The sequence below is a fragment of the Zingiber officinale genome, chromosome 3B (assembly GCF_018446385.1).
Source record: "Zingiber officinale cultivar Zhangliang chromosome 3B, Zo_v1.1, whole genome shotgun sequence".
NCBI lineage: Eukaryota > Viridiplantae > Streptophyta > Magnoliopsida > Zingiberales > Zingiberaceae > Zingiber > Zingiber officinale.
Genome location: NC_055991.1, coordinates 123,835,945 through 123,907,796, shown reverse-complemented (window position 1 = coordinate 123,907,796; position 71,852 = coordinate 123,835,945). Strand labels below are relative to the sequence as shown.

At 40.9% G+C, this 71,852-nt stretch overlaps 4 protein-coding genes across 5 annotated transcripts; 2 read left to right on the top strand and 2 right to left on the bottom strand.

Annotated features, from left to right (window-relative positions):
• Positions 1-1,425: 1,425 nt before the first annotated feature.
• On the bottom strand, positions 1,426-4,335 carry LOC121967560 (pentatricopeptide repeat-containing protein At3g22150, chloroplastic-like). Its single transcript, XM_042517864.1, has one exon. The coding sequence runs from the start codon at positions 4,207-4,209 to the stop codon at positions 1,666-1,668; it is 2,544 nt and encodes an 847-aa protein (XP_042373798.1). The 5' UTR covers positions 4,210-4,335; the 3' UTR covers positions 1,426-1,665.
• An 18,985-nt stretch (positions 4,336-23,320) lies between these two features.
• On the top strand, positions 23,321-24,135 carry LOC122055183 (vesicle-associated membrane protein 727-like). Its single transcript, XM_042616563.1, has 3 exons — positions 23,321-23,522; positions 23,597-23,792; positions 23,988-24,135. Exons 1-3 carry the CDS (start codon positions 23,333-23,335, stop codon positions 24,133-24,135), a joined length of 534 nt encoding a protein of 177 aa, XP_042472497.1. The 5' UTR covers positions 23,321-23,332.
• Positions 24,136-39,362: 15,227 nt separating this feature from the next.
• On the bottom strand, positions 39,363-45,168 carry LOC122055182 (KH domain-containing protein At1g09660/At1g09670-like). The gene is made up of 9 exons (XM_042616562.1): positions 45,096-45,168; positions 44,874-44,951; positions 44,627-44,763; positions 44,491-44,538; positions 44,323-44,345; positions 43,978-44,029; positions 43,786-43,902; positions 39,602-39,745; positions 39,363-39,494 (listed from the first exon to the last, which is right to left on the bottom strand). The coding sequence occupies exons 1-9, from the start codon at positions 45,166-45,168 to the stop codon at positions 39,363-39,365; spliced, it is 804 nt and encodes a 267-aa protein (XP_042472496.1).
• A 12,539-nt stretch (positions 45,169-57,707) lies between these two features.
• Positions 57,708-60,413, top strand: LOC121968579. 2 transcript variants are annotated; one of them, XM_042518897.1, is made up of 3 exons: positions 57,708-58,774; positions 59,285-59,832; positions 59,914-60,413. In XM_042518897.1, exons 1-3 carry the CDS (start codon positions 57,866-57,868, stop codon positions 59,939-59,941), a joined length of 1,485 nt encoding a protein of 494 aa, XP_042374831.1. In that variant the 5' UTR covers positions 57,708-57,865; the 3' UTR covers positions 59,942-60,413. The 2 variants fall into 2 exon arrangements, with proteins under 2 accessions (XP_042374831.1, XP_042374830.1); XM_042518896.1 differs by having other exon boundaries at positions 57,709-58,774; positions 59,285-59,836.
• Positions 60,414-71,852: the final 11,439 nt, after the last annotated feature.

The window sequence follows — 71,852 nt, the reverse complement described above, 5'->3', positions numbered from 1 at the left end:
AGGTTAGTATAAATAATTAGAATGAAAATGAATCGAATATGTTGGTGTTTTGAGTGGTTTAAAAAATATTTAATTAATATTTAAAATTATTAAATTCCAGACAAACTTGATGCTCAATAATTTTTTTGGAATCAAATTTTAATTTATAATATTTTATTTGATTGTTCATGAACCACTAGTACATAATCGAACTCTAATTATTTTTAGATAATTTTAATTTAAATATACTCAAATTAAGGTATGAATAATTCAAACTAAATTCAAATTTAAGTCATTTCAAATTATAATTTGTTTCTACTAGAATCGAGGTTGGAACAAATCTTACCAAACTTGAATTTAATTCCAAAGGGAGTTCAAGCAAAAATTATTTGTATTTTCAAACTTCAAATAAAATTTAAATATCATGTATATTTTTCGAACTCGTACTCAACTATTAATATTTTTATATTATTTGACTCGATTAGGTTAGTTTGCATTCTTATTTTTTAATAAAGTAAACAAATATAAAATCTTATAATCACAAAATATCACAAAATAATTATTTTATAATTGCTTCAAGTTGATCATGAAATAGATTAAATTTTGAAAAATCTTATGGATAATAATTGCATCAATTTTTTTATTATCAAAAGTTAAAAATAAATTTTGTGCGCACAAACAAAAGTTACACAAAGGGTAACTTTGTAGTCTATCAATAATACCATAGAATAAATAGTGATGTAAATTTATCTCTTCTAATGAATTACCATATAAATCAATAGAAAATTAGTTTCAATGTGATTCTATAACTCCTAAAAATAGCTTTATAAACTGAGCATGTTATAATAGACTGTGTTTGACCGTAAAGATTCATTATATACTCTTTTCTCTAATGAGCTTATCATTTAATGATTATTTTTCAATTCTTAAAACATTTTTTAAAATTTAATGTACCATTTCTTTAGCCCTACATTAGCCAAGCCCATGATCTCATGCATGGTTGAACCCTGGAAAGAGTTGCATATACACTTATAAATATTTTGCTAGTCTTACGAAGGTGATGGAAAATTAACACAACTCGTGATAAGAGAAGTCCATTTGGCTAATCACCCAAGAAATCTATCCATAATTGAATTTGACTGAGAGATAATTCTCAATCTACTTTCTTATTATGGATTATCTAGATGATCAAAGAGTATACTAGTGGAATTGCTTTCGTTTCCGGTGGATGTGTTGTCTCATTCAAGTTCCCTACACAGTGCAGACAGACACTGGAGTCTCAAAACGAAAGCTCTACCTATTTGCTATCTTCTCTGAATTAAGAAGCTCATGGTCATGATAAGGATTACTTAAGCAGTTTACTAACAATTAGAATAAACATACTTTCCACAGTGAAACTATCATATTTCAAAGAATATGGATGAATAATCTATCATGGATTTGGAATGATGCGAAGAAGCTATACACATCACATTTTTTTATATATTCCATAATGATATCTTTCAATGAAATCTCTTTATCTGATACAATTACTGTCCATCTCATTACTCAAAAGGAATTGAATACTTGGAATCATCCCGTATCACAAACAGGAAGTCAGGAAATGGCTCATGCTTTGCAGCGAAAGCTTTCGAACCAAGTGACTGGCTAACTAGCTGATCGTCATCAGTCATTTTAGTTCTGCTACTAATCGACATCCCCAATCTCATCAAGGTGAAACTCAGGGATTTTGTAACCAGGAGATTTCATCTCAAGTGCCAAGCCTTGAAGCATTCCATAAATTTGATCATTTTCCGGGTGCATTTGATCCTTAGACATGAACCTGTGCATGGAATCTGCAACCTCAATCCAACTAGACCCTGGTTCCTTCCTCATTCCTCTTTCTCTCATCTCTTTCCTCACCCTATCAGCACTCTCCCAATTCCTATCAGAAGCATACACATTTGATAGAAGAACATGATACCCTGCAAGTTCTTCCTCCTTTCCCAGTTCAAATAGTTCCTCGGCTACTAACTCGCCCAACTCAAACTTGCCATGAACCCTACATGCAGCAAGCAGAGAGCCCCAGATTCCTGTGAATTTTCCAGTTTCGCCTAATCCTTTGGCAAAATCATATGCTTCCTCCACTCTTCCAGCTCTGCCCAGCAAATCAACCACACAGCCATGGTGTTCTGTAGTTGCTGCAATGCCACAATCCTTCATTGATTCAAACACCGCGAGACCTTCCTCAATCAATCCAGAGTAACTACAGGCTGAAATGAGTGCCACAAAGGTGACTGCGTCAGGCTTTACTCCTAATTCTCTCATCAACTGGAACAGAGCCAAAGATTTCTCTCCGAGCCCATGTTGGCCAAATGCCGACAACATGGTAGTGTAAGTGACAGTGTTTTTGTTGCCCATGCCATCAAATATTCTCTCGGCAGAACATATCTCACCACATCTGGAGTACATGTCTATTAGTGCTGTGGCAACAAATACATTGTCATCAAGACAATATCTAATGGCAAATCCATGGATCTCTTTTCCAGCTTGGATTCCTCCAACTCCAACCGGGCTATAAGATGGAAGGATTGAAGTAAGCGTCACAGCATTTGGAATTTGGGAATCTTGAAGCATATTTCTAAACACTGCTATGGCTTCTTCGCTCTGCCCATTCTGTGTGTACCCAGCAATCATGGCATTCCAGGTAACTTTATCTCGATTATAAGATCTCTCACTGTTGAACAGACGGCATGCAATCTCAACAGAACCAGACTTCGCGTACATGTCGATCAGGTAACTCTCCATGCCATCGAACTGAATATTGTGCCTGATGAGGAATCCATGCATCTCCTTTCCTATTGAAAAGCTTCCCAGATTGGATGCTGCTGAAAGCAGAGCCACAGCGGTCACCGAATCCACAACAAAACCCTGTTTCTGCATCTCGTACACCAGTAGCACACCCTCCAAGTTCAGATCATTCTGCACCAAAGCAGAGACAATAGTGTTCCATGTGACGACATCTCTCTCGGGCATTTGCTCAAACACTTCGAATGCTAATTGAACTTCGCCGCATCTCGAATACATGACTACGAGAGCATTGCTGAGCACCAAAGGTAGCACCTTTTCAGGATTCTCTTTGATCAGATAGGCGTGGATTTGTTGTCCCAACTGGAGATCTTGCATCTGAGAGACCGCAATTAGAGAGGAGAGAAAGGTCACCGTATCAGCAACCACCTCGCCTGATTCCAAAATCTCAACCAGGAGAGCGAGGGCTTTGCTGTAGTCACCGTTCTGAACGTACCCACTGATCATGGTGTTCCAAACTTGCGTATTTTTACCCTCTGTTTGATCAAAAATCCACCTTGCTGATTCGATACCCGACAGCTCCGAGTACATCAAGATAGCAGCGCTAGCCACAAATGGATCATTGAGATGGCCATGGCCGCACTTGACAAGCAGACCGTAAAGTACATCACAGATCTTGATTTCCCCAATTGCAGAAACAGCCGGGAAGACGTTGACAAAAGTGACAGGTGTCGGTCGGATTCGGACCTCAAGCATCAGCTTCAGGAGCGCTAACGCCTCGTCAGAGCACCGGCGACGGACGTACCATGCGATCAGTGTATTCCAAGCGACGACATTGCGATTCGGCATTCTGTCGAACACGAGGCGAACGGCGTCGACACGCGATGTTTCAGGGTCCATGGCGCAGGCGTACATGTTAAGGAGGGAGTTGTTGAGAACCCGGTTCCTCGGAGGCGCCGAGTGGAGACGGACGATGCGGCAGTGGATGGATTTGCCGAGACGGAGCTGTCTGGCGTCGGCGCAGGCCTTGAGGGCAGAGGAGTAGGTGTAGGCGTCAGAGGGAGAGTTCATGAGGGCGTAGAGGCGAAGGGCCTCAAGGGGTAGGGCGTTGCAGACGTAGCCGATGATGAGGGTGTTCCAAAGAAGGGTGGGCGAGGCGGCGGGGTGGGAGAGGGAATCGAAGAGAAGGCGGCGGGCAGCGTCAAGGCGGCCATCCTTACAGAGCTGGCTCAGCCGGGACCGGAGAGTGGCTTTCTTCGTTTGTTGCGGGTGTCCATGAGGAGGCCCAGGATCTTGTGGTTGCTGTTGATGATGAAGTTGTTGTGATTGTGTTCGTCGAAGGAAGGTGTGGTGGTAGTTGGGCGGCGACTGCTTCCTCGGAGGAGGCGTAGTAGCAGGGAGGCGGAGGGTGGCGCGGTGGAGAGGAGGGTGGGGCGCGGACATGAGGTAAGGTTTGGTCTTCTCCTTCCGTTCATATTTCTTTTTATGCGTTTGTGATCTGCGGGCGACAAAGGGAGAGGCTGAAAATTTTATCCATGCGAGGACGACGACGTTATAATGGAGATTTCTTGAGACAGACTGTGTGATTATTATTATTATTATTATTAAACCCAAATTTACTTTCCATAAATATTATATCCTAATTACTAAACTCTAAATTTTAAATTCTAAATCCTACAAAAATTAACACTAAGAGCATGTTTGGTTCAGGGTTATTCTCCATAACCTTGATTATCCAACCAAGGTTATGTTATTTAACCGTGTTTGGTTCAGGGTCATGAGGGATTCCAAAGTTATATTTGATTCCTGCCACGTCAGCAAAATGAGGTTATATCCCGGAATCAGAAAACCTCCAAATCGTAAGGTTTTGGACGATTCCGGGGTTAAGTAAATTTTTTTCTCAAATATAACCTTTCGTTTCGCTTCGTTCTTTACCTCTCTACGACACTTTTCTTCCCTCTTTCTTTTGCAAACCCTCAAGCAGTCGGCGACAGATTTCCTTGAACCTGCGGCGGCGGCGACATAGAGGCTTCTCCCTCTTCGTCTTCTTCGAACCAACGGCGACAGACTTCTCCTCTTCGTCTTCTTCGAACCGGCAGCAACCACAGATTTCTCCCGCTTCGCCTTCTTCATCGACGGCGACAAACTTCTCCTGCAAGTCTTCTTCAAATCGACGGCGACAGCAAGTTTCTTCACCTCGGTTGGAGTCCAACTTCAAGAGGATCTTGTTTTCGGGTAAAAAAAGGTATTTGTAAAGAGATAAAAAAATTTCAATTTCCCTTTTATGTTTGCTGCCGATCCTTTTAGGGTTTCTATGCATCTTTTTTCCTTTCCATACAATAAATCTTAGTGTTGGTAAAGGAAATAACTTGCATTTTACACTGCATAATATATTCTGAAAAACTGGAATTAAGATTCTCACAGATAACAAAATTTCATTTCTCCCTAGGATCTGGTTTCATTGTTCAAATACATCACGAGTCAGATTGTAAGTGAGGAAAAGTATAGCGATTATGTTTCTAGATTTGGAATTCATTACGAAAAATAAGATATTTTTCCATTTGCTTGTTTATTAACTGTTTGCTTACACTGGATGCATGATCATAGTGTTTCATTCAAATGTCTAGCAGAGCACTACATTCATCTTTGCATAGCTGCACAAACCATCTCCTAGGAGAGCACTACATTATCCCAATATTCTTCAACCTTTATATTCCCTTTGTTACTATTTTTTTTTTTGTTTTTTCAGCTTTCATACATCTAGGAATATCCTTCCCCATTCAAATCTCTATTAATTTACTTGCTCATCCCATTAAGTTTTGTGATCTATGTCTAATAGATCTTTGTCAATACAGTATGTTTGTGTTTGTTTTGGATTGAATCTTATATTTTTATACACTGTGTCTATCAATGCTTTAATTCTTTGTTCAATTTCAAGATGTGATTGAACTTTTCCATTTTCATTTCGTAACATTAGACAATTGTATTTTTCTATCCTAAAATGCTTTAATGCATCTTGGACTTCTACAAAAGGTAATTTTCAGAAAAAAAATTTATTAAAATTTCATAATATCTACTCATATTGACTACTATCTCTTTTATCGTTCTAAATATTCTTTTACATTGATAATTTGGTTTTTTAATACTGTCTGATTTCCACTTATTTTCATTTGGTTTGGTTTATTATAGAATGATTTACACTGGATTTGAGCATGTAACAAAATAGTGTCTGATATTAGCATTTTTGTTTTGACTTATCTTGATGTCTTAAACTTTTGCTTTTATTGCACAGAAGAATGGTAGTTTCTATCAGTTTTCCACGTTGAGCCTACATCTAAACTCTCTTGTATACTGCATGATCCTTTCAACTTCATATATATTTTCTTTGTACTAGTTGACCAGGCTGTGGAAACATTTGCTGAACAACTTGATGCTGGCCACAAAGATTCTTGTTCTTGGAGAGGAAATTGCTGCGCTGACAGTTTGGTGCAATTTCCTCCCATGCTTCCATCTGCAATAATTGGTGGTTATAAAGATCGTTGTGATGGCCTTTTGCAGTTTCCCTTCCTTCCAGTGGTAGCTTCATCTGCTATTGAGACTATAAGGCTCACCAAGAGCTCAAAGATTGATCACATGTTAGCTCAACCTAGTGGTTTTTTTTTTCTGGGGAGTTAGGTTGTAAAGATGATAACAATACAAGCAGAAAGTATTTTGTATTTAAAATTAATTCTTCCATTTGTTCCCCTTACGTTAACGTACATAATAATCTCTGTTGTGTAATTTATATCCATACATAGGTTTCGTTATGTTTGTGCTTTTCTTATATGCTAATCTCATTAGAATTCTCTCCAAATGCCATTATACGTACCTGTTATTTAATTTGTGTGGCATTCTGTACATTGATCAATTTCTCTCTACTTGGACTAAAGTAGAGCCAAGCACTTGAGCTCATCAATTTTCTTGTCTACTGTCTCTACTATGCCTTTTCAAATGAAAATAATGATTTTGCTTCTGATTTATTAGTGATGAACCACTAAGTGTAGCAGTTTGTGCTTGTTTCGTTTTTCAGAAATCAATAGTGAGGATTTTTTTAGCACAACTTCAGGTTTGCTGATCTCTATATTAAGAAGCAATTTAAAGAGTTTTGGATATGAAAAAAGCAAGATGACACTTGATTCTTAACTACTATCATTCATAATATTCATATAAGAAAAGGCTTAAATATAAATAAACATAAATTTTCTAGTAGTTTTTATTAAAAAGGACATTTTATTTTAAAATCAAATAAATTAAAATAATTTGATTTTATATTTTATATTATAATAATTTAACTAAATAGTACATTAATTTAGTTAGAAAAATATTTAAGATTGAACCAGGGGTAATACAGTAAATGTGCAAGTAGGTTATATATTAAAACCTCCAAACAAACAAGTTTTTATTACATTACTTATGACTGAACCAAACAACATTAGGTTATGTTTTATTCCCTATAACCTTGGTTATGTGATTACTTAGTAATCACATAACCAAGGTTATACTTGATAACATGAACCAAACGCACCCTAATGCCCATGTATATATCTGCAAGGTAGAGCTGTTAACTTAGATTAGACACTGATGCGATGGTGAGGAGTCTATCTAACACGAGTTAATTATCACGGTATAGGTCAAAGTAAAGACGGTCAACACTAGGGTGTAAGCAAGGCTCGTCCGTACGACCCGAGCGAGAAAAGGCTACATCGATCGATCAAAGGAACCACTGTATGACCGGTCGTTTGGGTGAACCAGCGTCTGATCAGTCCGGTCGACAGAAGAGAGGGCTGAGCGGGCCACCCGTCCAGCTCGGGGTTGACATTGGCATTGTACATATTAGTAATAAACTGATAAAATAATAAAAGAGGAAAGACTGAGATATTTAATAAGGGGAAGAGAAAACAAAAGAAAACACTCCATCTATCATTGAATGCGAAGAAGCCAAGACAAAGACGTCTTCTGTCGATAATTAATATAATTAAACAGGAGAAGATGGAAGTTCACTAAGAAAGGTATAAAAGAGTATGCTAGGTATGAAGAAAGACAAGATTCATTTCTATCCCTATTATTTTCGATTCCTCTTCTGTTTCTAACTTGAGCGTCGGAGGGTCAACGTCAGGGACCCCTTCCTGGTTTGGTTTATTTTGCATATAGGAGCGAGGTCTTCATCCACTCAGCGAAACTACCACATACCTGGTTTTCCAGCTTCACGATTTCGAACAAGATCGTCGTCTGTGGGAATGTAGTCTGCATCCGAATGAGAAGATGGAAGACGTTAGACGATTCACAATGGTGACGCTGACACAAGAGGAGCTCGACACGCTGATACAAGCCCAAGCGGCGAAGATAGTGGAACAACAATAACAATAGGCGTTGGCCGAGTGTCAAGCACAAGAGCCTGTAGCCTCCACGGCAGGTCGCCAGGCTGAGCGAGGGGACCAAGCGGAACAACTTTCCATTCGGGAACCGAACAAGAGGTCGATCGACACCTATAGGGAAGTCCCTCATGCGTCAGTCCCATTCCACCAAATGTCATTATGGACTCTAGCAGAAGAGAGGGCTCGAGCGAACAGAGACCGGGGATCTTCCTCCGATGAGGCACTCGCTCGAGACACAAGGAAAAGGAATGCACCCAGAGAGGATAATTCACCCGAGTAGGTTAATCAACAACTTTCGGAGGGGATTCTAAATGATCTTCTACCGAAGCATTACACCCCACTAACAATAGGGGAATATAATGGAGCGGTCGACCCCGACGACCACTTGGCCAAGTTTGATAATGCGGCCACACTTCATCAGTACACGGATGAGGTAAAATATCGGGTCTTCCTCACCACGTTATCTGGATCGATGCAATATTGGTTCAAGCGATTGTTGAGCAACTCAATTCGCAGTTTCAAAGATTTCCAAGCGGCCTTCCTACATCACTTCGCTAGCAGTTGCCGCCATCAGAAGATGAGTGTGAATCTATTATCACTGAAGCAGGGGCCCTGAGAGGCATTAAGGGTTTATATTCAATACTTCAATCAGGTGACGATGGGCATCCCAACAGTCTCCTCGGAAGTGTTGGTGAACACCCTCACCCAAGGGCTCACCGAAGGGAAGTTCTTTCGGTCGCTCATTCGGAAGCCGCTGAGGGACTTTGGCCACCTACAAAAGAAGGCCAATGAATATATCAACGTGGAAGAAGCTCAGGCGGCAAGGAAGAAGGAGACATCCATCGAGCCAGCAGGAGTGCTTGAACGGCGACAGCCGAGCAGTCATCAACCCCCAAGGGGCCTCGATCAGGAGGAGCCCCACCGAATGAGCCTAGGACACATACCGTGCAGCATGTGGTGACCGCTCGTCCAAAGGCTGCAACAGGCAAGATGTGGGCGTCGATGTTCTGCTCCTTCCACCAGTCGACAACACACAACACCCGAAATTGCTACGACCTGACAACTAGCAGGCCGACCTTACAAGGATATCATCGTCGATCCCCATCACCTGATTAGCGACAAAGGCCTCGATCGACAAAGGCGTCGATCAACTGGCAGATGGGAAGAAGACAAGACAACAGCCAAACCACACCACCATCGACCTCAGTGTGGGAGCAATCTAAGACTCGCCCGAGTCTCTGCCGAGCGGAACAAACCGTCGGCACGGGAGGAAGAGAACCGGAGTAACGCCACCCAAGAAGAGATAGAAATGATAACTGGAGGGCCGACAGGTGGAGATTCTGACCGAGCAAGGAAGTTGCACGCTCGGCAACTCGTGATCCACACTATTGGCAGCATCAAGGAGAGAGTTGAAGGGCCCGAAATCAACTTCGGCTCAAGAGATTTACAGGGAGTGGAAATTCCTCATGAGGATGCACTAATCATCCAAGCAGTAATTGTCAATTATACAATCCATCAAACTTTTATTGATACAGGGAGCTCGGTGAACCTTATATAGCAGTTACAAATCGACCGAAGTGAACTTCTACCAATGACGACACTACTCTATGATTTCACAGGTAACGAAGTGTTGTCGATCGACCAGACCAAGTTGGCCATCTCACTTGGCGAAGAGCCCTTGAAGAGGATAAGGACCACAAACTTCATTATGGTAGATGCACCGTCAACCTACAACTTTATCTTAGGCCGACCAGCCCTCAACGATTTCCAAGCGATAGTGTCCACCTACTACCAGAAGATTAAGTTTTCGGTGGACGACAAGGTGGGAGAAGTCAAAGGTGACCAATTGGCCGCTCGGTGATGCTACGTCAATATGGTCATATCAGAAGTGAGGACCGCTCGGAAAAACCCACGCCTGGAGGTAAATGCCATCATTAAGAAGCCCCTGTTGGATCTAGACACGCTAGAGGGGGGGGGGGTGAATAGCGCTCGTGGCTATTTTGATCGTATCGGAATCGTAAAACTATCAAAGTAAATATACGCAGCGGAAATAACGAATGCAATCACAGAGGGACACAAGAAGTTTTACTTCGTTCGGAGCCTAAGGCGACTCCTACTCGAAGGCCCGCGATCCTTGATCACTTTCCGTGGGCAACAACTATAAGCTCGTAAAATGTACAATAAGATATTACAATTGAAAGAACTAAAACAAATTATACCGACAATAATAAAGTAGCAGAATCTGAAGCTCCGGGTTGTCGGGGACTTGTAACAGCACTTCTGGGTGTTTCTAGAGCAGCTTGTAGCGTAAGGATTGCTTGGAGTTCGTTATCCTTCACTGCTGCTCGAAGACCCCTTATAAAGGGCATCCAAGGCGCCTTGAAAGCCTCCGAAGGCGCCTCCATAGCTCCGAGTCCACCGTGCAGATGAGCGCTGACCATTCTGCGCCTTATCACCTTGAAGGCGCCTTCATGGGTCTTCAAGGCGCCTTCCAAGGCGCCTTCCGAGGCGCCTTCCGCAGCCAGGTCAGCTTTTGCACCCAAGGCGCCTCCATGGAGCTTGGACTGTTCATCCGAGGTTAATCTTTGCACTTTGGTCCCTGCAAGATACATTAATCCCAAATATACCCTGCAGCACAAAGTTAGCACATAAAGCATAATAGAAGTGATAATGATAGTCTCCGGACTATCCGAGCCTGACTTCGGGTTTCCAACCGGAAACCCTAGGTCGACTCGACGCCTACTGTTCCCTCTACGGGGAACGCGTCCTCACCTACTCCACTCAGGAGATTTACCTGTTGCCAGTGCGATCCTCCAGATCGACTGGACTTTTGCTCAGCACTCGACGCTTTCAGACTTTCTGCTGGACATCCGCTTCCCGGCTAGTCCTGTCTTTCACCTGGTTCGCGACACCAGGACTTTCCACCTAGGGTTACCACCCCCTAGGACTTTTGCCTGAAGCCACCGACCTGCCAAGACTTTCCGCATAGGGTTACCACCCCCTATGACCTAGGGTTACCGCCCCCTAGGGTTTTCCCTTTGCCTAACCGCAGCTAGGACTTTTCTCCACCTAGGGTTACCACCCCCTAGGACCTAGGGTTACCACCCCCTAGGGTTTTCACCTGCCTAACCGCAGTTAGGACTTTCCTGAAATACTCATTCAACATGTTAGATAACAGAGAATCTTAATTTTGAATCCCTTTGCCATTATCAAAACTTAGGTTCGATCGTCGGATGCTTCCTGCACCAACAATCTCCCCCTTTTTGATTATGGCAACAAAAATTCAAAATTAAGAAAATAATGCCATTAAAAGATAAGCATGAAAATACAAGCATAATGATAGTTAAGTGCAGAGCTAAATTAAGTGCAGAGCTCCCCCTTAATATAAAGACTCCCCCTTAATAAAAGATCACTTTTTAAAATTTGAATTTCTTCCAATTTTCTTTGAATTTTATTCTACTCTCCCCCTTTGCCATATATCAAAAATCAGTTGAAAGCAAGTTTTAAGATTTTAAGAAAACAATATTTTTGAGAGAAGGAAGAAGAAGGCTTGTGAAACTTAGTTAAACGGAATATTTTTCACCTAAGTTTAAAAGGCTAATATATGGATGATTTCGAATGATGCCTTTAGCCACTTTTGAGATTTGGTTGTTTTTAGAAAGACATACCTAACTAAAGTTAGAAAAACTTAGCTAGATTTTTTTTTTTTTTTAACATTTTGGAGCCAAATTGTTTGTAAAGAAATTTGAAGTCTCAATTTACTTAGCAAAAGTCTTTTGAAAGTCATGAGTTAAATTTTGCAAGTAAAGAAATATGCTTTTTAATACTTTTAACTTAGAAAAGTATTTTAGCATTTAGAGTTAAAATTTATAAGGTGGCTAAGTTTGAGAAAGTTTGAAGGTTGCTATATGAGTCACTTTAGCTAAGCCTTTTGTAAACAATGAATTTTGAGAATGTAGGTTCAGTTTAAAAGGTACTTAGCTTAATTTTGAAAAGATAGGAGTAAGAATTTGATATTTTTATATTTATTTATTTATTTATTTATTTTTTTTTGGACTAAGAGGGAGTGACTAAATGTTTAATTTAAGTTATTTATTTTAGTTGGTCTTTAAGTCCAAGCATGAGGTTAAATAGATTTTAAGTTATCCAGATTGTTTTGTTCAGGTATCAGAGCCCTAAAGTATGAGCATGCTCAAGCTTCAAATCTCCATTTCCTTCAGGGCTAGTTCCATATTCTTGTAAGTCTCGTAAATTTAGGGGAGCAAGATTTTCAAGTTTTTTTTTTCAAAGGATTTTGAAATAAGTTTTCAAGTATTTTTCAAAGGATTTTGAAATAAGTTTTCAAGTATTTTTCAAAGGATTTTGAAATAAGTTTTTAAAGTATTTTTCAAAGGATTTTGAAATAAGTTTTTAAAGTATTTTTCAAAGGATATTTTCAAGTATTTTTCAAAGGATTTTGAAATAAGTTTTTCAAGTATTTTTTAAAGGATTTTGAAATAATTTTTTCAAGTATTTTTCAAAGGATTTTGAAATAAGTTTTCAAGTATTTTTCAAAGGATTTTGAAATAAGTTTTCAAGTAATTTTGAAAAATTTTTGAAATTAAGTTTAAAGTAATTTTGAAATTTTTTGAAATTAAGTTTAAAGTAATTTTGAAATATTTTTTAAATTAAGTTTAAAGTAATTTTGAAATATTTTTGAAATTGAGTTTAAAATAATTTTGAAATATTTTTGAAATTGAGTTTAAAATACTTTTGAAATATTTTGAAATTAAGTTTAAAGTAATTTTGAAATATTTTGAAATTAAGTTTAAAGTAATTTTGAAATATTTTGAAATTAAGTTTAAAATAATTTTGAAAGATTTTTGAAATTAAGTTTAAAATAATTTTGAAAGATTTTGAAAAGTTTTTTTTTTAAATAATTTTGAAATATTTTTGAAATTAAGTTTAAAATAATTTTGAAATATTTTTGAAATTAAGTTTAAAATAATTTTGAAAAGATTTTTAAATAATTTTGAAATTGATTTTGAAAAGTTTTTTAAAATAATTTTGAAATTGATTTTGAAAATATTTTAAAATAATTTTGAAATTGATTTTGAAAATATTTTTAAATAATTTTGAAATTGATTTTGAAAAGTTTTTTTTAAATAATTTTGAAATTGATTTTGAAAAGATTTTTAAATAATTTTGAAATTGATTTTGAAAAGATTTTTAAATAATTTTGAAATTGATTTTGAAAAGATTTTTAAATAATTTTGAAATTGATTTTGAAAAGTTTTTTTAAAATAATTTTGAAATTGATTTTGAAAAGATTTTTAAATAATTTTGAAAAGTTTTTTTAAATAATTTTGAAATTGATTTTGAAAATATTTTTAAATAATTTTGAAATTGATTTTGAAAAGATTTTTAAATAATTTTGAAATTGATTTTGAAAGTTTTTTTTTTAATTTTGAAATTAATTTTGAAAAGATTTTTAAATAATTTTGAAATTGATTTTGAAAAGATTTTTAAATAATTTTGAAATTTATTTTGAAAGAATTTTAAATAACTTTGAAATTGATTTTTAAATAATTTTGAAAGTGAATTTTGAAAGAATTTTAAATAATTTTGAAATTGATTTTTAAATAATTTTGAAAGAATTTTAAATAATTTTGAAATTGATTTTGAAAAGATTTTTAAATAATTTTGAAATTGATTTTGAAAAGATTTTTAAATAATTTTGAAATTGATTTTTAAATAATTTTGAAAGTGAATTTTGAAAGAATTTTAAATAATTTTGAAATTGATTTTTTAAATAATTTTGAAAGTGAATTTTGAATTGATTTAATTATCAGTTTGAGTTTAATTACTTAGTCATCTCACTCGATCTAAATTTTCAATCAGGGAATCCTATAATTTTAGTGAGATGAATTGAGGTTCAATTTAAGGGTTTGGTTTAACTTTGTGTTAGATTCAGGTTTAGCTTTGGGTTCAACAAGTAAGCATTCCTTGGATAAACTTCTGGGCTATGGTGAGTCACAAGGAACTCATTAAAGTAACCATGCCTTCGAGGTTTTCCAAATAGTCCTACCCATTGAACTTAATACTAAACCTTGGTCTAACTAGTTAGGATCCATTTAAGGGTAGCTTCGGTCAGTTCCACTTGGCCAAATGCACCAGGTCGAAGCCATATCTTCCTAGACATGCGATGCCCAAGCTTCCCTAACGTACTATCATCCAAAAATTTCACCAGTACAGTGGATCAAGTTAAACCTAGCCCATTTTAATCTAACCTTAATTACCCTGCCGGGTAATCTACTCTTGTTTTACCCACTTCGGGTAGATTAAGTTCAGTTACCCAGTCGGGTAGTTCAGTTTAGGGGTGCCAGCTATTCTGGATCCTCCATCTATATTTGAATTCGAATTATTTTAAATTTATAATTTAATTTCAAAATTTTAATTTGATTTTGAATTTTGAATTTATAATTTAATTTCAAATTTTTTATTTGATTTTGAATTTAATTTTATTTCAAATTTTTTAATTTAATTTTATTTAATTTTAATGGTTTTTCTGTTAACTCCCCCTGGATCATAGCCTCGATATGGTCTATTGAGGTAGTGTATTTGATCCTTCGGGACCCAATATTGACCAAGTCCAACTTGATTGACCAAGTTGGACTTAGGTACCCATGCTTGGACTACCTTTATATTATTTCTATTAACTAATGATAAATATGATTTGTATTTCGTTTTGGTCTTAAATCCAAGTCCGGCTTTGTTGTAAACGGCTCGTTGTTTTCCAAGAATCAGATCCAGATTCTTGGAACCCAAGGTGAACCGTTCCAATGTGTTCTTGAGTTCTTTAATTTGAGCTTTCATATTGGAATTTTCTTCCTCAAGTTGTTGGACTTGAGTTGAACTTCCAATTTGAACTGACTCAGTTAAAGAACTCGAGTCAGTCGCTTCCTTAAGGGTTGTTACCTCCTTTTGGAGCGACTTAACCCGGACGTTGGATTTAGCCAATTTTTTAAGCAAGTATGGAATTAAATTTTGCGAGTCATCTAAGTTAATACTAGACATTAAAGCACTTACTGTGGGTTTTGGTCCTTCGGAAACGGATGCGGATCAGTGGCTTCGCTCGGACTCGGTGTCTGATTCGCTCTCGGTCTCTGAATCGGACTCGAACTCGGACTCGGTGTCGATAATGTTCGCTAGTACTGGTAGAGCGAGAAGGCTCGGTTGCTCTTCAACGGATCCGGATTCATCTGATGACTCAGACCAGGTTGCTTTCAACATATGTTTCTGTGTCTTACTTGTACCTACAACCATCGTAATACCTTCCTCGGCCGGACTAGTATTAGTCTGCTCAAATAATTTATTTATTAAAACATGCTTACCGATTTTTGTATCAGGAATACCTTCGTGTAACTCAATCAGATTCTCCCACAGCTCCTTGGCACTTGAGAATGGGCCGGCGCGATTAAGCTCCTTATTCGTTAAGCCACACTGAAGTGCATACGTTGCTTTTGTGTTTGCTTCTACTTTTTTGATAAGGTTCGCGTCCCAGTTCTCGTACGGTAGTGGCTTGCCGGTGCCGTCAGTTGGCAGTTGAAACCCGGTTTTGACGATCATCCATACTTCAAAGTGAGTCTGGAGATACACCTCCATCCGACCCTTCCAATCTCCGAAATCATCTCCGGAGAAGAGCGGTGGACGAGCAGTGTTGTAGCCTTCTTGATGGGCCATTTTAGAAAGACAATCTCGCAAAATAAACACAATAAAACTTGTTCCAAGACTTAGTCTTGGATTAGTAGTGCGGGAGAGAAATAAAGATAGTGATTCAGGAATTTCGAGAAAAAATAATAAAATATTATTAAAATAATATTAAAAAATATTACCACAAATTTTTGAAAACGCAATATTTTGCTAATTCCAACCAATGGTGAAAAGATGAAAATGGATTTTTGAAAAAAGTTTTGGAGGGAAAAAAAACGAAAGGCGTAAGGTTATATTTTCAACCTATACAAACGATAAAGCCACGAAAAATGCTTGAATGGTGGTTGCACCAGTTCAAAGCTACCCCGCTCTGATACCAATTGTTGGATCGAGACGCGCTAGAGGGGGGGGGGGTGAATAGCGCTCGTGGCTATTTTGATCGTATCGGAATCGTAAAACTATCAAAGTAAATATACGCAGCGGAAATAACGAATGCAATCACAGAGGGACACAAGAAGTTTTACTTCGTTCGGAGCCTAAGGCGACTCCTACTCGAAGGCCCGCGATCCTTGATCGCTTTTCGTGGGCAACAACTATAAGCTCGTAAAATGTACAATAAGATATTACAATTGAAAGAACTAAAATAAATTATACCGACAACAATAAAGTAGCAGAATCTGAAGCTCCGGGTTGTCGGGGACTTGTAACAGCACTTCTGGGTGTTTCTAGAGCAGCTTGTAGCGTAAGGATTGCTTGGAGTTCGTTATCCTTCACTGCTGCTCGAAGACCCCTTATAAAGGGCATCCAAGGCGCCTTGAAAGCCTCCGAAGGCGCCTCCATAGCTCCGAGTCCACCGTGCAGATGAGCGCTGACCATTCTGCGCCTTATCACCTTGAAGGCGCCTTCATGGGTCTTCAAGGCGCCTTCCAAGGCGCCTCCGTAGCCAACCGAGGCGCCTTCAGCCCTGCTTCGCGGCCAGGTCTGCTTTTGCACCCGAGGCACCTCCAAGCTCCATGCAAGATACATTAATCCCAAATATACCCTGTAGCACAAAGTTAGCACATAAAGCATAATAGAAGTGATAATGATAGTCTCCGGACTATCCGAGCCTGACTTCGGGTTTCCAACCGGAAACCCTAGGTCGACTCGACGCCTACTGTTCCCTCTATGGGGAACGCGTCCTCACCTACTCCACTCAGGAGATTTACCTGTTGCCAGTGCGATCCTCCAGATCGACTGGACTTTTGCTCAGCACTCGACGCTTTCGGACTTTCTGCTGGACATCCGCTTCCCGGCTAGTCCAGTGTTTCACCTGGTTCGCGACACCAGGACTTTTCACCTAGGGTTACCACCCCCTAGGACTTTTGCCTGAAGTCACCGACCTGCCAAGACTTTCCACATAGGGTTAGCACCCCCTATGACCTAGGGTTACCGCCCCCTAGGGTTTTCCCTTTGCCTAACCGCAGCTAGGACTTTTCTCCACCTAGGGTTACCACCCCCTAGGACCTAGGGTTATCACCCCCTAGGGGTTTCACCTGCCTAACCGCAGTTAGGACTTTCCTGAAATACTCATTCAACATGTTAGATAACAGAGAATCTTAACTTTGAATCCCTTTGCCATTATCAAAACTTAGGTTCGATCGTCGGATGCTTCCTGCACCAACAGCCCCCTACGCTAGTTTAAGAAGAAAAGGAGGAGGTCCAGATCCACCCGAGCTGGCTAGAAGCAACCACCTTCATTGTCACCAATCTGGAGAATGAGAAAAAGTAGGGATGTAAACTAGCCGAATCGAGTCGAACAATATTAGGCTCGAGCTCAGGTCGTTTAAGTTATATTCAGACTCGAGCTCGGCTCGAGCTCGAATCGAGCTTTTATCACAAGGCTCGAGCTCGACTCATTTTAGAATTATCAAACTCACGAACAGTTTGAGCTCGGCTCGTTATTATCTCGATTATCAAAATTAACGAGCCTAACTCGTTAAGCGAGCTCGGGCTCATTTAGAGCTCGTTTTTGGCTCATTTTAAGGCTCGTTTTAGAGCTCATTTTTTGGTTCGTTTTAGAGCTCATTTTTTGGCTCGTTTTAGAGCTCATTTTTTAGCTCGCGAGCCTATAAACGAACATGTTCGCAAGCTCACGAGCCGAATATCCTTAAGCTCGAGCTCTGTCGAGCTCAAAATTGAGCTTGAGCTCAGCTTGATAAGATAAACGAACGAACTCGAACGAGATTTTTGCCGAATCGAGCTCTGAATAGCTCGCGAACCGTTTGGTTCATTTACATCCCTAAGAAAAAGGTAGAGCTGTCTACCTGTCTTAGGCGGAACCATGACGTGTTCTCCTGGTCGACCCACGAGCTCCCCAGAATCTCACCGAGCGTCACCTAGCACGAGCTTCATATCCGACCAGACGCCCGACCCATGAAACAGTGGAAAAGGGACTTTAACATGGAGCGGAACCTGATCATCCGAACGGATCACCGCACTATCTAGGTTTATGTTAAGTCATCCGACCAAAGTCATCCGTTCTTCAAGGTTTTGCGCCGAGCTATAAAGTTTCAATGGGACGTAGAGTGAGACCGGACGTTAGAAGAGCTCAAGAAGTACCTAAACTCATTGCCTATATTAGCTAAGTCGAGCGCTAGAGAGCTACTTTGGATCTATTTGTCGATCACCGAGTATGCGGTTGGTTCGACATTAGTAAAGCAGAACGACTCTAAATAGCAGCTCGTGCATTTTTTGAGCCATATATTGAAAGATGTAGAGTTCTGCTCCACCTGTCTTGAAAAGTTGGCTTATGTGCTGGTGTTAGCTGCTCGGAGACTTTGCCCATACTTCTTGGTTCACCCGATCATCGTGATGACCAACAACGCCCTGGGAAGAGTCCTCTTCAACCCGAAGGTGTCTAGGCCACTGATCAAATAGACAACTGAACTACGCGAGTTTGATATTCAATATCAACTCTGAACGATGATCAAAGCTCAGGCCTTGGTTGATTTCGTCACGGAAGTCTAGAACGTCGAGCTAGAAGCAACTTGGAGAATATATGTTGACAGTTTGTCCACTCGACAGGGCAGCAGGATCGACATTCTACTTATTTCACCATGGAAAGACTGGATGCAACTTTCCGTCCAGCTCGATTATAGGGCCACCAACAACGAAGCTGAGTATGAAGCCTTGATAGTTGACTTATAGGTAGCGCAATATGTCAGAGCCACAAAAGTCTTTATTCACTCAGACTCTTAGTTGGTCGCCCAACAACTATCAGGGGCATTCGAGATTAGCAACTCCTGACTCAAGTTATGTGCAGAAGCTTTTGAGAAGCTGAAGATAAATTTTCAAGAGATCACTGTATAGAAGATCCCCCGATCGGACAATCAAGCAGCGGACGAATTAGCTAAGTTAACTAGTTCATTATCATTGGTTGTGATCAACCAGCCAATCGAGCATGTTTCATTAGTGGCGTACATCGACTAGATGGAGGGAGTGGTCTTCTTGAGTGACTGGAGAACACTACTGATTGAATTCCTCTGATCGGGTAACACTCTGGCTGACCAGGAGGCAGCGCGACTATTAAAGAAAAGGGCAGAACGATTCACCCTGATCAAAGACCAACTTTATAAGAGATCTTTCTCAACGTCGTTGCTCAAATCTGTGGGCCCAGAGGATATGAAGTATATACTTCAAGAAGTGCATCTTGGTTCCTGTGGAAGTCATCCGGGCGGCCGTTCACTGGCTCGAAAGATCCTCCTGGCGGGGTATTTTTGGCAAACTCTCCAAGAGGATGCCGCTTAGACAGTAGCGACATGCCTGTCCTACGAAAGGTATCATAACATCCCCTACCGACCAACCGAGGAGATGAAGGCATCCACGATGTTTTGCCCGTTCGACCAATGGGGCATAGACATCAAGGGATCATTTCCCATGGCGACTGGTCAGCGTAGTTTCCTGCTCGTCGCGGTGGACTACTTCTCGAAGTGGGTGGAGACCGAGCCACTAGCAAGGATAAGTGAGCATATGGTCATCAAATTTATCTGACAGAACATCTTGTGTTGATTTGGTATCACACACTGGCTCATCTCGGATAACGGGAAGCAGTTTGCGGGTCGGAGGCTCTGGGAGTGGTGCAAAGGCTATGACATCCAACATACCTTCACCTCAGTGGCCTACCCACAGAGCAACGGCTAGGTGGAAGTCGCAAACCAGGAAATCCTTAGAGGCTTACGAGCTCGGCTTGACCACACCGGGGGCAGCTGGGTCGACGAGCTCACGAGTGTCTTGCGGGCACTTCGCACGACTCCAAAAGAGGTGACCGACGTAACACCATTCTAGTTGGTGTATGGAGAAAAAGTGATGATCCCTGTAGAGGTTGGAGTAGAATTCGACCGGGTGTAACTCTACGACGAAGGAAATATCGAGCGGAGGCTAATGGAGCTCGACTTGGTGGATGAATCACGGGATAAAGCTGTCATTTGGCTAATGGCATATCGACAGCGGATGAGGCAGAACTACAATCGAAGGGTGATCCTGAGGTCTTTCCAGGTTGGTGATCTGGTGTGGAAGAAAATCAAGCCAGTCGGTGACATCACCAAGCTCGAGGCATAATGGGTGGGACCTTACAAGGTCATATAGAAACTCCGCTCAGGGGCTTACTATTTGGAGGATGAAGATGGAAGACAACTCGAGCGGTCATGGAGCGTGAATCATCTCTAATCCTACAAGCTCAGGTGAGAGGTGCGTGAGCAAATATAGATGTGATTGTATATATGTCTTCTGGATACAGGACAAACATGAATAGAAACCAAAGTTTTTCAGACTCTTGAGCCAATCGGCCAAGTTAAAGTCAAGCTGCAACTATAAACCCTTGTCGTTATCAACAGTCGAGCGATGACCATAAATCCTTGTCATCATCAATGGTCAAGCAACAACCTTAAATCCTTATCGTCATCAACGGTCGAGCGACCACCTTAAACCCTTGTCATCATCAACAGTTAAGCGACGACCTTAAACCCTTGTCATCATCAATGGTCGAGCCGCGACCTTAAATCCTTGTCATCATTAATGGTCGAGTGGCAACCTTAAACCCTTGTCATCATCAACCACTACAACAAAAATATTAAAAGACAACGAATTTTATCTATTGTCGTAGGCCCTTTAAAACCGTTGTAATTGGCAGTGTTGTTAAAAGTGGGGGCTATGACAACGGTTTAAAATCGTTGTCGTAAAATGAAACAACAACAGTTTTGCAACGGTTTAAAACCGTTGTCTTTGAATGAAAAAACAACGGTTTAAAACCCTTGTTGTTTCACTACAACAAAAACCCTCATAGACATCGGTGGAACAACAACGGTTTTAAGCAAAAACCGATGTCTTTGAGTATTTTACACCGGTTTCTCCAAAAATCGATGTCTATGAGCGCAGATTTTCACTCATAGACATCGGGTTTTTAGGCGATGTCTATGAGCGCCTTTTTTTCGTTAATAGACATCAATTTTAACAGCGATTTTTAAAATCTGGTGTCTATGAACCAAAATTCTGGCAGACTTTCTTAGCGCGCTTTCTTTTGGGCTTCTCCTCGCCCACCATAAATCGAAACCCTAATCCTCAGGCGCCGATCCCGCTCCTCAGGTGCTTTCTTTTGCCTCCCGCTCCTCAGGCGCCGATCCCAACTCCCCTCGCCAACTGCACTCCTCCCCAGCCCCCGGTGCTGTCCCGCAAATCGAGTCCCTCCCGCTCTTCCGCGATGTGCCCATACTCGAGCGCCAGACCCTCTTTCTCCGCAAACTCCGGATCTGCTCTGTGCTCTTTGACTTCTCTGACACGCTCAAGTCAGCCTGCGAGAAGGAGGTGAAGCGGCAGACGCTGTCGGAGCTCATCGACTTCGTGCAATCTGGCTCCGGCCGGCTCAACGAGCAGGTACAGGAAGAGCTCGTCCGTACTGTGGACATCAATATCTTTCGCAGTCTCCCTCCGACTTCCCATGAAAACATCGGCGTCGAGCCCACCGACCTGGAGGAGGAGGACCCCTACAGGTGGGTGCGCCGAGAAGAGTGCTTAATTTTTTTTTTTCATTTTGTTTGTTGGGCGTACGATTTGAAGGCGAAAGAGAGCGTCCTCCCTCACACGTTGTCGTTGCCTTCTCTTCCCGTAGTGCGCTGCTGCTGCTGCTGCTATTTTTGAGCTTTTTGCCTGATTACCTGCATTGTTTTCACTCCCTGCATCGTCGGATTTTGAACTTCTTGAACTTGGCTTCGGATTCAACCTCAGATTCTGGGTTGCTTTGCTTCAAGATCATAGTTTTAGATCCCATACCTTGTGAAGAAGGGTCAAAAGTCCCTTTCTTTTTTTCTTTGTCCTTCTCTCTTTCCTTCTGATTTGGGTATCCGACTGTGTCTTCGATCTGTTGTATGTGCGAAGCTCGTGAGTAATGTAGCACATTAGGAATATTACATCACATCTGCTTATTCTAGCCCATGCATAGCTTTGTCTTCTTTCTTCTTTCTTCTTTCTCCTTGCGAGTTAGTATTTCTTGACCCTCTTTCTTCCCTAGACCTCTTCAATAGACCTCTTTCTTCCCATGAGGTTCAGATTGCCACAGGTCCTTGGGAGTGTTTGGCGAGCTAACTTACAATCACTGCATGAAGGAGTGCTGCAACGATGAGAGATGATGATCCAAAGAAAAGCAAGGTTTTTTTTTGCAAGATAAAAAAATAATATATTTCTCTTCTTTAGTTCTATTTTCTTCATCTCTAAGATGGTTGATTTGGGCATGCTTTGTTCCCTCAGTTTCTTGGGAGCAACTGTCTTAGTCCAAGGCCTTTGTTAAAAAATGATTCAGCATCAAGAGCAAAGGTCAGGATAACCATGTCGATGAGATTGCTAGCAAAGGTGTGTCTGATCTCTTCTTCTTATTCAATTCCAATTTATTTTAATTTTAATACAGTTAGAATATTTTTTCTAGATTGATTGTTTTTGTTGGTCGTCGAATTCTATTGTTGTTATGTGTTTGGTGCTTTATGATTTGTTTGTTTATGATTGTGAACTTGTTTTAATTGATTAAGGGTACAATTGTTATATATACGTATTGATATTAGTAATTCTTAATTTAATATTCTCCTCTATTGTAATATTATTTTAATGGTGATTGTCTGAGCCTTTGGCTAGGTGTTGGGTTGTACTTCCTTGGAATTTTTGCCCTGGAAGATTGTTTTGGGTGATTTTAGCAAAATTATTATTATTAATGTATTTTCTTTGTTCCTATTTCTGCTGTGATGTTGCCATCTTCAGTTGATTTCCATTGACAGTGCGCAGATCTGTATGTCGCGAGTTCTTGAGAATTCACAATTGTTGCTCCCTAATTGTTGGTTTTATTGCTTGTGAAAGTTGAGATCTTGTCTTTTGTTTCTCATCTATAGGTGCGAAGATAGATTTTTTTTGCCCATTAATTGGATAATTTTTCAAGAAACATGAGCCAGCCACCGTTAATTTATAGTTTTGTGGCTAAAGGGAGTGTTTTGCTTGCTGAATACACTCCCTTTTCGGGGAATTTCAGCACTATTGCTGTCCAATGCTTACAGAGTTTGCCTCAAAATAATAAGAAATTCACCTTCTCATCTGATTGCCGCACATTCAACTTCCTGGTTGACAAAGAATTTGGTACAGTAAATGAAATTTTACTTCTGTACCGTGTTGGATATTTTTTTTCATATACCTACTTTTCTTTTGTGTAGTGTTCCTCGTGGTAGCTGATGAAGCATCTGGAAGAAGTGTTCCATTTGTGTTTCTAGAACGTGTCAAGGATGATTTCATGCACCGCTATGGACAAAGTATCAGTGGTAACAACTCCCATCCCCTCATTGATGAGGAAGATGCTGATATGTTTGGGGACAGATTTAGCACTGCTTACAGTCTTGATAGGGAATTTGGGTATGTACACATTGTTGCACTTAAGCTTCCAGTTTATCAATTTCTTTGCCCTTGGTATAACATGAGATGATCTTCACAGGGTTGATTGGAATTTTCAGTTAAAAACATTTGCAACTAGAAATAGTGGGATTTTACAGTTTGTTAGTTTAGTTGTAGTTGTTTGGTCATACTTTAACATGTGACTGCTTTTTACAGTCCAAGGCTGAAGGAGCATATGGAGTATTGCATAAATCATCCAGAGGAAATGAGCAAACTTTCAAAGCTGAAAGCTCATATAACTGAGGTTAAAGGAATAATGATGGACAATATAGAAAAGATATGCTGTTGCTGGCCCCGTTACTAACAACTTAGCAAGTTGTAATAGCACTCTGTAAACATAAGTTTACTGCTTTAAAATGTGGTGGTTTTATGGATTTAATGCTGAGTATTTGAGCATTACCATATGATGTGACTGATGCCAACATATGTCGCTTAATCATTTTCTGTTCTTTCAGGTGTCTTATTATACAGTAATTCCATGTTGTGCAAACAAAGATCTTGATTTTTTCGATCGCATGATTATGACATGTAGTTTGAATTATTGTACTCATCATATCTGGGAGAATATTGAACACGCATGAGAACTATATGAATATGAACTAAGCGACAATTGATCTCTATATGATTTTTCCTCTTGTAGAAAAGAGATGGAGGTTGTTTATGGTAACTCTCTTGACATTATATAGATTTGTTAGTCCTTTAGGAGCACATCTGAACTCGATCACTTTCTGCTTAACCTAGAGAAGCTTACATGCAGTATGTATTAATAGTGTTCTTTGCCTTTGCATTCAATCTGACTATAGTATCTCTTTTTGCTCGTTTATCAAATTAGATTGCCTCCCAAAAGGATGCAAGGGTGAGATGTAAACCTGCTATTCATAGGAGAACCTGCCCATAATTTGAACGTTACACTGATTTCCAAACAAGATTTTTTTTATTAGAGCACTCTTTAGATACACACAATTCTGCCTTTAAATCATCATGACTTGAAGCCTTAAAGAATTGATGTCCCTGCTCTTGAAGAGTATAGTGTGAGGTAGTTCAATTTTCAGCAAGTCTTTTGCACCTTTCTATCAATCAATGGCTCCTTATGTCTGTACATTAATTTGACATTTGAATCTGTAAGGATATCAATTGGCTTAACTTCCAATATCTCAGTTCCTTGAGCACATCAGATACATATTTTTGCAGGGAGAGGTAAATGTCTTCCTACTTATATGCTAAGAAAATATCTCAACCTGGGTTGGAAGTATAGATGGAAATAGGCTTTTAGCCTCGTGATCAATCATCACTAGTTTGATGATAGCTTACACAACAATAAGGTGAATACCCTTTTCCAGCAAGAGAGATAAGATAAAATAGTGAATGATCGAAGACATTTCTGATCATTTTAAGCTGAAGGAGAGCAAAGCTAAATTTATCAAATCATGCTCTAAAAGATTGCTTTAGACATCCAGAAATTATTTCAATTTGTATATCACACTGCTCTCCTTTTAAGTATCAATTAGAAAGGGACTTTCTTTGGTTTAGATATTTTGCATTCCAAATTTAGTTTGTTGGTAGTTCTCATTGCAAAACCAGACTGAAAAACTTTCAAAATGCTTGATTTGAAGTGTTAGAATGATAGAGATCAGAAAAACTAAACTGACCTCGTTAGAGCTAGAGCAGATATTTGGAAAAAAATAAATAAATCAAAATTGCATCTTTACCATTTCCGCTCTCATTGCATTACAAGAGCAATAGGAAACCAGGTTTATCTTTTAGCATGCATTACAAGTGCAATAGGAAACCAAGTTAATCTTTTAGCATGCCCACTATCTTATAAAAAAATTTAAAAATACAATAGGAAACCAGGTTATGATTAACTTCGTTGCAATAATTTCTGGTTTGGATTATATTAAGTTCCCAGGAATGATAGATCTATCACTATATGATGTGGTTGAGATAATTGATGAATGTTTATCTTTTTAAGCATTCCAATTAGTCATCTTGTTACCTGGTGCTCTTATTGCATTTTCAACTATGATTTTTGGTCTTGGTTTACTAATATATTATTTATGTGTTTTTACAGTTTACAAATCTCAAGTACTCTAGAGTTGAAATTGATGAAGTGCGGTTCGAGTGGGCCGAATGCATGCTAGATTACATTTGAGTAGGAAAGGTATTTGATTTTTGAAAACTTTGGATGATGCATGCATTTGCATGGAATGTAAATTGCGTATATTGTCCCATGTCAATTTCTTTCTGATGGTGATATTCTAGGACTTCTGCAGCATGTATAATTCTTCTGTTTTTGTTCTTTGCTGTAGTTAAGTAGACCAAATGATACTTTTGTTTGACAGATTAGAACAGTGGATGCTTTAACTCAGAAAACTAGGCATTTGAAGGTGAAAAGTGGTGAGATTAGGGAAATGAAAGGCGCAAGAAGAATGGAGCAATATAGAAAGTTGAACAGATTCTGATTCTCATAATTTAATGTAGCCTCAGCTTGATTTTTGACTCACGATGTTCTACCTTAATATGTTGTTAAAAGAATGTTCTACCTTGATTCTGATATCTATTAGCTTTTGATGTAAAAAGAATGTTTGTGTATTTATACTGTTGTAAGAAGAATATTTATGTAATTTGTGAATATTTGTGTATTTTATGGATATTGTTGAATGAAGAATATTTGTGTAATTTGTGAATATTTGTGTATTTTTTTTGTTACTGTCGGTTTTTCACTATTTCGGAAATCAAATTTGTGCTGTTAAAAAATACTGATATTACATCGGTTTTCCACCGCTGCAAAACCAGTGTCATTAACTAATATTACATCGGTTGTATACCGCTACCAAAACTGGTGTTATTAACATATAATATTACATCGATTTTACACCGTTGATGAAATAGTGTCGTTAAGTGATACTACACCAGTTAATAACCGATTCGAACACCGGTGTCGTTAAGTGACACTACATCGGTTTTAACCCGATATCTAAAATGACAGACCTTTTACATCGCTTTCATAGACATCGGTCGAAAATGTAATAGACACCGGTGGAAAACCGATGTCTATGAGGGTTTTTGTTGTAGTGTTTAGAGCACTTTTAATAATGCTACTGCCAGTTACAACGATTTTTGGGGCTACGACAACGGTTTTTAACCATTGTCTTTGAGGGCAATAGACAACAATAATAACAATTTTAAACCATTGTCTTTTAAACTATTGTCTTTTAATACCAATATATCATATTTCCATATAAATATATAATAAAAGCTCATAATCACAAAAGAAAGAATATTTTCCATATCAATGTCATTCAAAATGTTACTTATACAAGAATTATAATTATAAAAGAAGAAACATGTCTCATATTCAAATAAAATTTATCCCAATACAAATAAACAAATAAACTCCATTTACAACTGTTTCCTGTGGGCCAACTCCCAGAACATTTGTGGGCTCATTTGTGAACTCTCTTCCCTCAACGTATCGTTGAGTATGGCTAACTCCCTGAGCTGTTGCTTCTTGTCCATTGACTCGTCCTACAAGATTTCGAGTTTAAATAGTGACTATGTTTCGATAATAACGTTCGCGTCGACATCTTGTAGAACAACGCGGAGGATGAAACCTGTTAGGATCGATGGTCGCGGCTAGAGAGGGGGGGTGTGAATAGCCGACTCAAATCGTTCGTTTCTTTCTACAATTAGGGTTAGCGCAGCGGAAATAAAACGAATAGAAACGAAAGCGGAGAATAGAAAACCTCAAACTCGTCGATGTAACGAGGTTCGGAGATGAAACTCCTACTCCTCGGCGTGTCCGTAAGGTGGACGAACCCTATCAATCCGTCGGTGGATGAGTCCCCGGAGAACCGGCTAATATATATACTCCTTCTGGGTGGAGAAACCTCGCCACAATCTTTCTTACACCAGCAAGAATAGGAGTACAAGAATACACAAGAAGAAGCAACAATATGAATGTAAAAACAAACAATCTTGCCTTCTCGTCGGCTGTTGATGAAGCAGCAACTTCACGGGCCAAATACAGCAGCAACTGTTGGAGACCCCAGCCGAGGAAGCTCACGCGAAGCTTCAGAGAAGAGCTCAACAAAGCTCAAGAAGAAAATACTTCAGCAGTCAGTGGGAAGAAGAAGTAGCTCTGTAGTGCCTCTCGATCCTTTTATAACCTCTGATATCCTGAGCCAACCTGCAAACCTGCAAGGCAAAAAGACCAGAACACAGAAGCCCGAAATAGCCTAGTCGTTGAGTCACAACGGCTAGGCCTGGACTGATCAGGCTCCACCCTGATCAGTCCAGGGTGCTGCTGATCGGTCATGGGGACCGATCAGAGCTTCCTCTGATCGGTCCAGGGACCGATCAGCAGACATGTCCCTTCCTTTTCTTGCCTTCTGATCGTTGTTTCCTGATCGGTCTACAGACCGATCAGATAACACTCAGTAGGCTACTGTTTGGTTACTGATCGGTCACCAGACCGATCCAGATACCCAGTGTATCACTGGATCGATCCACTGATCGATCCAGAGCTTGGTTTTTACCCAAACCAAGTCCCAAACCTTCCAAACCAACATCCGGTCAACCTTGACCTGTTGGTACATCATGCTTAGCATCCGGTCACTCCCTTGACCTGCTAAGACTCCCCACCAAGTGTCCGGTCAATCCCTTTGACCCACTTGGACTTTTCTCTTCGTGTCAAGTATCCGGTCACTCCCTTGACCTACTTGACCTTCTCAACACCAGATGTCCGATTACCCTTGATCCATCTGGATTTTCTCTTGCCCGGCTTCACTTACCAGGACTTTCACCTAGCTTCACTCACTAGGGTTTTCTCCTGGCTTCACTCACCAGGATTTCCAATCTGCCCTGCTTCACTCACCAGGACATTCCATCTGCCTGGCTTCACTCACCAGGACTTTCCAACTGCCTGTACAGAGAACGAGCTACCGAGCCCTCTCTGACTTAGTCCGGAGAACGAGCTACCGAGCCCTCTCCGACTTCCATCCGGTCCAGAGAACGAGCTCCCGAGCCCTCTCTGACCACAGTCCGGAGAACGAGCTACCGAGCCCTCTCCGACTTCCCATGTGCCAAGCTTCCATACTTGGACTTCTCTGTGCCAAGTCTCCATACTTGGACTTTTCCCGTGCCAAGCTCCCTGCTTGGACTTTTCCCATGCCAAGCTCCCTGCTTGGACTTTTCCCGTGCCAAGCTCCCTGCTTGGACTTTTCCGAGTCAGGTCAACTCACCTCTGGTCAACCAGGTCAACCTTGACCACGGGTTGCACCCACAATCTCCCAAGCTTGTATCCTTCTAAAACATCAAGATACAACTTTTCTGTTCACGACAAACATTGTCAAACATAACTCGTCAAATATCAAAACACAACTCGAGTCAAGTCAACTTGAGTCTGGTCAACCAGGTCAACCTTGACCTAAGGTTGCACCAACAATCTCCCCATTTTTGATGTTTGACAAAACCCATAATCAAACCCATAATCAAGTTAGGTTAACCCGATAACCTAACTTAGGTTTTCCAATGTTCTTCCCTGAACATTCTCTATTCTCCTCAAACCTACACTCTCCCCCTTTTTGACACAAATCAAAAAGAGTGAATCAAGGTCAAGAGTTTCTTCCTAATGAAAGTCTCATACCTTTCATTGAAACTCTTAATTTCCCCCTTGATACTAAGGTCAACAATTAACTTAGTGATAATCTCATATCACTCAAGTCTTTAGGAGTAAAAACTCCCCCTAAAAGTCAACTCCCCCTTGACTAATAGGTAAAACTCCCCCTAAAGGTCAACTCCCCCTTGACCACTGTACCAACAATGTCTTGGAGAGTTTCAAGCCTTTAGAAATCCAAAACACCAACTCCCAGCTGAAATTTCAGACAAAACAGTCGAAAATCAGCAAGTTGGCACGCGCTGATCGGTCACCTGACCGATCAGGCTCCCTCTGGATCGGTCACAGTGACAGATCCAGGATCCCCTGGACCGATCAGAAACCCTTCTGATTGGTCCACAAACCTGATAAAGGTCTGATAAGTTCTGATTTCTCTCCATGAAATTCAGAAACCTCTAGAAAATTACAGAAAATTCTAAAAATTATGAAATTTTGAGGATACATTCCTCATAACATATACTATCATGGAAAAATAGTTTTCAATGAAAATAACTTCCATTTTTCAATCTTGATACAAAGTTCAAAAGTCTTTGAAATAGCTTAAAGTTAACTTATCTTTGTATCAACTTGTTCAATGATGAATGCTATCACTAGAAGAGCTTCATCAAGGTTTTTCAAATCAATTTTGAAATGATTTTAAACCATTTAATTTAGGACCACAATCTTTGGGCTAAATGTACATGACTTGTACATAAGCTTTCCCTATGATCCCCAATTTTGAATTAGGCTCATCTAGGTACAAGAACTATGCACCTTGTTCCTAACTCATCATCCTAATATCTCACACACATCTAAGGTGTATCAAAAACACATCCAAGTCAATTTTGATGTGAGATATGGATTTAGGTTAGCTTATTCTAAGTTCTCATGCATTTTCTAAACAACAATTCGATCTCCATATCAAATTGTGTTTTTAACCTTAAATCAATTTCATTGATCATTAATGCACAAGATGATGACATGGCATATAATTGTATCATACATAATAACATGTGCCAATGTCATGATGTCATGGCATAACGTATGAAACTTAAATAAAGCATGACATATAAATAACCTAAGCATTATCATGACATTTCAAATGACCATAGATTAAATATGATGTCATGACATGGCATATGACAAACAATATATGGCAAATAACATGTAAAGGTATAGAAAATACCTAATTCTAGCCTTAGTTGCCATTTTTGATAGTTTTGATCATTTTGCCATAACTTCAATATTCCTAAGTGTAATAGACCTAAAATCAAATACAAAAGATTTTTAGATCACTATGTGCCAATTAGATTGACTCTAGAAAACTCCTTAAATGAGATTGGCACATCCTAATCACCTTAGGAATAATTTTCCATTTCATTTTCAAGGCTTGATTACACCTTGAAAAATCCTAAAGTGCCACCTTTTGCCATGATTAGGTTAACTACCTATTCAAGTAAGGTTGGCACACCCTAACTAATCTAGCGTGATGAAATCATGCTCCTAGGAACCCAATACCTATTTGAGCTCATTGGGTTCACTAAGTATTCACTAGGGATGACTTCCCTAGCAACCCTCCTAATGACCCTCCTAGGCTTTGAAGCCTTGGTCATTTGGGACTCATCAAGATCAACTCTAGGGGTGACTCCCCTTGTGACCTTGGTGATGGTCTTCCTTACCCTAGATTTTGTTCCATAATCGAATGGAACATTATGATAATTGGGCTTGACTACTTGGGACTTAGGTTTGTGACCCAAACCTTTCTTGTCCTTGGACTTGGGTTTTTGACCCCTAGACCCTAGAGTCAAATCCTTAAGAGCCTTTTCTAGAGAGTCAAGTCTTGACCTCAAGACTAGATTTTCTTTCTCTAATACCTCAAGCTTTAATTTATCATTTTTCTTTGAGGTATTCCTAGGCATGTGTCTAGTTGATTTGGGATTCCTATCTAGGTTTCCCTTAACCTTAGATAAGTTAGTCCTAGGGTTGACATTTCTAGAGTTGTCCTTATTCAAGCTAACATGTTTAGCACCTAAGCACATATATTGATTCCTATAATTAACATGCTTATCATTATTAGCAATTGCAATAAAACTACTAGCATGTGTCTTATTAGAATTGCAATGATGAGCCTTAGAGGTTACCTTAGGATTTGCCTTAGCTCCCCCTATCGATGTGCTCGGTCTCTTGTCCTTGTGAGATTGCCTCCCCCTCAGACATTGGCTCCGATAATGTCCCCTTCGCTTGCATTGGAAGCACACCACGTGCTCCTTGCCCTTGCGTGTTGGGACTCCGGCTTCCTTGACCTTTGGCGCCGGTGGAGTCTTTCTAACCCTCTTTGGACATTTACTCTTGTAATGTCCAAATTCCCTACACTCAAAGCACATTATGTGTAATTTGCTAGAAACTAAATGGCTTGAGTTACCTAGAGTTGAGGATGGATGAACGCTCTCTCCTTCATCCCTTCCGGAGGTAGAAGCTTCTTCTTCTTGGTCCGAACTTAAAGAAGAACTCTCCTCCTCTTCTTCTTTAGATGTTGAGTAGCCCTCAACATCTAATTCCTCTCCTCCATGAAGTGAGCTATTTGGCTCACTTGACTCCTCTTCATGACTTGAAGTGGAGTTCTCCTGATGGAACTTTACCAAGTTGTTCCACAACTCCTTGGCATCGTTATATCCACCTATCCTACACAAAATGTCATTAGATAATGAAAATTCAAGAATTTTCATTACCTCATCGTTGATTGTGGATTGGTGGATTTGCTCCTTCGTCCACTTTTTCTTCTCTAGGGTTTCTCCGTCTTTATCCACCGGATGAGTAAACCCTACCTGCACACAACTCCAATGAACTAGGTTAGTCATAAGAAAGTACTTCATTCTTACCTTCCAAAACGCGAAGTCGTCGCGATCGTAGAAGGGTGGAATCGTGACGTCTTCTCCAAATAACTCCATTCTCTAGCTCGTGCTCCCCCGGGTGTTGATCCAACGAAGAGCGACCTCGCCCTGATACCACTTGTTAGGATCGATGGTCGCGGCTAGAGAGGGGGGGTGTGTGAATAGCCGACTCAAATCGTTCGTTTCTTTCTACAATTAGGGTTAGCGCAGCGGAAATAAAACGAATAGAAATGAAAGCGGAGAATAGCAAACCTTAAACTCGTCGATGTAACGAGGTTCGGAGATGAAACTCCTACTTCTCGGCGTGTCCGTAAGGTGGACGAAGCCTATCAATCCGTCGGTGGATGAGTCCCCGGAGAACCGGTTAATATATATACTCCTTCTGGGTGGAGAAACCTCGCCACAATCTTTCTTGCACCAGCAAGAATAGGAGTACAAGAATACACAAGAAGAAGCAACAATATGAATGTAAAAACAAACAATCTTGACTTCTCGTCGGCTGTTGATGAAGCAGCAACTTCACGGGCCAAATACAGCAGCAACTGTTGGAGACCCCAGCCGAGGAAGCTCACGCGAAGCTTCAGAGAAGAGCTCAACAAAGCTCAAGCAGAAAATACTTCAGCAGTCAGTAGGAAGAAGAGGAAGAAGAAGTAGCTCTGTAGTGCCTCTCGATCCTTTTATAACCTCTGATATCCTGAGCCAACCTGCAAACCTGCAAGGCAAAAAGACCAGAACACAGAAGCCCGAAATAGCCTAGCCGTTGAGTCACAACGGCTAGGCCTGGACCGATCAGGCTCCACCCTGATCGGTCCAGGGTGCTGCTGATCGGTCATGGGGACCGATCAGAGCTTCCTCTGATCGGTCCAGGGACCGATCAGCAGGCATGTCCCTTCCTTTTCTTGCCTTCTGATCGTTGTTTCCTGATCGGTCTGCAGACCGATCAGATAACACTCAGTAGGCTACTGTTTAGTTACTGATCGGTCACCAGACCGATCCAGATACCCAGTGTATCACTGGATCGATCCACTGATCAATCCAGAGCTTGGTTTTTGCACAAACCAAGTCCCAAACCTTCCAAACCAACATCCGATCAACCTTGACCTGTTGGTACATCATGCTTAGCATCCGGTCACTCCCTTGACCTGCTAAGACTCCCCACCAAGTGTCCGGTCAATCCCTTTGACCCACTTGGACTTTTTCTCTTCATGTCAAGTATCCGGTCACTCCCTTGACCTACTTGACCTTCTCAACACCAGATGTCCGATCACCCTTGATCCATCTGGATTTTCCCTTGCCCGGCTTCACTCACCAGGACTTTCACCTAGCTTCACTCACTAGGGTTTTCTCCTGGCTTCACTCACCAGGATTTCCAATCTGCCCGGCTTCACTCACCAGGACTTTCCAACTGCCTGGCTTCACTCACCAGGACTTTCCAACTGCCTGTCCAGAGAACGAGCTACCGAGCCCTCTCTGACTTAGTCCGGAGAACGAGCTACCGAGCCCTCTCCGACTTCCATCCAGTCCAGAGAACGAGCTCCCGAGCCCTCTCTGACCACAGTCCGGAGAACGAGCTACCGAGCCCTCTCCGACTTCCCATGTGCCAAGCTTCCATACTTGGACTTCTCCGTGCCAAGTCTCCATACTTGGACTTTTCCCGTGCCAAGCTCCCTGCTTGGACTTTTCCGAGTCAGGTCAACTCACCTCGGGTCAACCAGGTCAACCTTGACCACGGGTTGCACCCACAATCTCCCAAGCTTGTATCCTTCTAAAACATCAAGATACAACTTTTCTGTTCACGACAAACATTGTCAAACATAACTCGTCAAACATCAAAACACAACTCGAGTCAAGTCAACTCGAGTCTGGTTAACCAGGTCAACCTTGACCTAAGGTTGCACCAACAATCTCCCCCTTTTTGATGTTTGACAAAACCCATAATCAAACCCATAATCAAGTTAGGTTAACCCGATAACCTAACTTAGGTTTTCCAATGTTCTTCCCTGAACATTCTCTATTCTCCTCAAACCTACACTCTCCCCCTTTTTGACACACATCAAAAAGAGTGAATCAAGGTCAAGAGTTTATTCCTAATGAAAGTCTCATACCTTTCATTGAAACTCTTAATTTCCCCCTTGATACTAAGGTCAACAATTAACTTAGTGATAATCCCATATCACTCAAGTCTTTAGGAGTAAAAACTCCCCCTAAAAGTCAACTCCCCCTTGACTAATAGGTAAAACTCCCCCTAAAGGTCAACTCCCCCTTGACCATTGCACCAACAATGTCTTGGAGAGTTTCAAGCCTTTAGAAATCCAAAACACCAACTCCCAGCTGAAATTTCAGACAAAACAGTCGAAAATCATCAAGTTGGCACGCGCTGATCGGTCACCTGACCAATCAGGCTCCCTCTGGATCGGTCACAGTGACCGATCCAGGATCCCCACCGATCCAGGATCCCCTGGACCGATCAGAAACCCTTCTGATCGGTCCACAAACCTGATAAAGGTCTGATAAGTTCTGATTTCTCTCCACGAAATTCAGAAACCTCTAGAAAATTACAAAAAATTCCAAAAATTGTGAAATTTTGAGGATACATTCCTCATAACATATACTATCATGGAAAAATAGTTTTCAATGAAAATAACTTCCATTTTTCAATCTTAATACAAAGTTCAAAAGTCTTTGAAATAGCTCAAAGTTAACTTATCTTTGTATCAACTTGTTCAATGATGAATGCTATCACTAGAAGAGCTTCATCAAGGTTTTTCAAATCAATTTTGAAATAATTTTAAACCATTTAATTTAGGACCACAATCTTTGGGCTAAATGTACATGACTTGTACATAAGCTTTCCCTATGATCCCCAATTTTGAATTAGGCTCATCTAGGTACAAGAACTATGCACCTTGTTCCTAACTCATCATCCTAATATCTTACACATATCTAAGGTGTATCAAAAACACATCCAAGTCAATTTTGATGTGAGATATGGATTTAGGTTAGCTTATTCTAAGTTCTCATGCATTTTTAAACAACAATTCGATTTCCATATCAAATTGTGTTTTTAACCTTAAATCAATTTCATTGATCATTAATGCACAAGATGATGACATGGCATATAATTGTATCATACATAATAACATGTGCCAATGTCATGATGTCATGGCATAACGTATGAAACTTAAATAAAGCATGACATATAAATAACCTAAACATTATCATGACATTTCAAATGATCATAGATTAAATATGATGTCATGACATGGCATATGGCAAACAATATATGGCAAATAACATGTAAAGGTATAGAAAATACCTAATTCTAGCCTTAGTTGCCATTTTTGATAGTTTTGATCATTTTGCCATAAATTCAATATTCCTAAGTGTAATAGACCTAAAATCAAATACAAAAGATTTTTAGATCACTATGTGCCAATTAGATTGACTCTAGAAAACTCCTCAAATGAGATTGGCACATCCTAATCACCTTAGGAATAATTTTCCATTTCATTTTCAAGGCTTGATTACACCTTGAAAAATCCTAAAGTGCCACCTTTTGCCATGATTAGGTTAACTACCTATTCAAGTAAGGTTGGCACACCCTAACTAATCTAGCGTGATGAAATCACGCTCCTAGGAACCCAATACCTATTTGAGCTCATTGGGTTCACTAAGTATTCACTAGGGATGACTTCCCTAGCAACCCTCCTAATGACCCTCCTAGGCTTTGAAGCCTTGGTCATTTGGGACTCATCAAGATCAACTCTAGGGGTGACTCCCCTTGTGACCTTGGTGATGGTCTTCCTTACCCTAGATTTTGTTCCATAATCGAATGGAACATTATGATAATTGGGCTTGACTACTTGGGACTTAGGTTTGTGACCCAAACCTTTCTTGTCCTTGGACTTGGGTTTTTGACCCCTAGACCCTAGAGTCAAATCCTTAAGAGCCTTTTCTAGAGAGTCAAGTCTTGACCTCAAGACTAGATTTTCTTTCTCTAATACCTCAAGCTTTAATTTATCATTTTTCTTTGAGGTATTCCTAGGCATGTGTCTAGTTGATTTGGGATTCCTATCTAGGTTTCCCTTAACCTTAGATGAGTTAGTCCTAGGGTTGACATTTCTAGAGTTGTCCTTATTCAAGCTAACATGTTTAGCACCTAAGCACATATATTGATTCCTATAATTAACATGCTTATCATTATTAGCAATTGCAATAAAACTACTAGCATGTGTCTTATTAGAATTGCAATGATGAGCCTTAGAGGTTGCCTTAGGATTTGCCTTAGCTCCCCCTATCGATGTGCTCGGTCTCTTGTCCTTGTGAGATTGCCTCCCCCTCAGACATTGGCTCCGATAATGTCCCCTTCGCTTGCATTGGAAGCACACCACGTGCTCCTTGCCCTTGCGTGTTGGGACTCCGGCTTCCTTGACCTTTGGCGCCGGTGGAGTCTTTCTAACCCTCTTTGGACATTTACTCTTGTAATGTCCAAATTCCCTACACTCAAAGCACATTATGTGTAATTTGCTAGAAACTAAATGGCTTGAGTTACCTAGAGTTGAGGATGGATGAACGCTCTCTCCTTCATCCCTTCCGGAGGTAGAAGCTTCTTCTTCTTGCTCCGAACTTAAAGAAGAACTCTCTCTAATTCCTCTCCTCCATGAAGTGAGCTATTTGACTCACTTGACTCCTCTTCATGACTTGAAGTGGAGTTCTCCTCATGGAACTTTACCAAGTTGTTCCACAACTCCTTGGCATCGTTATATCCACCTATCCAACACAAAATGTCATTAGGTAATGAAAATTCAAGAATTTTCATTACCTCATCGTTGATTGTGGATTGGTGGATTTGCTCCTTCGTCCACTTTTTCTTCTCTAGGGTTTCTCCGTCTTTATCCACCGGATGAGTAAACCCTACCTGCACACAACTCCAATGAACTAGGTTAGTCATAAGAAAGTACTTCATTCTTACCTTCCAAAACGCGAAGTCGTCGCGATCGTAGAAGGGTGGAATCGTGACGTCTTCTCCAAATAACTCCATTCTCTAGCTCGTGCTCCCCCGGGTGTTGATCCAACGAAGAGCGACCTCACCCTGATACCACTTGTTAGGATCGATGGTCGCGGCTAGAGAGGGGGGGTGTGAATAGCCGACTCAAATCGTTCGTTTCTTTCTACAATTAGGGTTAGCGCAACGGAAATAAAACGAATAGAAACGAAAGCGGAGAATAGCAAACCTCAAACTCGTCGATGTAACGAGGTTCGGAGATGAAACTCCTACTCCTCGGCGTGTCCGTAAGGTGGACGAAGCCTATCAATCCGTCGGTGGATAAGTTCCCGGAGAACCGGCTAATATATATACTCCTTCTGGGTGGAGAAACCTCGCCACAATCTTTCTTGCACCAGCAAGAATAGGAGTACAAGAATACACAAGAAGAAGCAACAATATGAATGTAAAAATAAACAATCTTGCCTTCTCGTCGGCTGTTGATGAAGCAGCAACTTCACGGGCCAAATACAGCATCAACTGTTGGAGACCCCAGCCGAGGAAGCTCATGCGAAGCTTCAGAGAAGAGCTCAACAAAGCTCAAGCAGAAAATACTTCAGCAGTCAGTAGGAAGAAGAGGAAGAAGAAGTAGCTCTGTAGTGCCTCTCGATCCTTTTATAACCTCTGATATCCTGAGCCAACCTGCAAACCTGCAAGGCAAAAGACCGAACACGAAATAGCCTGCCGCTTGAGTTACAGCGGACCGATCAGCTCCACCGATCGGTCAGTCTTCGATCGGTCATGGGACCGATCGGGGCAGCATTCCTTTCCTTTTGCTTCTGAGTTGTTTCTGATCGGTCTGCAGACTGATCAGATAACACTCAGTAGGCTACTGTTTGGTTATTGATCGGTCACCAGACCGATCCAGATACCCAGTGTATCACTGGATCGATCCAGAGCTTGGTTTTTGCCCAAACCAAGTCCCAAACCTTCCAAACCAACATCCGGTCAACCTTGACCTGTTGGTACATCATTCTTAGCATCCGGTCACTCCCTTAACCTGCTAAGACTCCCCACCAAGTGTCCGGTCAATCCCTTTGACCCACTTGGACTTTTCTCTTCGTGTCAAGTATCCGGTCACTCCCTTGACCTACTTGACCTTCTCAACACCAGATGTCCGATCACCCTTGATCCATCTGGATTTTCCCTTGCCCGGCTTCACTCACCAAGACTTTCACCTAGCTTCACTCACTAGGGTTTTCTCCTGGCTTCACTCACCAGGATTTCCAATCTGCCCGGCTTCACTCACCAGGACTTTCCAACTGCCTGGCTTCACTCACCAGGACTTTCCAACTGCCTGTCCAGAGAACGAGCTACCGAGCCCTCTCTGACTTAGTCCGGAGAACGAGCTACCGAGCCCTCTCCGACTTCCATCCGGTCCAGAGAACGAGCTCCCGAGCCCTTCCGAGTCAGGTCAACTCACCTCGGGTCAACCAGGTCAACCTTGACCACGGGTTGCACCCACAATCTCCCAAGCTTGTATCCTTGTAAAACATCAAGATACAACTTTTCTGTTCACGACAAACATTGTCAAACATAACTCGTCAAACATCAAAACACAACTCGAGTCAAGTCAACTCGAGTCTGGTCAACCAGGTCAACCTTGACCTAAGGTTGTACCAACAATAGACAACAACCTTGACCTAACCATTGTCAACCAGGTCAACCTTGACCTTGACCTAACCATTGTCTTTGAGGGCAATAGACAACAATAATAACGATTTTAAACCGTTGTCTTTTAAACTATTATCTTTTAATACCAATATATCATATTTCCATATAAATATATAATAAAAGCTCATAATCACAAAAGAAAGAATATTTTCCATATCAATGTCATTCAAAATGTTACTTATACAAGAATTATAATTATAAAAGAAGAAACATGTCTCATATTCAAATAAAATTTATCCCAATACAAATAAACAAATAAACTCCATTTACAACTGTTTCCTGTGGGCCAACTCCCTGAACATTTGTGGGCTCATTTGTGAACTCTCTTCCCTCAACGTGTCGTTGAGTATGGCTAACTCCCTGAGCTGTTGCTTCTTGTAGTAGTCCATTGACTCGTCCTACAAGATTTCGAGTTTAAATAGTGACTATGTTTCGATAATAACGTTCGCGTCGACATCTTGTAGAACAACGCGGAGGATGAAACCCAGGTGAAATTTTTTGTTACCACATGCTTCAGAAGATCTTCAAGGGTGGCAACAGCTTGGTTTAAGCGAGCATCAATTATGTCTGGTGTAAATTCTGCCTCCAATAGTATGTGTAGTGGTTCGTTTAAGTATTCATATCCAAGTTTATCCCGTAAGCTTTCTTCCTATTCAAAAAAAGGGGGAAAAACTTGAGTATTAAGACAAGAAATAATGCACCTTAGCTTTTGAGTTGATAATAACAATCCATTAGGACATATTACAGGATGCTAATATCGAAAATTACATAGGTTCTAAAATGCACGGTTAACTTAATGTCGGTGTAACTTGTGCAAAGAACAACATACTGTTGGAACCCCAAGGTTGTTTTGGTGTGATCAACAAGTTAAGTTAGGTCCTGCGTTGTTTTTAACCTTGTGTCTAAGTGTGCAGGAGCTTAGGAGCACAGGTACTTGAGCGGAAGACGCAGCTAGCGAGAAGGACGGCACGCTGTGCGTCCGAGGGACGAGGTGCTGCGGAAGAGTACACCGGCGGACGAGAAGGAAGTGCGCGCGGTGGTTCCGAGGTACGAAAGCCGGAGCGGAAGATTGCTCGGGGAGCAAGAGACGCAGCAGGTCGGCACAAGGTGCGACCGAGGGACGAAGTCTGCGGATGAGTACGCTGGTGGACAAGAAGGGACACGCGGCAATTCCGAGGGCGGAGCCGAGGAAGCACGCTCGAGAAGACCGGAAGATGGGTTGGGTGAGCCCTATTCCGGATGTCGAGATCACCCAAGCAAGCGGAGCCGGGCGAAAGACCCACCAGGCGAGGCTGAGCAGGAGAAAAGACGGACCAAAAGTCAGGGTTGACTTTTGGCTCGGCGCCGAGCTGTCCGGGCGCCGGAGGCTGTCCGGCGCCGGGCTGTCCGGCGCCTGAATCGACTTTCCCAGGATCGAGCTTTGACTCGATCCAACCGTTGGGGGATAAATTTTATCCCCCCCAGGGCGCCCGGAACCCTTCCAGGCGCCCCAACCAAGGCTGTAAATATAGCCTTGGTCCAGAAGCTTTTCAACAATCACGATCATTCTATTTCCAAACACTTGTGTGCTTTAGTTGTAGTTAAGCTTCTGTTTTCTGTGCCTAAACGCTGTAAGAGGCTTCTCCGCCTGAAGGAGTTTTTGAGCTTAATCTTTCTTGGATTAACAACCACATCGGTTGTAACCAAGTAAACATCTGGTGCCTCGTCTTTTCTTTTATGCTTCTATTTATCTGCTTAATTCATTTTACAAGTGTTAGCTTAATCGTTTGAGGAAGGGTTGTCTGTTTTTAATTGACAGGTTATTTACCAACCCTTCTAGCCGGCCCAACGGTCCTACAAGTGGTATCAGAGCCGAGACGCCTCAGAAGGACTAACCGTCGTCTGAAGCAACAATGGCCGGAGCTAGCGACTACCCACCAGCATTCGAAGGGGAGCTTTCTTCATGGAAGCAACAAATGAAAGTATTCCTTAACTCTGATATTGGTATTTCTCTAATAATGAAAACAGGTTATGAAGCACCGAAAGACACGAACGGAGAGAAAATCGGCATACGCCTCTGGAACGAGAAGCAACATGAAGAGTCCATGGCGAATGCTCGGGCAGAGTTTCACATTCTAAGCGCAATACCAACTAAAGATTTCGACAGAGTCGGAGAGTACAAAAGCGCAAAAGAACTTTGGGAAAAGTTCTTAATGCTCTATGAAGAACCGGTTGAAGTCGTCTCCTCAATAGACATCGAGCCGTCATCAGAAGAATCCGAGATGGAAGAAATTACCAAGACAACCCCAACAGCCGAAGTACATCCCGAGATCGATGAAGGGGGAGAATCTTCGGAAGAAATTAATTCAACAGGGGGAGAACCTGCGGCCAAAAAGGTAAGTCAGGTATGGTCTTCATCTTCTGATCAATTAAATGATTCAATCGAAAAATCGCCTAAGGAGTCTTTCGAATCAGAAATTGAATCATCGAAAGAAATTTTGGAATTAGAAAATCAATTGTCAAACCTGTCTTGCAAATCAAAAATATTATTTAAAGAATTTTGCAAGTTAGAAATTTTATCGAAAAACTTTTGTAAATTGTAAAACATTTATTCGAAAGAAGTATGCAAATTAGAAGTGTTGTCGAAAACTTTCTTCGAATATTTTTTCGAATTACAAATTACTTTCTCGAAAGAGTTTTGCGATTTAGAAATTGAGTCATCGAAAAAGTGTTTCGGATTAAGAAATCTTTTATTAATAAATTCCTGCAAATTAGAATTTTTATCACAAAATATTCTTTCAAACGAATCTTGCACATTGCCGAAAGAATTTTTACAAATTAGATTGTCGAAAAATTTTATCAAGTTTATGCCATTGAAATATTTTTGTGAAGTAGAAATTCAAAAAATTATAGAAATTAACATGATACAATTTTTTGCACGTTTAATATTTGTAGCTTTAAATTTGAAAAAGTGTGATTTAAGAAGTTCTAATAAATTGAAATGGAAATTTAAAACTTTTTGATATAAGTATTAAAATAAATAAATGCATAGAAAATTCTTTTAATGTTATCAATCTTCCTAAATTTCCTTGCATAAATTTTTGAGCTTAGAAAGTTTTTTTTGGTGAAAACTTAGAAATTTTTTAAAAAGTTATTCTTTGATTTAGAAATCTTTTTCCTTAACTTGGAAATATGCTTTCTCAGAAAATCATTGAAATATATTTCTATAATCTTTCTAAGTGTCAAACCCTTAGATTATTTTTTTTTTCCCCAAACCCCATTTTTATTGTGATCAAAGGGGGAGAAGAGGGAAAGTATAAGTCTAGGGGGAGGTAGAATTCATTTTTTCTATCATGTTGCACGTTATTGAAAATTGAAAATTGAACATTGTTTAATTTTTCATATCTATTTTTGACCCTAGCTTAATTTGGGTTGATCACACCAAAAAGGGGGAGATTGTTGGAACCCCAAGGTTGTTTTGGTGTGATCAACAAGTTAAGTTAGGTCCTGCGTTGTTTTTAACCTTGTGTCAAAGTGTGCAGGAGCTTAGGAGCACAGGTACTCGAGCGGAAGACGCAGCTAGCGAGAAGGACAGCACGATGTGCGTCCGAGGGACGAGGTGCTGCGGAAGAGTACACCGGCGGACGAGAAGGAAGTGCGCGCGGTGGTTCCGAGGTACGAAAGCCGGAGCGGAAGATTGCTCGGGGAGCAAGAGACGCAGCTAGCGTGAAAGTCGGCACGGGGTGCGACCGAGGGACGAAGTCTGCGGATGAGTACGCTGGTGGACAAGAAGGGACACGCGACAATTCTGAGGGACGAGAAGTCGGAGGGAAGCACGCTCGAGAAGACCGGAAGATGGGTTCGGGTGAGCCCTATTCCGGATGTCAGAGATCACCCAAGCAAGCAGAGCCGGAGCAGAAAGACCCGGACCAGAGGCGAGCTGAACCGAAGAAGAGAGCACGGACCAAAAGTCAACAGGGTTGACTTTTGGCTCCGGGGCGCCCGGAACTATCCGGGGCGCCCGGAACTATCCGGGGCGCCCGGAACTATCCGGGGCGCCCGGAACTGACTTTTTCCCAGGATCGAGCTTCGACTCGATCCAACCGTTGGGGGATAAATTTTATCCCCCCCAGGGCGCCCGGAACCCTTCCAGGCGCCCCGACCAAGGCTATAAATATAGCCTTGGTCCAGAAGCTTTTCAACAATCACGATAATTCTATTTCCAAACACTTGTGTGCTTTAGTTGTAGTTAAGCTTCTGTTTTCTGTGCCTAAACGCTGTAAGAGGCTTCTCCGCCTGAAGGAGTTTTTGAGCTTAATCTTTCTTGGATTAACAACCACATCGGTTGTAACCAAGTAAACATCTGGTGCCTCGTCTTTTCTTTTATGCTTCTATTTATCTGCTTAATTCATTTTACAAGTGTTAGCTTAATCGTTCGAGGAAGGGTTGTCTGTTTTTAATTGACAGGTTATTTACCAACCCTTCTAGCCGGCCCAACGGTCCTACACATACTCTAGCAGAAACAAGAGAAGAGAAACCCATATCACATTTTAAAACATGGATTAGTTTGCCTTCAAACATAAGGACAAAGATCTATTTTTTATGTAGGTATGCCTTGAAAAGTTAATAGTGAGAATAATACATCAAGGTTTGGGAGATTGGAATATACTCATTTTTCATTAAGATAAATATTACATGATATCCACATACCATTATTGAATCCTTCACTGAACCTCGACCTCGTATATAAACCCTGCATTGAGTTGAAGCTTCAACTCTTTTTAAGGAGTTCCCACGTGGTCCCAGTAAACGGCCAACAAAGTTGTACTGAAACGCATGAAACCAGTAGTTTAATACATGTTGAGAGATTAACTAGTTAAAGCTAAGAAAACACAAACATACACTTGGATACTTGTCAACAGGAATATCTAGTCTCACAACTTTCTTTACAAGACTTTAGCAAGTCCAAGAGTTCCACCCCAACCTGGACTTGATGCTCGGAGGACCCCCATTCTATGGAGGTATTCATTTTCCTGAAAACAAATTAAGCAGTGGTGAGATCATCCCAAAATGGAAACTAAGAATAGTTAAGCAATAATCAAATTTCCAGAAGTAAACTTATAACACGAATTAGAGCAACTCCTCGAATTGAAAAACATCAAGATATAAGTTTATAAGAAATCTTGTAATCAGTTTTCAGGAATCATATAAACGGATCCAACAACAAATTGATATTTATAAGTATGCCAAATGGAACATATTTGTACTTCCTAACAATAAACACAGGAAACAGTGTAGTAAATCAATTCAAAAATTGATGTAAGATTTAGGCATAAACTTGAGGCTTTAAGGTGGCCAACACTTAAATGTGTTTGATTGCAACCAGTGAATCATATCCAGTCAACTTAAACAAACCAATCCAGCATATTTTGTCACCTCGAGCCAATCTTGAGTTGTAACAACCTGACAAACCAAATATAATCAAGATAGTAAGGATACATCAAGGCAACTATACATAGAGCAAGAAATGAAGATTGACAAAATTACTTACAACTGCGATAGAAGGGCTAGAATCTTCCCTAGGATGAGGATGTCTTACGTCAGCACTAAATATTATAGTTGGTCGGTTGCTAACAAGAGGAATGCGCCTTGACAATGCATCGACAAGAACTGTTCCCTTCCTCCAACCTATGAATCAAGCGTTAGTAACACAAAACAGAACAAGAAAATAAGATCCACCTTCCACGTACTCACCTTTCCATTGATCTAGAGGCCAACATTGGCAAGGTACTATTTACTTATCCTGAAAACATGCTTTGTCAAACAACATTGTGAAACTAAACCAAGGCCAGTCTCACATATCTGCTTTTGATCACCTGTAATAACTATGGTATATAATAATAAAGCGAACAAGGAAAGAGAAAAAATTAAAGCTAAAAGTTTTAGCCAATTGATATTTGTCAACAAGCAAAAATATCAAGTTGTGTCGAACAAGATCAAGTGCAAAGAAGACATCATACCATAAAGAAAACCATCATTATCAGGCAATATTACAGTGAGCAAATCAAGCTCCTTTCCCTGAGGTTGGATCATGTCTACTAACAAGATTATCTATTTTTGTCACAAAAAAAAATCAAGGACAACACCCAAAATATGCTTTTTTATACTTCTCATGCTATAAAATCAGATGATATTAGCACTTCCATAACAAGATTATCTATTTTGCCATTGCATTGCTAATATTCACTTCTACAAGCTTTCACAAATAGATAAGAGCAAAAAATAATAGTTTTGGCATAAAAAATTGTCAACGAATAATACACATTTAAATATTTTTTAATTAATCACAAGTAGATATATGTGTGTATATATAATATAAAAACCTTTACGACTTCCCACGTAGGCTTCTTTTTCCCTTTCCTTGTTCGAATTGACCAATTTCAAGCTCTTTCGTACAACAAGATTTAACATATGAGTAATAAATTAAATGCTTAATTAAAAAAAAAATATGTACTCACATATTCACTATATATTTTCAGTCCTCATGACGATTGCGATGATTAAGTGAATCGAACAAATAAACTGCCTCCACATAAGGGTTGATGTCAGTCAAAATCCAATGACAACTATGCACAAAACAAATAGTCAATGCATAAATTTTGTAAAATTGTTGAAAAAATCTATTAAAAATGAGTCATGTAAACTACAACAATAGACATGCATACCTTTATTACTTCCCATGTAGCATGTTTTTTTCCTTTTCTTTTCCTTGTTTGGATTAAAAAAATCTTATGCTCCTTTGTACATCAATAAGAGTAGACATATGAGAGTTTTATTGACTAAAATAAATACTTAATAAAATTAAAATATGTACTCACATATTCACTACGTATTTTCAATACTGGAGAAGAGACATCCTTTAACTAGTATAAAAAAACCTACACACCATATGTGCCAACTATTAGTTTAATAACTTCTTGGTCCATGTAAATATGTCACAAAAGCTTAGAACTTAGTTCTAGGGGGTATGTAACAGTTCAGAGTGTTTGTTTGCACAAAGCAGACATATTCCCATGATAGAATTGTCAACGAGTATGAAACTGTAAGTTAAAGAGACCCATTTCCTCTACCAAAAGAAAGAAAGAAAGAATAAACAACAGCATGTGTTAATCAAACAATTCCCTTGCCTCATGGTTGTATTTCATCATCATAATGATACAACGGTTTATCACAATATTCTTCTCCAATTGACAAACATAACACCTGACAAGAATTATTATTGGATCAAAAAACTATATAATAAACATCAGAAAAGTGTTTTAAATGACTTGAATCTTATTCTCTTAGTCCTTTCTACCATTTTACCATTGATACATGTCCATGTTCATACCAGGTGGAAAAAATAAACAAGTAGCCAAGATGGTTCCCACAAAAATGAAAAACCATTAGCAAGTGGCTATGTGTAGTATCAGAAACTCAAAGGCAGAGAAGTTGAACAAATTGTGGTCCTAGTAGTGACTTGCAAGAAATAAGCCTCTAGTGCAAGAGAATCCCTCTTACTGAATCAGAAATAATCACTCTTTCCGATAATTTCTGTTCTAGGAACTGAAGTGGCAAGCTATGTAAAACAAGATAAACAAGCTCTTTTACATATTTTGTAATTCTAAACTCCAAATCATCCTGCCCAACCACTCTCCATATACATGGTTGGTTAAAGCATACTGCTTTCACTTTATTTATCCAGATTTTAACTGGGTTATATCTCATATTTTTATTCATAGCATACTTCACAAGTGCATTCTTGAACTCTTGTCGAGAAGGAAAAATCTGTCCAATATAGAATTCATCCTCATCTCTTGCCTCTTCAATAGGCCTTTGTAGCAATTGAGAATTCAATATATATGAATCATTAGTAATTGTGAACTCCTCCTCTAAGTCACTGTACTGCTCTGGGGGAAATTCATCTTTTGAATCTATATATCATCAGCTAAGAACTCTTGTACATCTATATTGTATTGCAATTCCTCTAAAATCTAGATATGATGCTCTTCCTCCTCACTCCAAGTAGAATCAAAGTATTCTAAAAGTGTTGTACCAGGATTTTGAACCTCATCTTCTATGTGACTTCCTTTTTCATTTAAATCAAAGGCCAAATTTCTTGTGTTTCTATTTGTATTAGCCACACCAGTATTCTCAGAAGTAGACTGAGTATTAGCTCTAGATAGTTATACTATATTAGCTCCATGTTCTACAATAGAATTTGTATCAAGAGTATTCCATATTTCAGAGAGAATTTTTTCAGCAATATAATCATCCCTGAAAAATTAATTCCAAACTAAGTTAGCAAAGTTATAATGTAAGAATCAGTGGTGTTAAAATTTAAAAAGCAATCAACACTAGAGCATGTGTACATACTAGATTTTCATAATTGATTAGTGGATTTTGTTCAAAACACACTGCTAGACCAAGGGTATTTGGTTTGAGCAAAATAGAAATCAATATGAAGGGTTGAGCGAGGAGAATGTAGATATAATATCAAACCTTGTTTCTAACCACTGTTAATTAAGGTGTTGTATTTGTTGGGACTGAAATGTAGCTAGAGGGGGGGGGGTGAATAGCTCATTGCGATCGTCATGCTCGTCGTTGCTCGCTTCTTGGGATGATGTGCAGCAGAAATACAAGAAACACAAACAACAACGCTAACTCTAGGGATTTACTTGTTATCCACTTCAAGAAGAGATGACTAGTTCAAGGATCCACACACTCACACACCCTCCACTATAAAAACACTCCTTCTCGGTAACTACCAAAGGCGGAGAAGCCTTACAACCTCACAATATAACAATGAGAAAGAAAGAAGCAAAATACAAATGAATCTTATAAGATTACAATGAAAACCCTAGCTTCTTCTTCTTCTTGTTGCAACTCACCTCTTGACTTGGATGAGCCTACAAGAACCTTTAAGAACTGGCGGTGAGGAAGAAAAGATCGTTGTGGAGAGCTGCTGTGATCACCCGTGGAGAAGAATCGAAGAGATCCGCAGAAAAATGCTCGCTAACGGCTTTATCCGCGCCAACGGTCGAATCTCAATCGATTGGATTACTCCCAATCGATTGGGGAGACTTTGGATCGATCGATTGATCGATCTAGAGCGCCTCTGTGCTCTTGAAAAACACTTGAATCGATTGCCCACTCGATTCAATGTGGCTCGCGCGATTTCCAAAGCTATCGCGTGATTTTCCAGCTTCCCAATCGATTGCCCGATCGATTGGAGGTTTCAATCGATCAACGAATCGATTCAAAAGCTCACTGTTCACTCAAAAATTCTCCCAATCGATTGACCAATCAATTGGGAAAGTTTTAATCAATTACCCAATCGATTTAGCCCATTTATGCATGAATTCGCGTCAACCAATCGATTGACCAATCGATTGAACCCCCAATCGATTGGTCAATCGATTGGAAAGTAGAAAACTGGATAGAGCTTGAAATTAGCTTCGTTTTGCATCTGAGATCACCTCATTCCGATATCCAAGTCAAAAGTTATGGCCTTCAGAAGTTTACTACATCCGAACTTCCTAGTTTCATGTCAACTCCCTATTGGACTTACGATCGCTAAGAGTTTGGTTAACTTTTGACTCATTTAGACATTTTCTTCTCGCGCCAAGTGTCCGATCAACCTTGACCCACTTGGACTTACCATCTCATGCCAAGTGTCCGGTCCTCCATGACCCACTTGAACTTCCTTCCACCAAATGTCCGGTCATCCTTGACTCATCTGGATTTCCTCTTGCCAAGTATCCAGTCAATCATTTGACCTACTTGGACTTCTAAACACCAGGTGTCCGGTCAACCTTGACCCACCTAGATTTCCACATGCCTGACTTCACTCACCAGGTCTTTCAATCTGCCTAGTTTCACTCACTAGGACTTCCCATTTGCCTGGCTTCACTCACCAGGACTTTCACTTGGCTTCACTCATCAGGATTTTTCTTTTGCCTAGCTTCACTCACTAGGTCTTTCACATGACTTCACTCATCAGGATTTTCCTTCTGACTAGCTTCACTCACTAGGTCTTTCACCTGGCTTCACTCACCAGGATTTTTCAGTCAAATATCTAATCAATCTTGACCTACTTGACTCTTCTTCACATCTACCTGGTCAACCTTGACCAGAGGGAAATTATACCACCAATCTTCCCAAATGAACGATTGCACCTGCAATCTCCATTTACTATCAGTTTCCATGTATTATCAAACATCGAAACACAAACATCAAGACTTGAGCTTGAGCCAACTCAAGCTTAGTCAACCTGGTCAACCTTGACCCTAGGGAATATTGCACCAACAATATAATGTCATTTAGCATAGAGGAGTGAAGCTGTTGGATTTCAATCACCTACTCTATGTGGATTTTAACTTAATAAGCTCAACAAAACCTAATTTTTTAGATCAGAACTGACGTTTTAAACTCAATTTACAAGCCTATATGTTATTCATGTAATAATTCATTATACAGTTCTTATATCAGGATTAAAAAGGGTCTAATATGACACTATATCAAGATCAACTTGGGCCTGATATTCTCCCATATTAGGACTAGCATGGGCCTGATATATTTCCATATTAGGCTCACCTTGGGCTTGATATGTTTCCATATCAGGCCCACCTTAGGCCTGATATATTTCCATCAGGCCCACATTCTGGCTGAAATGTATCGTAAGATTTGATTGCCTTTGGAGAGATCTAAATAAACAATAGACGACACCGTTGAAGTCCTTGAAGCATGAAAAAGCAATAGGAATTAATTTAGGTGCAATCTGACCTCTCTAGGTCCATTAGTGGATTTTGACCAAAATCCAGTTATGGACCTAGAGAGGTCAGATTTCACCAAAATATCAATCAATGGGAAGGGTTGAATGAGGAGAAGGTAGATATGGTGTCAAACCTAGGTTCTAAACACTGTCAATGAAGTTCTTGTTGTTGGAGCAATTCCAATGGTCCGTGCGACCATGTGTTTTGGTATTTGGGCAAAGGGTTTAAGTTAGGTTCACCCTTGTATTTGATATGTGTATTTGAGTTGTGCAGGTTTACAGGATACACATGTGACTCAGGTTGATGGCTTCGGGTCCAGTGAAGGATGGAGAATCTGAGGGACCGTGGACAAGGCAGCGAGGATAAGGGTCGAGGGAAGCAACTTCGAGGCATACGCAAAGGATGGAATTGGGATGAGCCGCGGGCTTGAATGCATCTAAGGGACGAGAGCCAAAGGAAGTAGGCTTGAAGGCAAGAGGTCAAGGCTGCAAAGAAGCATCAAGTGAGTCATAAGGGTGAGGGTACGAGTGCACGAGAGATTGTACTCGGAGTAAAATCCTAATTTTAGGGTTTTACTCTAGCGTTACTGTAGCAGTACTGTAGTGCTACTATAGCAGTCAACTGCATGTTTTAGCAGTCGACTGGTGCAGTCAACTGGGTGCGAACAGAATGGTTCTGTTCGTTCGGTCAGTGTGGATCAGTCGACTGCATGTTTTAGCAGTTGACTGCACCAGTCGATTGCAAGTTTTAGCAGTCGACTGGTATCGAGCCGTTGGGATGTAACGGTCGAATTTCCACAGAGGGCAGTCGACTGCATGTTTTGGCAAACGACTGGTAGGCGGGGTTTTCAACCCGCGACCTATATAACCAAAGCTTGGGAGCTTGGTTATAGTTGACGAAATGGAGGTGGTTAATCTCTATTAGTAGTCTACCTGTGCCCTAGCTTGTAAAGAGTCTTTGGTGAGAGTTGTGGTGAGGTTTCTCCACCCACAAGGAGCTACGTAAGCTAGCCGGAGATCTTTCAGGGAGTAATCCACCGACGGATAGGGATCGTCCACCTCAAGGACACGCCGTGGAGTAGGAGCTTTATCTCCGAACCACGTAAATGATCGTGTAGCTTGGTTTGCATTCTTTCTTGTCTTTAGTTTCATTTCATTTAGCTTGTTTGTTTTGTATATTTCGTTGCGCATACTAACAAGTGTAGGAAGATCAATCAATTTGGGGGTGCCGTCTATCCAACCCCCCCTTCAACCCGGTCGACCGACACCCTACAAGTGGTATCAGAGCAAGGACGCTTGCCGTTGGACTAACCGCCAAGGAAGCACAAGATGACTGACTTGATAGAACCGTCAAAGTTTGAAGGCGGAGGCTTATGAGACTTCATATATTGGATGATGAAGATGGAGATCTTCTTCAACACGGACTGGGACATCATGATGGTGGTCCAAGAGCCGTTCGAAGTTCCGAAGGACAAGAAGAGAAAGAGACTCTGACTGCGTCATTGGACGGAGGAGCAAACCTCACGGTCAAAGGCAAATTCAAAGGTAATATCGATTTTAATTGATATTTTACCTAATGACATGATGAGTCATGTAGGTGAATATGAGAACGCCCATGATTTGTGGAGCAAGATAAAGAAGGTTCCATGGGAAGAACCTTTGTCTACACAAGAGGAGGAAAAATCCGAAGAAACAGATGAAGAAGCTCAAGTAGAGAAGGATCAATCGAATGTGGAGACCAATTCAACATCAAAAGAAGAAGAGGAAGTGAATTTGGTCACATTTGAGGAAAAGGAAGAAGAAAGGCCATCCACAAGTGTGGATGAGGAAGATATAGCATCTACATCCTTAAAGGTTGAAGAAGAATCCAAGACAAGTGAAGAAGAAGAAGAATAAATCTTGGAAGAAGTCAACCTAGTGAGCACCTCCACCGAAGCAAAGTCAAAAGATCACATTGTGTGCTTCGGATGCAATGAAAGGGGACACTACAAAAGTAGATGTCCAATGGGTAAGAAGGTAACTCCTAAACCCACTCAAATTATTTTGGATACTAATTTGGGTTGTAGGAATGATGGTGCCAAAAAGAAGAAGGAGAAGAAGCACATTAGATGTTTCACTTGTGGTGAAATAGGGCACTACCACACCAAATGCCCAAGGAAGAGAGTGTTGGGGATCGGTGGCCGGCTAGAAGGGGGGTTGGATAGCTAGGTCACCCCCAACTTCTTTTCTTCTCTACAAAAGATTAGTGCACACACGGAAATACAACTAACTAATGAAAACAATAAAGTAAGAATACCAAATCGCAAACAAGCTTAATGTAACGTGGTTCGGAGATTGCTTGCTCCTACTCCACGGTGTGTCCTTGAGGTGGACGAGCCCTTGATCCTTCGGTGGATCAATCCCGGACAATCTCCGGCTAGAGCTTTCTCCTTCTCGGTGGAGCAAACCTCTCACAAAGGATCTCTTCCTCTTTACAATGATGAACTTAGATTTAGGAGGAAGAGAGTAGGCTTGGAAGCTTTGGGCAATGACAAGGAGTTATTCAACAAGCATGAGTAACCTCCTTCAAGTCCCAAAGCTTCCCTTAAATAAAAGGAGAGAGTTGATCATCATATCAACTCATCTCTACACCAGTCGACTGCATGTTTTAGCAATCAACTGGTGTTACCGTTGGAGGTAGCCAATGACTACTTCGCAGCACCAACAGTATGCCAACGGTCATTTACTAGTCGACTGCTAAAACATGCAGTTAACTGGTGCAGTCGATTGCTAAAACTTACAGTCGACTGATCCACACTGATCGAACGAACAGAACCATTCTGTTCGCACCCAGTCGACTGCTAAAACATGCAGTCGACTGCTACAGTACTGCTACAGTAACGCTACAGTACTGCTACAGTAAAACCCTAAAACTAAGATTTTACTCCGAGTACAATCTCTCGTGCACTCGTACCCTCACCCTTACGACTCATTTGACGCTTCCTTTGCAGCTTCAACAGAGCCTTCAAGCATACTTTCTTTCGCTCTCATCCCTCGGATGCATTCAAGCCCCTGGCTTGTCCCCAATGTCATCCTTCGCGTATGCCTCGAAGTCGCTTCCCTCGGCCCTTGTCCTCGCTGCCTTGTCCACGGTCCCTCGGATGCTTCATCCTTCACCGGACCCCGAAGCCATCAACTTAAGTCGCATGTGTATCCTGCAAACCTGCACAACTCAAATACACATATCAAATACAAGGGTGAACCTAACTTAAACTTTTTGACACACATATCAAAACTATGATCGTACCGATCAAAACCTAGGTCGATTGCACCAACAGAGAGAGCTCAAAAAGTTGAGGCATTTAAGGATGTGGGAAAAGAAGTGGAGGAAGAATGGAGGCTCATGTCAAGGGGGAGATCCAAAGGTAAAGGGTAAGGTAAACCCTAATTTAAATTTGAAGTCAAATTTAAATTCCTCCATGCATGCTAGAAATAATTGCTACTATTTACCCATGCAAAATTTTGGTTTCAAATATCATGATAGAAGTAGAGTTAATGTAGATCAAAACCCTAAAGTATCCATTCATGATAACTCTAGAAATGGTAGACCTAAGGAGACCCAAGGCATTAATCCCAAGAAGGGGAGACATATGCCTAGAAAAATGGGTAGGTCTAGGAATGCCCATGGTGGACATGTTGACTCTAGGTTTAGGAATCTAGAAAGGGAAAATCATGCCTTAAGGGAAAAGCTTGATAAGTTAGAACAATTCCTTAAGAAATTCAATGTCGGATCTAAGGCATTAAGTATGATGTTGGGTAGCCAAAGACCCAACAATGATAGATCGGGCTTGGGATATCGATCTAGTCCCCCCAAGGCCAAGGAGAGATCATATGCTAGGGTGGCAAATGATCATGGCAAGGGAGAGTTCTCCAAGGCTAAGGGAAAGTCATATGCTAGGGTTGCATATGACTATAGCAAGGAGAAGTCAATAAATGGCAAAGGAAAGTCATTTAAAAGTAATGTTAAATTAACCAAGGATAAGGTACCCAAGGTTAAGAAGGTTAGGTTTGTTAGCCAAGTGTCATCGAAGATGCACCGATCTGGCTTAACAATTGTGGATGAGTCACCTAGGGAGGTGGCTAAGGTTAAGAGCTCTAGGGGGAGCTCAAAGAGTCATGTTGGGACCCATAGCCAATGGATCTCAAGTGGGTTTTACTTGGGAGTCTAGGTTTGGTCATGGAATGTGCCAAGTGATTTGGAGACTGACTTGAATCTCAAACCTAGGGAATTGACACACATGGGTTGTGTTTCATGCTTGGAAATATAACATTGGGGTCATATAGTATGATAATTGGTTTTGGATGTATAGATGTCATATAAATCAATGCTAGGGATGCATTGTGGGTTAGTATGGGCAAATACATCAAGAGGAAACCAAAACTAGGACTTTAGGTCAAGGTTCAATTGAACTATTTAGCTAGTTTTGGATTTTGTGTCAAACTTGGGATTGATGATAGATATATTTTTGTATATACTTTTCCCAAGTAGACATTGATAAAATAGACCTCTCCACAAAATTTGAGAATTTTTGGAGGTCTGTGAAATTTTTGGCGCATTTCTGAAGTTGGCCAGAAAAGGTTGATTTTTTCATGAATAGTGTACCAGTCGACTGGTACAGTTACCAGTCGACTGGTAATAGTGTTTTTGAGCACAGAATGCCTCTGTAAGCTTGTTTTCATGGGGGCAGTCGACTGGTACTTATTGCAGTCGACTGATACCAGTCTGAAAGTGTTTTCAGCATTGGATTTTGATCGGGTCAGCTCGTATAGATGTATGGGATCCATGGGGGATAAATACATGAGTTTAGGATCAATTAGATGATAAGTTTTCAACAATTGGGATATTGTTCGAAAGCTTTTTGGATGTTAGGCAAAGGGGGAGAAGTAAGGTTTAGTTGGGAAAACCTTAGTGCCTTTGCGTAGGGGGAGCCTTGGGATAGGTTCTTAAAAATCTCTATGGGAAAATTCCTAGCTCAATGGGGAGCATAGGTGCAGGGGGAGCCTTGGCATAGGTTCCAATGCATGATGCATTGTTTCGGTGTTGTAAGTCCAAGTGTGTAGCCTTGGCATCGTAAGTCCATTCGGCGTTGTAAGTCCAAGTGTGTAGGCTTGATATCGTAAGTCCATTCGGCGGTATAAGTCCAAGTGTGTAGTCTTGGCAACATAAGTCCATTTGTTTTAGCATATTTATCTGCTATTGTTTTCCCTAACTTAAACGTATTGCCGAAACATCAAAAAGGGGGAGATTGTTGGAGCAATCCCAATGGTCCGTGCGACCATGTGTTTTGGTGTTTGGGCAAAGAGTTTAAGTTAGGTTCATCCTTGTATTTGATATGTGTATTTGAGTTGTGCAGGTTTACAGGATACACATGTGACTCAGGTTGATGGCTTCGGGTTCGGTGAAGGATGGAGCATCCGAGGGACCGTGGACAAGGCAGCGAGGACAAGGGCCGAGGGAAGCGACTTTGAGGCATACATGAAGGATGACATTAGGACGAGTCACGGGCTTGAATGCATCCGAGGGACGAGAGCCAAAGGAAGTAGGCTTGAAGGCAAGAGGTCAAGGCTGTAAAGAAGCATCAAGTGAGTCATAAAGGTGAGGGTACGAGTGCACAAGAGATTGTACTCGGAGCAAAATCCTAGTTTTAGGGTTTTACTGTAGCGTTACTGTAGCAGTACTGTAGCGCTACTATAGCAGTCGACTGGTGCAGTCGACCGCGCAGTCGACTGGGTGCGAACAGAATGGTTTTGTTCGTTCGGTCAGTGTGGATCAGTCGACTGCATGTTTTAGCAGTCGGCTGTAAGTTTTAGCAGTCGATTGGTATCGAGCCGTTGTGATGTAATGGTCGAATTATCACAGAGGGCAGTCGACTGCATGTTTTGGCAAACGACTGGTAGGCGGGGTTTTCAACCCGAGACCTATATAACCAAAGCTTGGGAGCTTGGTTATAGTTGATGAAATAGAGGTGGTTAATCTCTATTAGTAGTCTACCGGTGCCCTAGCTTGTAAAGAGTCCTTGGTGAGAGTTGTGGTGAGGTTTCTCCACCCACAAGGAGCTACGTGAGCTAGCCGGAGGTCTTTCGGGGAGTAATCCACCGACGGATAGGGATCGTCCACCTCAAGGACACGCCGTGGAGTAGGAGCTTTATCTCCGAACCACGTAAATGATCGTGTGGCTTGGTTTGCATTCTTACTTGTCTTTAGTTTCATTTCCTTTAGCTTGTTTGTTTTGTATATTCCGCTGTGCATACTAACAAGTATAGGAAGATCAATCGATTTGGGGGCGCCGTCTATCCAACCCCCCTTCAAGCCGGCCGACCGACACCCTACACTTGAGTCGTGCAATTTGGCACGGAACAATGCACTTGTTGGAATTCAATAAACAACACACACTTTCGAGTTTTAACTTAGAGTTTAAACTTAATTTACAACCCTATTTGTTATTCAGGAGATAATTCAACTATACAATTCTCACATCAAGATTAAAAAGGGCCTGATATGGTCCAATATCAGGCCCGCATTCTGGTTGAATTCTATCATAACATTATATCAGCTCCGGAGAGATCTAAATCAACAATAGATGACATCGATGGAGTCCTTGATGCATCAGAAAACCACAGGAATTGATTTGTATGCAATTTGACTTCTCTAGCCTAATGGACCTAGGGGTTTTGGATATCAACATAATTACAATTTATATAGGAAGGGTTGAGCGAGGTGAAGGTAGATATGATGTCAAACCTTGGATTTGATTAAATAATAACATCCTAGTCTTTCTTGATGTTACAGACCAATTTGTAGCAAATATTATACGTAAATAACTAAACCAAATCTCTCTTCTTCTACCAAATGTAGTCTTGCTTGAAATTTGACCTTCCACGCCGATTTTCTTCAAAGCAGTAATCCTTCGAAGTAGCACTCTTTAATGTCTTACGACCAAACCCAAGCTCTCTACTTACTCTATTACAATCCGTCGCATAAATGCAAGAAGAGATATAACAAAGCAGGAAGAGGTTCGTGTTAAAGTTATAAATATAAGAATACGAAGAGGAAATGGAGAGATAAGGTGAGACCTATGATGAGGTGACGTGCATCCGAATCGTACAAATAACTTTTGATTTAAATATCTTAAATTGTGGCTCGGATGCATTGGAAAACAACGTCCGGAGAAAGGAGATTTAATAGGTTGGCGGACCTGTGATAGCACAGATGATGGATGCATAGTATCTCTGGTGTAATGATCAAGGATCGATTTTCAAGAACTAATGACCTGAGGTTTACTCCACCATACATTTGATATCTGTGTATTTATATGTACCACCTTTTATATTTATGAGGTCGGTACTAAGGAGACCGTTAATATAATGAATTTATATTTTTAAAGAAGTTGGTGGAAGGAATAAAAGAGAATGACAGTATTTTAAATCTTTTTCGTTATTTTAAAACTAAGATGCTTATTTTAATAAATAAAAAAATTTGGCCGTTCCTTGGCTAAAAAGCCGAAATATATAAATGGTTTGGTTTTGGATTTTATCGCACAATTAACCCGCTGATAAACGATGCACCCACCATCATCGTCAATTTGACGGTTCGAACGTGATCCGGCTGACCGGCTGGACGCCACGCGTTGCAATTTTTAAATTTCGAGGCAATTAATCAGGCAATAAGAAATTTCACACTTTTCTTTACCCATTGCGCTCATCTCCAATTTCTCCCTGGCGCTGAGTGGTGCTCGCTGCGTCTACTTGGTAAGACAAGCCATGGAGGATATATTGCATTTGAACACCTGTCACCTCTCCTCCGAATGCACCCTTCTCCTCCTCTTTTGGTGTGCTTCGTTGTCCCAATCCCTGACTAATTTTCAAGCTTCTCCTCTTCTCTTTCCTAAAATATAACCCTTTCTCTACGTCGACAAATGACCGTTGCCGCCGCCGCCGATGACCTCGACGATGACGGCGACGATGGCCGCCCTCCCTTGTTCCTCCGTATCCAACCGCCCGTGCCTTCCCCGCACCCACCGCCGCGGTGGTCGCGCCGCCTCGTCCGCCGCCGCCATACTCGCCCTCCTATTCGCCACTTCCGCCTGGCTCTCCATCGTCTTCTCTTCTCCCTCTCACCGTCTCCACTGGCCGCATGTTCGATCCTCCGCATCTACTTTCTCTCCCTCCTCCCCTCTGCCTGCCCCCTCATCCCGCAACCGAGACGAAGGGAATGACGAAGAAGGTGATCTCGCCCCTCTCTCCCTCCGCCACCTCGTATTCGGAATCGGCGGGTCAGCCAATCTCTGGCCGAGACGCCGCGAGTTCGTCCGCCTTTGGTGGCGCCCCAGAGCCATGCGCGGCCACGTCTGGCTAGATGACTCTGCGCCCCGACTGCCCCCAAATTCCTCCTTTGCTCGATCTCTGCCTCCTGTCCTCGTCTCGGAAGACATCTCCCGCTTCCGATATACCAACCCTACCGGCCACCCTTCTGGCCTCCGCATTGCCCGCATCCTTGTCGAGTCCTTCCGGCTTGGCCATCACGGGGCTCGGTGGTTCGTTCTCGTGGACGACGACACTATCCTCTGCACAGATAATCTCGTCACGGTTCTCTCCAAGTACGATTGGACAGAGATGGTGTACGTTGGGGGGCCTTCAGAGAGTCACTCAGCGAACACCTACTTTAGCCATGCAATGGCGTTCGGTGGCGGGGGAATTGCCATCAGCTATCCTCTTGCCGAAGCTCTTTCCAGGATGTTGGACGATTGCATTGAGAGGTACCCGAGGCTCTATGGCAGCGACGACCGATTGCACGCATGCATCTCTGAGCTTGGAGTCCCGCTGAGCCGTGAGTATGGTTTCCACCAGGTGTGTTATGTGTTTTCTTTCCCTATCTAAGGCGTACTGCATCACTTTCCGGCTTAGCTCCCTGTATTACTATGGATTTTCACATGGTCAAGATATATACTAATTAGTTAGAACACACTGTTTGTTGCTTGTTTTTGTAATGATTAAATGTGTTGCATTTAACCATTTGTTTCTAACAACCTTTTTCACTTCCGATAAACAGCACGGGTAGCAAAATTAATATCGTTCAACTTTCATTTTACTTCCTCCATTCGAAAGAAACAACCTTCTATTTTTCCATGTTATTAGTCTTATTCTACCGTTCATCTTCCTCACTGGAGTTTATTTTGTCCGCTAACCTCTTGCTCTTTCTATATATCAAGTAGTCTACATATCAGCACATTTTATTCTAATAGACGGACTGATCTCTGTTGCCTAAACATAATTCAGGAGCTCTTTATTTAATTATCCAAAAAGATTCCCTATTGTTGGTCGTTTAATTCTGAATTCCCTTTTTCTTTGTTGCCTCAGTGGGATATCAGAGGAAATGCGCTTGGTCTTTTGGCTGCACACCCACTTTCTCCTTTCATCTCAATACATCATGTTGAAGCTGTTGATCCCCTCTATCCTGGCTTGAGCTCTCTTGGAAGCCTGAAGCTCTTTACCAAGGCTATGAAAGCCTATTCTATGAGTTTCTTGCAACGATCAATTTGTTATGACAGGGGGCAAAAGTTGACATTTGCAGTCTCATTGGGTTATGTTGTCCAAGTGTTTCCAACCATTGTCCCTCCAAGAGAGCTGGAACGTTCTGAGCGGACGTATGCTGCTTGGAACAGAAATACTAATAGGATGGATTTTGATTTCGACACAAGGGACCCATACAGATCTGTCTGCAAGAAACCTATTATGTTTTTCTTGAACAATATTGGAAAGAATGAAAATACAACTCTAGGATCATATAGACGAGCTAAGGGAAGAGATGATCTCAAAAGAAAAGTATTCTGCTTTCCTCTATCTCCTCCTTTGCCTGACGTGACTGAAATTCTAGTTGTTAGCACTCCATTGAACAACAAGTGGCAGTTGGTTTGCTCTCTACTTAAAATGCCTTTTTCTTGGGTTTTAACTGATGTTTCTTACAATTGAACTTTGTTTCCTTTCAGGTACCTAGGAGATTATGCAGTAAGCTAGGTCAAGAACATAATGGGACTCTCAGTGTTGTAGTTGGGCAGTGTGAACGAGGAGCATATGGGTCCGCTGCAAATTCCTTGTGAGGGGGTTAACCTTGTACATCATGACTGAATAGGATGGCTTGAGATATGGTGATTATTGTAAGTGAAAGGTTTTATTTTTACATGCTTCGAGTTTATTTTCCCCTCTTGGAGCTGCCTATAGATAAATGGAGCAGTCTTTTGCATTTTGGAAAGGATTAACATTAGGGATTTAGTTAGTCTATGTTATGATCTATAGCATCTGTTAGTGAAGCTCTATTATCTATCAGCTTAAATTCTGATACATTATTTGGCTACTAATATCAGAAGGTATTTGATTTTGATCTGATCTCAATTCAATGAACAACTTATCTGCTGTTTGTATGCTTATGCAGTTACAGTGATGATTGATTTTGTAACCTTAATTCAATCAACTCATTTTATGTCAACAATTGCATTGGATTTTTAATCCTTTTCTGGCTCCATAAATGTGTTGTATACGCTTGAGTCCTTTCAGGGCTCATAAATATTATCATTTACATGATGTTGCAAACTACACGTTAGATATTATTCCGCGTTTGAGCATGACTGACGTAATTTAAGCTTTAATCTCTGTGAACGGTAAGGATTTGGACTTGCTAAGTCTCAGTAATTCATTCATGCATTGAATTTGTGCTTTCCATTAAATTACGCCTCTGATTTCTCATCTTATCTCCTAAGTAGAATGATAGTTGGCTTGAGTTTGTGGGTTCGGCGTATCAACAAGAGTCGTCTACTGAAATTGATCATCATTCATGGCCAAAAAATGACATTTATGGCTGCTAAAAGAACAAAGCTTAGTGAGATTAAAATGTTAGTGAAAAAAGTACAGATGATCAACTGTCATGTCGTTTAAACCATTTCTTCAGGAAGCTCAGTCTCAGTGAGATTTTCCAAGAGATTGTTAGCAAAGAGGACCTTGCATAACATTAGTTCCTCCTCAGATAGGCTTGGGAGTATATTTAGGATCTGTAACTTAGTTGTGCGACAAAACAACTAAAAGTTTTGCTTCCCCTCTTAATAGACATCAAGGTTTTGAAGGTCCATTTAGTTTTCCAACCCTGGAGAGGAAAAGTGACTAATACAAGCCTAAGACTTGGTATCAAGGTTTTGAAGGTCCATTTTGTTAGCTTGGAAAAATACACTTGGTATCTAAGACTTGTGGTGCAAACTGACTAATACAAGCTCCCCAAAAAATAGAGCATCTATAAAACGGGAAGGAAAAGTGCAGTCAAATAATCCGGTCCCAGACTTGAGTATGATAATTTAAGCTTTGATCCCTGCCAAACTTTGGCATTTAAACTTGTTTTTAATTCCATGATAATTTAAGCTTTGACATAGATTTATGTTTTCAGTAATGCATTCCATGTATTTATGATGTTAGCAATTCATTCGATGCATAGAAACCGGTTTTTTGGTTTCGCTTAGAGGCTTAGAGCCTTTGGTCATGCACTTGTTTTACTAAACACTGAGCATCTCACATTTGCTCCAATATTCCTTTTGTACAACCTGCATCAAAACAGGGACAGGATCTTATGACACTAGAAATTTGTAACCAACACTTGTATTTATATGCCACTTGAAATTTTAATTGCGTATCTAAATCATAACTGATATGAACATAAAAAAAGGCTTGCTGCAATGTGTTTCAGAAGAACAAAATTCACTCAAAAGGTCTTATGCTGGAGCCCTAGTCAAAACTGATATAGACGCGGCGTGTGCACAGATGGTGGATAATAAGCCGTCTTTACTAGCATAAACAAAGTTGTAGACAGTCACCAACTCCGAGTGGCTATGGATCCCTGCTCCATACTCTTACGAGTGCATCCAACGTGAATAAGAAAAGGTGCAAGTTTGACTTGTAATGGCAGTTTTACTAGAAGAGCTCCTTGACTCACTGACATTATGAGAAGACTGCCTCGCCCTTACTCTAGTCCAGTTTTATTTGACTAAAACCCAATGTGAAGTGATCCTGCGCCAAAAGTTTCAGAGGGCAGGAACCGTATAGAAGAGTTTGAGGAGGTGAGGTCACTGTCGCCGGAAAAACTGGAAGAAGATCAAAACTAGTGAAAAGAGTTATAATGATGTCGGAATGTTGGTGTTATCATTCTGATGCTTAAGTCTGAACTAGCAAGAAGATGGAGAAAAATATGAACTAATGAATAATAACCCCCGCTTCTTCCTCTGATTCCTTTTATACCACCCTCTGATGGCCCTTCACCTTCTATGTATTAATGATCTTTATGCTATCTTCAGTGGCTCTTTACCTTCCCATGTATTAATAATCATTCATTACTTTCACTGGAGTTCATTTCTCTCTGGCGCATTGATGGTTTTCGTACATCGACTCTTCAGTTTCAATGTACAAATGATGAGTGCTAAGGCATATTAATTATAAATATGAATTTAGGAGGTTTTTTGGTTGCCTTAACCAGCTGAGATTAAGATCTAGAAAAAAAAGTCTTATAAATGTCGTATAACTAATCGGGAGAATCAGGGCATACGACTTTAGTATGACTGGTCAGGTGAGCCAAGGCACGTGCTTACCAAAGCCGGTTGATTGGGCATGGTATTGCCCATGACGGGAAATGATGCCCGAGTGGTCACACCCGAGCGGTCGGGTGGGCCAGGACACATGTCCTTACTAAAGCTAATCGTTCTGGCATGGCATTGCCCACATCCGGGAGTGATGCCTGGCTCAAATAAAGCCCGAGCGGTCACGCCTGGACGGTCATCGCCTACGTCTCCTGGCCAGTCCGAATGGGCCAATAACCCCTAGTCATAAGTTTTCTTTACCCTGACTTCTGTCCACATAAACATATATCTTAACCTTTTTTGGGTGGGTGGAGAGGACACGTGGAACGCTACCATTCCGACACATCACAAGTCTTCCCATCAAGTATAATCAAAGGAGGTATAAACCCGACTGACTGATAAGTGAAAGGCAGTTATCCCCTCCCCCCAAATAACGCCACATGGTCGAGTCAAAATCTCGTGCATTAATGAGAGGCATGGCTTGAGAGATATAGAGAGAATGTGTATTAATGAGGTATGGTGTGAAATTAATGCAGCATGATGTCATAGCCATAGGGTTGGGTTTGGGGCTTAAGGGTATGCCAAACTATGAGATGAGATGGGACAATCATCTTTGATTGGGGTAATGATAACTGAGGATTTATCCTGATTTTTGCACCCGATCTGACAGCTGAGAGATGATCCCTCCCCTCAAGGATCCCCGATCTAGCGGTTGTGGTTGACGTGTGAGGCTATAAATTAAGACATTGAGGAGCAAGTGTCGTTTTCCCCGTGCCTTCGTCTTCAACCTTCGTTTGCGCTTCAGCCGTCGCTATAGTGTCCAACTATCACCTGCATTAGGGTTCAACCATTCGCCTATAAGTCTTTTTGATCTACCTTGATTATTGTCCTGTCCTTCCTCTATGGCCGGTAGCCTTTTTCTCTCCCTTGGTATGAGTGGAGTCATTCTTCACAAACCGGAGAACATCGTGTCAAGATGTGGATAAATTTTGGTATCTTGCCCGATTATTAGATCCGCATGCCTAGGGTAGATCAAATATCGTACATGCCTTCTCTAGGTTACCTTACGTTTTTCTATGACCAACTTGAGAGTGTGCTCCAATTTCTAGTCCCTGAGTTTTTCCGAGAGGTATCCGAATATTTTCGCATACCTCTTCATCAATTAGCCCCTAATTCTTTTAGGATTCTGAGCGCAATGGCGATATTCTTTAGGCTGTATCAAATACCCCTGACCCCAATTTTCTTCTATTATTTTTATCATCTCAAGAGAGCAAAGCTCGGTGCATTTCACTTTATGGTCCATACGGGCCGCCATTTCCTAAATGGGGTTTCTTTGTCTCACAAGGGGTGGAAGAATCAATTCTTCTATCTAAATCCACCAAACTCCTTTACTTTAGACTTACCAGATCTACCACCGCTCGGTCGATATAAGGAGAACCTAGAGTACTCGAGGGTTCTGGAGCTGCTGAGCAATATGTGTTTTAACACAACTAAGTTTGTCAGGAATGAAGACTTACTATATCGAGCTCAACTGAGCCCAAATGCTGCCGACTTGGAAATGCCGCCCTATAAGTCTTACACTACCCCCCTCCATCTTTGAAGGCTAATTCATGCTTCTTTCTTGATGCGGAAGCCACCATGCTGAACATCTCGATGAGCAAACAAACGAAGTAGGATCGAGTAGCGTTACAAGCCCTCCTAACACCAAAGGTTTCTGAAGATGCCGCAAATGGGGCATAAGGTTAATCCGAACTACCTCCTTCTCGACCCCAATGGGCATAGGCTTCGAGGAGTCATCCATCTGAGCGAAGGAAGACGAAGGAGATTCCCTGGTGGTGTCTAATCGTCCATGCTTGAGGTCAGCGGCTAAGTGAATGCCTCCATAATCAAGGTACCTAACTGAATTTGAGTGCCAATATGCGGTTTTGTTGTCTTGAAGCTAACGTGGTTGTCTAGTAGTTGTGGTTGGAAACCTGGAAGTCCACAACCGAGTGCCCCAACTAGTGAGGCAGATCGAGCTACTAAAGAAGAGGATAGAAGACTTTGAGATACAATTGGCCACACTCTCCCGGGAGCTAGAAGAGGTGAGAACCGAAGCAGCCCAATCTCGAGAAGAAGAATCCCAGTTGTAGGCAAATTTATCAGCTTGTCTAAGAGAAGAACTAGAAGCAGATTTGACTAACATCAAGTATGTGGAAATCGAGCTAGAAGAGCTCTTGCAAATGAGACTCACGCCGCTAGAGGTAGAATGATATCGCTTAACTACCCAGGTGGAGGTGTAGGAGCCCCGAATTTGTCGCCAAGAGGAGCAAATCACCAGTCTGGCCAATTTAACGGCTGACCTACATGAGCAATTGACTTATACAATAGAGGGTGCTGAGATGCTGAAAGAGCAGGCCAGCAAGGCTATTTAGAGTCAAGGAGAAATGACTGTTCAACTGGAACTTATTAAAGACCGGGCTGTCGACTTATAAGGCTGTAAAGGAAGAACGACGCTCGAATTTCAAAGTGGATTTCCATCAGTCACATAAATGCTTTGGCTTGTTAGGTGCCCAAGTATGGAAAAGGATGCGGTAAGGTTTTGAAGGTGCCATCCGACAAATCTTCCAGGCTGGACATATGTCGCATAGTACTTCTTTTGACTTCCTTGACCTGTAGAAAGTATAGGAGGACCTTCTCACCTCAGAGAAGGCGAATAACTGAAGAAACATTTATGTAGATAACTCTATAAATGACCTAGTGACATAACATTTTGCGATTTTATAAATGGCCGGGAGGCCTTGTTTTTTGGAAGTAGACTCATCTTGACGCCTGTATACGGTAGTCATATTGTTTGTACGCATGGGGAGGATCTAACTAAGTCCCAATAGATCTTATAGCTTCTAAGAAACCTAGAGTTTTGTTTGAACTACTAAGAATATTTTGTCCATTTGTTAGTTCCCATTCATGGAGGTTGAGCCCCTTAGGAAGTCAGCGCTTTGTTAACTCTGCTGGAGGAGGTTGAGCCCCTTAGAGGACGTTGACGCTTTGTTAGTTCCCGCTCAAAGAGGTTGAGCCCTTTAGAGGGCGTCAACACTTTGTTAGTTCATGCTTGGCGAGGTTGAGCCCCTTAAAGGACGTTGGCACTTTGTTAACTCCCGCTTGGGGAGGTTGAGCCCCTTACAAAGATGTTCTATTAGCTCTTACTCTCTAGAGCTAACCTTGGTATTTTATTGCAAAAGAATAATTTCGTAAGACAACTTAGAGTTACAAGAAAAATAGAACCTAAGGATACTCATTAGGTCTTGTAGGGTTGTAGATGAGTAATGCTTCATGGTCGATCCAACATCCTCCCGTTCAGATGTTTTAGATAATAACTTTCGATTTTTAGCTAGCGGATGATCTGGTAGGAACCTCCTTATTGTGGTTCAAGTTTGTTGACATCATCAATTGGCTTAATCTTTCGCTACACAAGATCCTCTACTTGAAATGAATGAGGAATAACCTTTTTGTTATACAGTTGCCTCATTCTCTGTTTATAAGCCACAAGCCGAGTGGCAGCTCTATCTCAAACTTTGGTCATAAGATCGAGATCTAGGAGTCGACTTTGAGCATTGTTTTATTGTTTATAGGTATGTCACTGAGTAGACTCTTCTCCCACCTCGACCGGAACAACAATTTCCCCTCTATATACTTAGTGAAATGGGGTCTGCCAGATACTCTCCCTTGGGGTTGTCCAATATGTTCACAGGATGCACAGAAGTTCCTCAATCCAATTGCCTTGCACATGGTCTAACTTGATTTTGAGGACTCAGATGATTTCCCGATTTACAACTTTTGCCTATCCATTACTTTGGGGGTAGATTATTGACGTGAAAGCTTGCTAAATACCAAGCCCTTCACACCATTCCTTGAGTTTTCGTCCTTGAAACCATCGTACATTATCAAACACTAACTTGTGTAGAATTCCGAATCGACAAATAATATTTTGCTACAAAACTCTCATTACTGTATCCTTAGTCATCCGAGCGAGAGCCTTAGCTTCAACCCACTTGGAAAAGTAATTAACGATAACCAAGAGAAATTTTTTCTACTATGGATCGATAGGGAAGGGTCCCACTATATCCATCCCCAATTAATTAAAAGGGCAAGAGATGGTGGACGTTTTGAGGAGCTCAGTTAGATGATGGGAAAGGTGTTGGTGCTTTTGACAATGCTCACATACAACCATGAATTTTGCCATATCAACTTGTAGGGTTAGCCAAAAATAATCGACCAATAATAATTTTCCGGCCAAAGTCCGTCCTCCAATATGGTTGTCGTAGATGCTTTCATTGTTAGTTAGAGCCCTAGAGTCAATCATTTGATGATTGTATTATGGACTTGTTGTATCATATTCTTATATAAATAAAGGCATTTGTTTTTTTGTTATTTTACTTACTTGTATTGGTGCCAAATAAACTAAGTATAATAGCGTCCTTGAGTAGAGGGTTCTTACCTATATCAATCGGTTAGTTGAACCGATAGTGAGATGAAATAGGGAACACTACTCTTAATCATTCCTAGTCGAGTATTAACATTCAGGAACAATGTTAATGCAATAAGACTAGCATGTAGGTCAACTCGATGACTTGATCTCACAAGTCATGGATATAGAGATATCAAGTTGACACATGGGTATGCATTGGAGAATGTATACTGAATGACCCTCCATGAGAAAGTATCGTGGATCGTTATATGAGTGTCATATACTTTCTCATGTGGCTATTAGTATGACTACTAGTCCTTAGACCTGAAGTCACCATGGTTCCCTACATAAGGAATTATGTACTTTGGTTTCGTCAAACGCCACCCGTAACTGGGTGGACTATAAAGGCGATTACTGGGTATGTAACAAATTATGCGGAGGGATGTGAGTGATGTAGATGGGATCTATCCCTCTCACATGACGGGAGTGACATCGATATTCTTGATAGAGTGAGACCACGAAGTGCATGGCCATGCCCAAATGAGTCAATATGAGATATTGAGCTCATTTGATTTAGTGAGTCTACTTGGAGATCAAGATTTAGATTGGTCAGAGGATGACACGGTCTATGCCTCATATTGATCAATCTAGATGTCTAGGATAGAAGGACACTTGTCATATATTGTGAGGAGTCATAATTAGTAGTCACAAGGTGATGTTGGATCTCAACATTCTTGTAATTTGGGTAGTAATAATGTGTTGCTAGATACCGCTCATTACTTATGCTCCTAAATGAGTTTAGGGGCATTGCCAACGTTACAAGAACCTATAGGGTCACACACAAAGGACAATTAGATGGAGATTAGGTTCATATGATGAACCAAGAGGATTAGATTCATGTGATGAATCAAATTGGATTAAGAGTAATCCTAATTGGGCAAATTGAGTTGGACTCAAGTTGATTCATGTGTTCAATGAGTCTAATTTAGATTATGACTCATTGAATCAATTTAATTAAATGAATTAGATTCATTATATTAAATTGGCTTGAATTAAATGGTTGGATTAGATCAACCATGAGAGAGATTAAGTCAAGTTTGACTTGACTTGAGAGGAAGAGGAAGAGTCAAGTTTGACATGACTTTATGCCACATCATTTGTGACTTGTCATTAAGTGGCCAATAATGGTGTTACACATCATCATGTTTAGAACATGCGTGTGCCATCTCATGGAGGTTACAAGTCTCCTTCCATTAAATGTGGTCGGCCACACTAATGCTAGGTGTTGGGTTTTCCATTTTGTGAGTAATTCTCATTCATTCTATCTTCTTCCTCAAGCTCTCCTTCTCCTCTCCCTCTTCTCCTTAGCCGAACCACCTAGGTGCTAGCACACCTATTGTTTGGTCTTCTCCACCTAATTAGTTCGTGTGGATACGCATAGAGAGTTGTCTACTTTGACAACTTGAGATCCGGCATCTCCTTGGACAAGCGAGACTCGCGAAGGGCACGCTACGAGGGTAAAACTCTTTAACATATAGTTCTAGTGTAGATCTATTGGTTGGTAAACTTGTACTCGTAGTTTTTACAAACTTTTATTCTTCGCACGGATCTGGTGGCGGGGTTTCGGGGTTTCCGCGACGCGAAAAAGTGGTTTTCGCGGCCCGAAAAACCCAACAGTGGTATCAGAGCCACGTGCGAAGACTTGTACGAGTTTAGTTTGTATTTTTATGAAAAATATAGATTCTGTAATTTTATGATTTTTAGAGCTTTTATGGGTATTTTTCTCGTAGAAGCGAAGCACAAGTGTTTCGACACTTGTAGGCTTCGACTACCGAGAAGATTTTTCCGAAACGGTAAGGTTTCGCCCCAAATCTTTTTGGGACAGCAGGCTAAGGTGCTGTAGGATTACTAAGGAACACTCGTGATGGTTAGCTCGCGGGTAGGGGTGCTGCCCCTAGCCTCGCAAGGGGATTCGTTCCGCGATTGCGCCTGAAAACCGCTAAACGGGACCGCCAGGAAATTTTACTCATAAAAATTGTAAAAATTATGAAAAAAATTACAGAAAATTATGAAAATATATAATTTAGAATTATATATTATTTTTGTGATAGTCATGACCCAAAAAGACCCAATTGGATTGGTATATTTGTGTTGTAATTCATATTACGGCCTGCGCGCCGTCATTTGTATTGTGTGTGCTGTATATTTGATATGCGACCTGCGCGTCGTGCCTTTCTCCATTTATTCTTGTTGTAAATTAGTTTAGACTCGAATGTAACTCGAGTTTCAAAATTGTAATGTATAAAATTGGAGCGGTGGAAGGTCCACTCGAGACGGAGTTACGAGGAGGGCGCGAGCAACACAAGGTGGTCAAAGGGAGGAGCTTGAGAAGCTGTTGACCTTAGGTTGACCATCCGATCTTCTCATTGGCTTGAGAAGATCGTAGTAGGGCTATGACTAATCACAAATAAATTTAATTAATTGCTTGTGTGTATGTGATGCATGATTAGTAATTAATTAGTGCCTAACGATTAGATTAGATCTAAATCGTGTACAAGATGCACCCTCTCGATTAGATTAGATCTCAATCGTATCAACTCTAATGCCTACCGTGCCGTGATACCTATTACTACCTCGATCACATGTGTTGTTGAATCTGCCAAAGCAGAGCAACACATATTATCTTGGTAGGATACGGAGGGACAATCTTGGTCCCGCTTATCAACGCATGGGTGAGTACAAACTCAATTAGATTGAGTATTCCTAGTTAACTCGGTTGGATCGAGTACAACTATAGGCATTCTTCCAATGGTTGGAAAGATAGGACATAAATCACATTTATATTAATTCTTGGGCGTATTAGCCAAAGCTAACTCAAGTTTTAATATAACTGCGGATAATGATCATATAAACAAGAGTTGCATAGAGATGTAATTGGTAAATCGTTACCTACCAATCATACTAAGTCTTGAGCGATTTAGCCAAAGCTAACTCAAGGCGTAGTATGATGTGGATCTTGTCCCACATGAATTATAGAATTCAGTGGGAGCATCATTTAGTTAAAGGCCTAATTAAATGATTTAAAAGAATATGATATTTATTTTCGCTTTTTTTGTAGATAACCATGACGTCGAATACGAACTCTTTCTCCTGCGTTTCGTCCTTGAGAAGGACAAGCTCAACGAGCAAATTTCCTGGACTAGTACGGAACTTGAGAATAGTTCTCACCGAAGAACGTGGAGCAGCTCATTCCGGAGGCTCCTCCTGCCAATGCCACGCGAGCAGACAAAGAGGCTTACAAGAAGCATCAAGATGACACATTAGATGTGTCCTGTCTAATGCTCGCGACCATGAACTCTGAGCTTCAGAAGCAACACGAGTTGATGGACGCTTACAATATGGTTGAACATCTTCGTCAACTGTATCAAGGACAAGCGCGGCATGAGAGATTTGAGATCTCAAGGGCACTATTTCAGTGCAAGATGTCAGATGGGGCTCCCGTAGGCCCATATGTACTCAAAATGATTGGGTACATAGAAAACATACAGAGGTTGGGATTCCCGCTTGGCCAAGAGCTGGCCACTGACCTGATCTTGTAATCCTTGCTGGATATCTATAGTCAATTCGTTCTAAACTACAATATGAACGAAATTGACAAGCCACTGCCCGAGCTGCTTAACATGTTGAGAACTGCTGAGCTGAACCTTAAGAAGGCAAAGCCCCACTCTGTTCTGATGGTTCAGAAACACAAGGGCAAGGGCAAGCCCAAAGGCAAAGGAAAGTCCCAAGCCAAGGGCAAAGGCAAGACACTGAAGCCTAAAGGAGGGGTCGCCAAGGATGCTACCTGCTTCCACTGCGGTCAGACCGGGCACTGGAAGAGGAACTGTAAGGTGTACCTGAAAGATCTTAAGAAGAAGCGAAGTGAGACTTCCACTTCAGATATATATGTTATAGAAGTCAATCTATCTATTTCTTCATCATGGGTATTAGATACCGGATGTGCTTCTCACATTTGTACTAATGTGCAGGCGCTAAGAAATAGCAGGGCATTGGCGAAGGGTGAGGTGGACCTACGCGTAGGCAATGGAGCACGTGTTGCTGTTGTTGCTGTAGGAACTTATCATCTATCTCTGCCCTCTAGGCTTGTATTAGAATTAGATGAATGTTGTTATGTGCCTTCTTTAACTAAGAACATAATTTCAGTTTCTTGTTTGGACAAGAAAGGTTTCTCTTTTATTATAAAGGACAAATGTTGTTCTGTTTATTTAAAAGATATGTTCTATTGTAGTGCACCTCTGATGAATGGACTCTACATTCTAGACCTTGAAAGCCCTATCTATAACATAAATACCAAGAGGTTCAAGTCAAATGACCTGAACCAAACCTATCTCTGGCACTGTCGCTTATGTCATATAAATGACAAGCGCTTATCCCAGCTCCATAAGGATGGTTTGCTGGACTCATTTGATTTTGAATCTTATGAGACGTGCGAGTCATGCCTACTAGGCAAGATGACCAAGACTCCCTTTAATGGGCACAGTGAGAGAGCGACTGACTTGTTAGGTCTTATACATAGTGATGTATGTGGCCCTTTCAATGTCGCTGCTAGAGGCGGTTATAGGTACTTCATCACATTTACTGATGACTTCAGTAGATATGGTTATGTGTACTTGATGACACATAAGTCTGAATCCTTTGAAAAGTTCAAAGAATTCAAGAATGAAGTACAGAACCAGCTTGACAAGAGTATTAAGATACTTCGATCAAATCGAGGTGAAGAATACCTTAGCCATGAGTTTCGTGACTATCTAGCTGAGTGTGGGATTCTATCCCAACTCACTCCTCCTGGAACACCACAGTGGAATGGTGT

Excerpts from the sequence above, each read along its gene's own strand:
- LOC121967560 (XM_042517864.1), bottom strand. The coding sequence starts at position 4,209 with ATGTCCGCGCCCCACCCTCCTCTCCACCGCGCCACCCTCCGCCTCCCT.
- LOC122055183 (XM_042616563.1), top strand. The coding sequence starts at position 23,333 with ATGAGCCAGCCACCGTTAATTTATAGTTTTGTGGCTAAAGGGAGTGTT. Across the intron at positions 23,523-23,596 it reads CCTGGTTGACAAAGAATTTG|TGTTCCTCGTGGTAGCTGAT; the intron begins GTACAGTAAATG and ends TCTTTTGTGTAG. Across the intron at positions 23,793-23,987 it reads AGTCTTGATAGGGAATTTGG|TCCAAGGCTGAAGGAGCATA; the intron begins GTATGTACACAT and ends TGCTTTTTACAG.
- LOC122055182 (XM_042616562.1), bottom strand. The coding sequence starts at position 45,168 with ATGATCCAACCTCAGGGAAAGGAGCTTGATTTGCTCACTGTAATATTG. Across the intron at positions 44,030-44,322 it reads GTACAAATATGTTCCATTTG|TCTTGTAAAGAAAGTTGTGA; the intron begins GCATACTTATAA and ends GACTTGCTAAAG. Across the intron at positions 39,746-43,785 it reads CAGTGAAGGATTCAATAATG|GAAGAAAGCTTACGGGATAA; the intron begins GTATGTGGATAT and ends TTTTTTGAATAG.
- LOC121968579 (XM_042518896.1), top strand. The coding sequence starts at position 57,866 with ATGACCTCGACGATGACGGCGACGATGGCCGCCCTCCCTTGTTCCTCC. Across the intron at positions 58,775-59,284 it reads GTGAGTATGGTTTCCACCAG|TGGGATATCAGAGGAAATGC; the intron begins GTGTGTTATGTG and ends TTGTTGCCTCAG. Across the intron at positions 59,837-59,913 it reads TGAACAACAAGTGGCAGTTG|GTACCTAGGAGATTATGCAG; the intron begins GTTTGCTCTCTA and ends GTTTCCTTTCAG.